Source organism: Canis lupus, chromosome 10 (genome assembly GCF_011100685.1).
Source record: "Canis lupus familiaris isolate Mischka breed German Shepherd chromosome 10, alternate assembly UU_Cfam_GSD_1.0, whole genome shotgun sequence".
Taxonomy (NCBI): domain Eukaryota; kingdom Metazoa; phylum Chordata; class Mammalia; order Carnivora; family Canidae; genus Canis; species Canis lupus.
Window position 1 is genome coordinate 27857246 of NC_049231.1, and position 68401 is coordinate 27925646.

Consider the following 68401-nt stretch of genomic DNA (forward strand, 5'->3'; position numbering starts at 1 on the left):
TATTTATTTTATGATAGAGAGAGAGAGAGAGAGAGAGAGAGAGGCAGAGACACAGGAGGAGGGAGAAGCAGGCTCCATGCCAGGAGCCTGACATGGGACTCGATCCCGGGACTCCAGGATGGCGCCCTGGGCCAAAGGCAGGTGCTAAACTGCTGAGCCACCCAGGGATCCCCTGGACTTGGTATTTCTAACCAGCTCCCTGGTGATACAGCTGCAGCTGCTGGTCTGCAAACCCCACGAGGTGCTGCAAAGCTGTGGCCTGATGCATGAACTGGATTCTCAACTCTGCCCTCAGAACTCACTCACCTCCCTTCAGGAAGGGTGGAGAGCCGGGGGTGTGGGTGGTGAGGTCCCAGCCTTCATGACCCACCCTGCCCCAGCCATCCTGGACACCAGAGCTGTGGGAACATTTTATTAAGTTAAGAAGGCTCATGGGGCAGGAGAGAAATGCCTTCATGGGGCGGCTCCAGCGTTCCATGCCTAGCACCCCCTCGAGGAGGAAGAGGAGGAGGAGGCAAGGCCTTAGGGACAGCTTCTGGCTCCCTCTGCCCATCTGTCCCTCTGTCCAGAGTCCCAAGGTGTGGGTCCCCTCAGGGCAGGAAGTAGTTAGTGGGAGGTAGGGTAGGAAAAAGGGTGGCTGGCTCCCTGCCTCTCCCACCAGAGTCCACCCTGCCATGGCCACTGCTGGGCCTCTGCTAGACTCCTCGGGTAGGGCCACGGGCCCAGAAGCCCGAGCAGGTGGCTAGAGACAGAGGGGGAGCCAGTGATGGAGGCACAAGGCCACCAGGAATTGCTTTTTTCAAAGTATAAAGTGTTCTGGGGGAAAAAAAAAGGAAAAAATCTATATAAAAATCTCTTCACATATAAAATCCTGAAGAAGGTGCAAGGTAAGACCCAGTGCGAGGGGCGCGCTCAGATACGCAGAGTGTGTATGTGTGTGTACATGTGCATGCGTGTGTGTGGTGTGTGTGTGTGTGTGTGTGTGGTGGGTATGAGTGCATGTGCGGCCCACAGAGGGTGGGGAGAAAGCTTGGCTGGCTTCTGACTTCCATCCAGCAGGAAGGAGGGCAACGGACTGGTCCCCTCAGGCCAGAGTGGGGGGTCTGCCGCCAGGGCCGGGCCACCAGGACCTGGAAGGCAAAAGTCGGGGAGCTGCAGGTGGAGGCCAGGCAAGGTGGTCCCCAAAGGCTGGGCCAGACCTGCTGCTCCTCTGGGCTTCTCCCCAAATCGCCTGGCCCCTCCCAAGTGCCTCGGGAAGTCCACAAGGATGGGTCAGAAAGCAGGAGCTCCAGGCTGGTGCAGCCTTAGGAGATGCCCCCTAGGAGTGCTGACGCCTGGTGAGTCCCCAATGGCCCGAGACTACGGCAGGGCGCCGAGCTCCACCCGGGATGTCAGAGGTGCGCGGCTCAGTGGAAGGGATGCTGTTGAGGGTCAGTGATGGGCGCCACGCTGCCAGCTCTGGAGCGGGACCCAGGCTCCCTGGATTTGCTGGCCCAGCCGAGGCAGACCCACCAGGGGCACTGTTCAGTCCTGACAAGGCGGGTGGGTTCATGAGGCTGTGGTGGGGGGCAGGGGGCGCAGCGCTAACAGGTGCCTGCGGTCCTGTGGGGGGACGCGGTAACCATCGGGCCCTGACCTGCACTGCCCCAACTCTGAAGAAACACACTCAGGTTTACAAACAGCCTCTGACTGAGTCTGACTGACCCACCGACACCCCCACAGCCCCATGTTGCAGGGGCCACGAGAAGGAAGCGTCCTGGGTCAGTGGCACAGTGAGTCGGGCGTGGATGAGCCCTGAGCTCACCACCCCTGTAGGCCCAGTGCCCCACCAGGCCCCCGCCCCGCTCGGCCCTGCCCACCCCTTGGCACTCACCTCTATTCGGCCAGGCTGTTGCGCATCGATTCCTTCTCCTGCAGGGCAGCCATGGCAAGGCGTAGGTGTTCCTTCAGCTGCTCGATCTCCCGCTCTGACCGTGTCTTGATGTGGTTCAGCTCCACATACACATCCTGGTACTTCCCTGAAGTGAAGCGCTTGTCCTGGGAGGGCGCAGAAGGGGCCATGAGGGCGTGAAGCCCTCCCTCGCTGGCCCTGCTCACCTGGCACATGCCTGCCAAGCTCCCTGCTGGCCACACGAAGCACCCAGGCCCGTCCCCTTGGCAGCCCCCAGGCCTGGGCACACCCTCCTAGAAGGACCCAGTGATGGCTTCCAGCATCATTTTCATCCCTTGAGATGGGAGTTGAGGCTCAGGGAAGCGAAGCTTTTGTCTAAGACCTCTTGGCAGCGAGTGGCCAGGGTGCGAACCAGGTCAGCCTGGCCCAGGGCTTGGGCCCCTTCCCACGAGTCTGACTCATATCCTCACGGAGCCACCAACACACAGGGGTATCAGAGACATGGGGACATGGCACCAGGCAGGCCTCAGACTCACAACACTAGGCCCAAATCGTGGCCCTCCCCACTGCCCGCCACACAGCTCATTCCTCACTGGAACGGGTGCTCCGCTGCACAGGGCTGCGAGTCTCTTCTGTCCACAGCTGGCCCTCAGCACCTAGCACAGTGCCTGACACCTAGTGGGTGCTCAGTGAGTATTTGCTGACAGCACAAATGCAAGTGTGGCCATGGGCAAGTCACTCTCCCTCTCTTGGCCCCCATGTCTTTGTCTGTAAATAGGGACAAGGACATGTACGTGGGAGGTGCATGAGGAGAGTCAGGAACAAGGCAAGGAGAGTGGCTGGCATGGAGCAGGTGCTCATGGGGCGGGGCAGTCAGGTGGGCCCAGAGGTTCCCTCCCCAGCAGCGTCGAGTCAGACCCTACCTTCTGCAGCATCTGCAGCTCATCCCGGAGACACTGCACCTCCTTCTTCAGGTACTGGAGCTCATTCTCCTTCACTCGCAGCAACACCTAGGGTCACCGGTGCCAGGCTGACCCAGGGCCACAGGCCAGGGCGACCCTGGCCCACAGCACCATGTGGCCTGGCTTCTCTCTGCTTCAGACCCCTAGAATGTAATTCCCAACCTGCCCCAAGACCACCACACCCCAGGGCCAGGCTCCTCCAGGAAGCCCTCTCTGATTTCTCCTTGCTCTCTCACCTCTTCATACCAGTGAGTGGCTATCTCATGGTCACCTCTCCTGTTGTCCCGAACCAGCACCCAGCCCTCAACTTGAGGGCAAAGAAGATGACCATAGTGTAGCCCTCCAGTGAACCATGGAGGGCGGGCCCCCCTGTAAAATATCTCATTAACCCTTCCTCAAACCCTGAGGGGTAGGGGTTGCTATTCTAACTTGACCAAGTAGGGGATGGGTTCGGCCAGGACTGGGGAGGCTTAAAAGCTGTGATCTGGAGGCAGGCAGCCAGGTTCACATCCCAAGTCCTGCGCTGACTAGCTGTGAGACCTTGGGCAAGGTACCTGGGCAAGGTACCCTACGTCTCAGTGTCCCATCCATAAACAGGTATAGTAACTATATCTACCTTGTAGGACTGTCATGAAGATTCAATGAGTTAACAGACATGAAGGACTTATGGAAGTTCGAGACACAGCGTACAGCCATATATATATATGTTTTTGTAAAACAAAATAAAATAAAATAAAATACAGTACAAGGGGATCCTGGATCACACATTTTCTCACTCTAATGTCTCTCAGTAAGGGGGTGCTAGCCTCATTTTACAGATGAGCTACTAGGGCTCAGAATAGTGGGGTGACCAACTGTGGTCACCCAGCAGCTAGGTGGGACCCAGATGCGAGGGCTGGATTCTGGCTACAGGGCTTTGTCACAGGTGTTCGTCCCAGCTGTGCTGGCTTCTCCTCCCTGGGGGCCAGCCCAGCAGAGCCATGCCATTCTCTGCTGCAGGGCACACCTGGCCTGTCGGTGTGCTGAGAACCAGGCTGCCTGGCACAAGTGGTGGGCACTTACCTCCAGCTCACAGGAGCTCCGCTCGCTGCTGCGTCCACAGCTGTCACCTGTGCCCTGTGAGGCAATGAAGCCACGTAGCCGGTCGATCTCCTCTGAGAGGCAGGTGTGCAGCTCCTGGGAGGCACAGGATGGTCAGCGCAGGGTTGATGGACTGCTGTGCCCCGGTGCCCCCGACCCCGGGCCAGGCTCACCTGGTTGTGGCGCAGCAGCTCCTGGCCTTCTTGCTGGCAGCGCCGTAGCGTGTGCTCACGCTCCTCGGCCTGCCGCATCAGGGCCCCAATCTCTAGGCACTTCTGCGAGTACTGCTCCGACAGCACCTGCAGCTCCCGCTTCAGTGCCGCCACGTCTGACCTGTCCAGGGCAGAGGAGGACAAGGACGGGGTGGGACTTGGGTCAAGAAAAGACTCAGCAGCTCAAGACCCCAGGTACGGCTCTGATTTTGCCTTCAGCCCAAGGTGGGGCTGTGAACTGGTGACAGCTTCTTTGGGTTGCAGGGGCCTCCTCTATGAGGGGATGGGTTGGGCCTCAAAGAGCCTACAGCCCTAACATTCCAGAACTGTCCTCTGTGTGGTGGGGAGGGACAGCTACTGCCCGAGGGTGGTACTGCAGCCCAGCTCTAGGGGACACGAACCAGAAGAGGAGGTGGAGGCTGGGACCAGCCCCACAAGGAAAGGCCTAAGTACAATCTATGTGGACTGCCAGGGGGCTCTGGCTGAGGCCCTACTGATTCTGTCCCCTGTGCCGGGTGACTGGATTGGGAGTCTCAGCTGGGGGCAAAGTAATGTGTCCTCTGCCAAGGATCCTCAGCACAGGTTCCTGCCTCACCAATACCAGGGTGGGCAGCCCCATAGCTCAGAACAAGGCCCAGCCCAGAGACCCCAGGGTCCAGGTGCCATCTTACTGGTGCTGCTTGCGAAGGCCATCTGGGCCCTGCTGGAGACTCCGTGTCTTGCTCAGTTCCCGGCTCAACTCTTCCTGGTAGGCCTTCTTCATGGCTTCAATGGCTAGAAGCAGGGCAGAGAGGTGGGTGGAGTTTGGGGAGGGGTCAGCAGCAGTAAGCTCCACCTCCTCCAAGGCCCCACATGTATCACACAGACAGAAGTGAAGAGTACTGGGCCAGGCTGTATCAGGAGCTGAGTGGCTTTAGGTTAAGTTGCTCGACCTCTCTGAGCCTATTAAGGGAGGATAACAATCCCTCTCTGCTGGGATGGGACAGTGCTGGGGAGACACCTCAGTGTCTGACCACTGGTTCCTCTTGTTAGTGATGTCTGGGTAAGACCCCACAGAGCCCACTATCCCTGCAGAGCCTGGAAGGTTCTTTCACAAGGCCAAGCTCCCTTGCCCACCCCACTGATCTTGCCCAGTGCAGGGATTGCAGTTGGTACAAATCTGTACAACTGTATGCAGAGGACTTAACCCTCTGGGCCTTGGGTCCCTTGTTGGAAAACAGGAATAACAAGAACACCTTTTCTTGTGGGTTATTGGAAGATGTGTGTAGAGCATGTAGAGCAATGCCTGGCCCGGAGTGCTCCCACTGGCTTTTCAGACTGTGAGCAACCAAGGACCAAGTGTTTCCATACTCACAGAGAGCTGCTGGGAGGATTAAACAGGCCCTTGCCCATAATCTTATCCATAATTCTAAAATCCAAAGGTTCTGAACACTGGAAGCTTTTCATCACTCTTTCGGTGGCAGTCCCTGACCTGAACAGATGCCAGGCTCTCTGCAGCCATTCCTAGTGCATGTAAGCATAACTCTGAGAAATTTCACTGTGAAACCTTATAGCACTAATCTTAGATGCCTAGGATGTGCCAGGCCCACACGGGAGGTGCGCAAGGAACACAGGGAAGGAGGGAGTTATCTAAAATCTTGGGTGTTCCTGTTTCTGGCTTGTGAGAGCAGAGGGTAGGGGCAGGGCCTGGCTGTGCAGTCGGGGTGCTCTGAGCAACCCCCACTCCACCATATCCAAGCTGTGCCATCTGGGACAAGTCGTTAACCTCTCTGGGCCCCAGTTTCCTCATCTGTGAAATGGGGTCTGTCAGGCATTGCAAAGAGCTAAGGGTGCTTGCATGGGAAGCAGGGCTTGGCAATAGCTTACAGCTTTGCTCCTGCCCTCCCCAGGGTCTGGCCTCTCCCCCGGGAAGCCGGCAGTACAGGAAGGGTCTGTGGCTGCGTAGTCTCTATCCCAGCAAACAGTGTGCACCTGAGCATGGAGTTGGAGCTTAGGGTGTACATGTGGCTTGGGGTGGATCCCCAGGGTCTGCGGGCCCCTGAGAGACAGGAGTCACAACCCAGGAGAGGACATGGCGGGAGGAGGGGAGATGCTTTTATTGTCTCAGTTTCCCCTTCTCAAGTAAGAGCAGAGGCCAGGTCTGGGGGTTCCACCCCCTCCCAGCCCCTGTTCCCAAGTTTGGACTGAGACCCCCACCTCTTATTTAAAATCCTCCCCGGGCAGCTCCAGTGGCGCAGCGGTTTGGTGCCGCCTGCAGCCTAGGGTGTGATCCTAGAGACCTGGGATCGAGTTCCACATCGGGCTCCCTGCATGGAGGCTGCTTCTCCCTCTGCCTGTGTCTCTGCCTCTCTCTCTGTGTCTATGAATAAATAAATAAAATCTAAAAAATAAAAATAAAATAAAATAAAATAAAATCCTCCCCAATTTCATCGAGGTGGTGCAGTGGGGGGCCCATGGGGCCCGGGGTCCTCACCTGAGGCCGTGGCGGCCGTCTCCTCGGCCAGGAGCCACTCCTTCTCCTGCTGCAGCCGCTGCAGCTCACGCTCATGGTGCCGCTGCAGCTCCTCCATCACCTGCTGGTGCGACGACTCCATCTCGGCCAGGCTGCGCTCACACGCCTCCTGTGGGCGGGAGGCCAGCTAGGTCCCGGTGCTGCCCCCACTTGCCCAGGGAAGGTGGCCTGTGCCCAGCCCCAGACGGTGAGCCTCAGGGGCAGGCCTGCCCCAGTCCGGCTGTCTCCACCTCTCCTTCCTGGAGTCTGGCTCCACGGGCCACACCTGCCCCTGCCCCCCCAATCCACAAACCTCACCATGTCACTCTCCTGCTTCCAACCCTTCAGAGGCTCCTCTCCCACGGGGTCAGGTCCCTGCTCCTGTGTCTGACCCTTGTGGCCTCACGCCAGGCCCTTCCCCACCAAGGAACTCTAGTTATAAAGAATGACTCATGGCATGTTCACAGCTCTGAGCTTGAGCTAAGGCTAAGCCCCTCTGCCTGGAACGTTCTTCTGCAACTTTCTCTTCCAGGGTAATGGACTTGGCCTGCAGTCCAGCTTAATGTCTTCCCTGCTCTGTTTCTGGACAGCCTCTCACCTGCATCCGAAGGCTCTGCCTCTGCCAGACTGTAAGTTCTCCAAAGACAGGGAAGACTTGGGCAGCCCGGGTGGCTCAGCAGTTTAGCGCCGCCTTCAGCCCAGGGCATGATCCTGGAGACCCAGGATCGAGTCTTGCATCAGGCTCCCTCCATGGAGCCTGCTTCTCCCTCTGCCTGTGTCTCTGCCTCTCTCTCTCTCTCTCTCTCTCTCTCCCTCTCTCTCCCCGTGTCTCTCATGAATAAATAAATAAAATCTTAAAAAAAAAAAAAAAAAAAAAAAAAGACAGGGAAGACTTGATCCAGCTCAGAGTCCCTGGGGGCCCAGACCAGGGCCTGACATGTGGCAGGTGCTAAGTAAGTGAGCTAAAATTGATGACCTCACAAGCCTGTAGACTAGACTGGCAAGTCTTATTAAAATATTGACAATACGCACTTGTTTGGGAGGGTCAGCTGGGACAGGTGCGTGGAGGGCACCTGGGTGGCATCATCACATTGTTAGTAACCCCCCCCCCCCCGCCCCATGACCTAGCAGAAAGTCACATGTGTACGAAGGAATGACCCCACAGAAAGTCACAAACACTCTTGGACAAGGGTATGCCCTACGGTAAGGCTGGTAACAGAGGGAAACAGGAACAACACTGAACAGAAGAGCCCTTAAATAAATGATGGGATCAAGCCTTACAAAGGTTACCTGCCCCCCTCCCCCCACCACTGGCGGCTGGTAAAGGACAGAGCTGCCCACGTGAACTGCCGTGGAAAAGTGTCCTGAAAGTGAGGTCACCCAAGCTGGTCTCTGACATGTATTGTGCGATCCCACTCACGGAAACAAAACACAGAGCCACGCATCTGAGTACATGCACGTCGAACACAGAAAAGGGTATGGGAGGACACTGTGGGAGGCAGAGTAGTGGTGCCCAGAGATGCCCCGTCCTACTCCCTAGAACCTCTGAATGTCACCTTACACGGCAGTGGGGAATTGAGACCGCTCATCAGCTGACCCTAAAACAGAGACTATCCTGGATTATCCCCTGGGCCCAGTGGTCACGGGGTCCTCAGATGTGGAAGAGGAGGCAGGAGGGCAGAGAGGGAGAAGTGACCACAGAAGGTCAGTGCCCGGGAGTGAAGCGGTCAGGCTCTCCACCACGGGCTTGGAAGATGAAGGATGGGGCCAGCTCAGGGATGCAGGTGGCCACAAGCTGCTGGAAAAGGCAAGGAAACGGGTCCCACCCAGAGCCCGAGGAAACAATCTGAACCCAGCGAGACCCTGGTTAGGCTGCTCCCCTCCAAATCCATGAGATGATACATTTGTGTTATTTAAGGTTGTGGTGATCTGTTCCAATAGCAACAGGAAAGTCTAGAGATATGCTCCGATGGTGACCAAGGGGACCCCTGGGAGTGGGGGGCAGGGGAAGGAGAGCTCATGTGTTTATGTCTAACCTTTTGATTGGCTGAATTATTTTTGAAAATGTATTTTTTATGTAATTAAATATAAGATCACTAAAAAGGAAAGGGGAAGAGCCCTTGAAGAAATCGATATGGATATTCCCCTGATGCCATAGGGCACCTCATGGTGTATGTGTGTGTGTGTGTGGGATGGACCCCCACCTCTCCAGCAGCCGCACCAGGGGGCTACAAGGACCAGTCTGGAGAAAGGGCCGGGGCTCTCAGGTCCAGGTGCTCTGAGTGGGGCAGGTAATGCCTGTCCCTTTGCATATGTCCTCTGGTCCCTCCAGTCAGAACAACAGGACATAGCTTTGGAGTTCCACACATCAGGTCCTGATCCTCCCTGTACCAGAGTGAACAAGCCCCTTCCCCATTCTGAGCCTTAGTGTCCTCTTCTATAAAACAGACCTATAAGGCCAACCCATGAGGGTCCCTAAGATAAGCCTACTTATAGAGATAGGAGTAACATGGGGTGGGGACTGCTGTCCTTACAGGGCCAGATGAGGCAGGCACACCCTGCAGCAAATAGGGGGTCCAGAGGCAGGACCCCGGCCCATGAGAAAGGAGGGGCTCCTAGAAAGCCAAGTGCTGCTCTCTGACCGATTTTCCTGAGGGCCCAAGGTGTCCAGCAGTCACCTCAGTCATGGATCCAAGTAACTAATGAAATGCCTGTTACTCCCAATAACCTGCGGGGAGGCCAGACGAGGAATGGAAGTCCCAACAGGTAAAGCCCAAGGCCCCCCAGCTGCTGTCCTATGTGGCAAGGCCCACAAGCTGAAAGAGAGGTGCCCACTGGATGCAGACACCAGGTTGGGGAATCCCTCTCCAGCTGTCACCTCTCCAGCGTCCACTGAATCCCCAGCCACCTCCTCCTGGGCCAAAGGGAGACCCGGATGGCTCAGCTCCTCTTTCTGGCGCCCTCCACACCTGGGGCCCCTCCTCCACCCCATCTGTTTCCTTATCATTCCCTTCTCACCCCCGGCCTCCCCAATTCTGTCTGCACCCCTGCCCACCTCAGCCTAACAGGGTGAAATGCTGACAGCCCTTTGTGAGCCCAGTGGCCCCACGGGGACCAAGAAGCCTGGACTGCAGACACACGGCTGCCTCCAGCTGGGAGGTCTCACCTCCTCTCTGGGGCTGTTTCCCCACCCATAAGCTGAGCAATCAGAGCAGTGCTTTTCAAACTTCATTTTAGTGACAAATCTTTTCCCAAAGAGAATCTAATGCAGGTTCTAACAGTAAAATAGGTAAGTGAGGCTGCTGAGATACTGGATACTGATGGCTGTGAACGGAGCCGTCCAGGGGCTCAGAGAACATTGTACAGGCTTCTGGACAGGAGGGTTTCTGAGGGGTGTCCCAGCTGCCTCTGGCCCTGGTGCTGGGCCTCACTCAGCCTGAAGATGTCCCACCCACTCCTTCCTCTGGCCTCAAGGGAGCCTTTTACACAACACTGCTCCCTCCCCGCTGTTCCCGCTCCGCTCCCCTCCCCTCCCCATGTCTGGTGACCCCAAAGCTAGACCCCCTCCTCCCACCCAGGTCCCGAGTCCCCTTGGCCCTGGTGTCCCTTCAGCTGAATGGCCCAGCCACCACTCAGCCACAGAGGGTTCCCTGGCCTTGCACAGCGGCCAGCCTCAGGGCCCTTGTGGCTGCCCCCGTCTTCCTCGGGCCCAGTAGCCCAGTCCTAACCTCTCCTCTCTGCACCGCCCCCCCTGCAGCCCTCCCCTCTCCAACCACTGTCTGAGCTCTTGACCCCACCCCTGCCCCTCCCAAGCCCCCCTCTGCCCCAACACCGCCTTCCTGATGTCAGCCTTCCTGATGTCAGGGTCAGACCCCAAGTCTCCTCCGGGCTGTGGAATGAGATCCCAATTCCTTGGCTTGCTGGAGGTCTCCACCTACAGGCTTGCCACCTCCTGCCCCACCCTGTGCCCCCACCCCAAAACCAGTGCCTTCCTGGGCATGGCCCGCACAGCCACCTCCAGCCCTGGAACTTCTAGAAGGCAGCCCCTGCCCACAGCCTAGGATCCCAGCATTTTTTTCTACTTCAGGCTATGACGTGCTGACTAGAGGCAACCAACTGTCATATTTTTTTGCAATTTTGTGACATGATTATTAAGTGCAGCCATTTTAGAAGTTAAATTATATAAACTTACAATTAACTACAGCGAAAACAAAGGTTAATACTCAAAATTCATCACTTCCTAATTATTTCACTGCATTTTATTATTGTCTATGCTTTTGAGTTTTTGTTGTTTTTTTTTTAATAGATTTTATTTTATTTTTAAGTAACCTCTACACCCAATGTGGAGCTGGAACTCACGATCCCAAGATCAAGTCGCACACTCCACCAACTAAACCAGCCAGGCGCCCCTATGCTCTTGAGTTTATTTACGTCTTCTGTATCTTGTAAGGTGGAAACGCTCTAGAATCCTGTACACGATATCTTCCGATTCGGCGTTTAGGGACATCAGCTATGGTGGGGGTATTTACACCACGGAAATTGGTAAACATCACAGATCAGGGCTTGATTTATTGTTTTGTTGACTGGGCTTAAGCAAGGGATGAGAAAATGCTAATAATGCAGATTCAACTTCCAAGTCTGCCAGATTTACGACCATCACATTGTAACTAGAACACAGACTTGAGAAAATACTCTAAAGAGAATATTCTCAAAAGAAAACTATTATCCGATTTGGCCAGAAGTTACTTGTGACATTGATCAAGTAAAGTTTTGACATAGTCTTCTCATTTTACTCATTAACATAAACCAAACTGTCAACCAATGTTCATGTTAGAACAATCCTTGCTTGTCAGTTAGCAGAGGATATAAGTATTTGGAAAAACTAGTGAAAGTATTCTGAGAAAACTCAATTAGCTATATATGAATTCACAATGAGAGTTACATATTTTGTATTTGTACAGTGTCCTAAACATCCCTTATAGCGTTAAAATGGACAGTAAACATACATTAGCATGTATGTGCTTAACATACACGTGTATTTTTCTGTCAAACTGTTTCCAGACATGGCCAAATGTCCCTGGAGGAACAAAATCAGCCCTAATTGAAAACCACTGTCCCAGGCTGACCGAGTGTCCCTGGGGGCCACTGGAAGGTCCCACATCCCACAAGCGACCTGCTGTAGGGCCTTGGCCTGGCAGGCATGGGTGGGATTTCTCTGCGCCGAGGCAGTGACCCTGGCGGTCTGCCCGTCAGGGATCCCACTCCCCACTGGCTCTCCTTCCCCAGGATGGTGTGGGCGAAGGGGTCCAAGTGCAGAGTGTCACATGGGGGCTCACACACAGGCTCTGAAGTTAGCCGGAACCGAACTCAAATCCCACCTCTGACATCTGGAGCTCAGTTGACCTCGGGCAAGTCACATAACCTCTCATAGCTCAGTGGCTTGTCTGTAAAATGGGCACAGTGGTCATGTCTACCTGCGGGGTACATTCAATGAGATGATGCATGTCAAATGCCTCACACGGGTTCTGCGACACTCCCAGAACATCAGCTGTTCTCTGAAACCACGGCAACCAGAAACCTGCCCGCAGCCCCCACAAATAGCCCCTCAGCCTCACCTGCGAGATGTAGCCCGGGGGGATGTGGCTGTCCTCCTGGGACCTGTGCGCACCCTGAGGAACCTCTCCTTGGAGACGCCACGCCTCCAGCTGGGCACGAAGAGACTGGACCTACAAAGGAAAGGGCGGGTGCAGGGCCGTCAGTGGAAACCGGGAAGCCAGGAAGGGGTTGGTGGAAGGCAGGGAGGAGCTTTGGGTTTGAGCAGGGGAAGCAGCCCGTGGTGGAAATGCAGGCAAAGGGCCGTTCCAGCTGTTTCCTGGGTGGCCAGGTCAGTGACCCAGGAGAACTTTGTCCCAGAGAAGACTAAACAGGGTTGGGAGCAGGACACTGTGGTCAGACATTTATCACATTATGTAGGTGGTCTGTGAGCCTCAGTTTCCCAGAAATATAACGTGACAAGGTCTATCCTCTGGGACCATGAGCCTGCTCTGAGGATTACGTGAGCCAATATAGGTAAAGAAGGCCTAGGATGAATATACAGAAGATGCTTAATAAGTGATCTCTCCCTCCTCTTCCCTTCTCTGTGGTTGCTGAAGACAAACCTAAGAAGGGGGGAAAAATGCCCCAAAATGAGAAACACCAAGGTTCAGGAAAGAAGATTCCAGTTTGTAAGAGTCTGAGGTATCAGACAGTGAATCAGGGGTGAGCTCCCCATCACTTTATGCATGCAAGATAAATGCTGCAGGGTAACTGCAGGGATTGGAGGGGCACTGGCGGGGTGAGGGGGCTCCCAAGGGCCAGCTGCAATGCCTACCTCCTTCTCCAGGGCCTCGTGGCTGTCACCGGAAGGCCCCCGGCGCTCCCCGCGGCTTTGGTTGAGCAGGGCGGTGAGAGGCACCCGCTTGTTCTCCCGCAGGGGCAGCTTCTCTAGCTCCTGCCATTTCTTCTCAATCTCCTCACTGAGCCGGCTCTGCTGGTCCTCAGTCAGGGGGGCCCCCAGGCCCCGGCGTGGCCCCTCACCAGCTGCGGTGTCCACAGGCCTGCTGTCTGTGGCCTCAAACCACTTGCGTCGCTCTTCAGAGCGCTGGGCCAGGTCCCGCTCCAGCTCCTCCTGCTTGGCGGGCCGGTCGAGAGTGCGGGCCGGGGTGCGGGCCCGCTGCGGGGAGCCCTGGGTCAGCGGGGAGAGCTCTACGTAGTCCAGGGACTGCCGCTGCCCGTCCGTCTTCCGCGGGCTGCCCCGACTGATGACCTCGGAGCACCCCCGCTGCTCCCCTGCCTTCAGGGAGCCCTTCTGGGTGCTGTAGCCATGCAGCGTGTTCTCCTTATTGCAATCTGAGAGCCTAAGGTGCCAACAGAGCCTCGCGTCAGGCAGGCCCTTGCCCGCTCAGCCCCCAAACCAGCACTTCTGGACTGCCACCCCTGGGCCAGGGCCTGGGGACAGACCACCGTGGAGGAAGCACAACCCAATCTACAGGTTAGAGCTAGAGCTTCATCACTAACCATCCCAGGGCTGACACTTAGCAGCGCAGGGGCCAGGACTGCTGGCTTCCCTCTTTGGCCCCTAGTGACCCCCAATCTGTAACACGGGCCAACAGTACCTCTCACAGGATGGATGTGAGGACTAGGTGAGGGGGGGATGTGTGTAAAGCAGCCAAAAGCCCTTTGCCAATGGTGATCAAAGTGTTATTACCAGAAGTGTAGTTTAAGGCAAGGTCCTGGGTTCAAGAGACTCACAGTGGAGTAGGGGAGATGCCCACGGCCACTGCTGATGCAGTGAGTTGACCTCTGGGTATAGAGCACAAACCGTGGCAGTCCTCCCCTTCCTCTGTTAGTAACAGCTAGGTACATAGTTGCCTGGCCAAAAATACCCGCCAGCACCCGTCCCAGCGGTGAGGCCATGTGACAATACTCTGCCCAATGGTGTGACAGGTGGCACCCTATGAAGCACCGGCCATGCCCTGGCCTGGCTCCTGGAGAACAGAGCCAGAGACAAAGGTGTGAGCTGTGGGCCGCAGAGCTGCCCCACCAGGTCTGGATCACACACCTCTGGATTGTTCTGGAGAGAGAAAGAAAGTTCTCCTGTATTTATGCCACTGTGTTTGGGGCTTCTTTGTTACAGCAGCTGAGCCTATAGACTAAATAAAAGTCCAGCTGCATAGTGCTTCAGAGTCCACAGAGGGCTTCCGCATACATCCCTCCCAGGAGGCAGATGTCACGCTCAGCATGACAGATGAGGGATCTGAAACTCAGACAAGAAAGTCACTGGCCTGAGGCTGAGCAGCCAGGGTATGGCCCAGTGAGGGAGGGGGGGCTCATGTTTGGGCCCCCCATCACCACACCCTGTTCCTGCTGTGCACCTGCTGCAATTCCCACGCCCCCCCAGATGGCTAGGGTTTATACCGTGTGGGCACTGCTACCAGCTCATTCAGCCATCCTACCCTCCACTCATGGCCACCTCCAGGGGATGAGCTCCCCAACCAGACTATCTGACCACACCTTCTCCCTAACACAGGCTTAGACACAGCTCCCTCGGCTCACAGACAATCAGCCACCTAGCGGGGGCCTTTCACTCACTGGCATCTTCTCTAGAGTCTAACCCCCTCCCCCCCTTTCAGGATTGGGGGGATGGCAGTCAAACCTCAAATCCTCCATGTATTTTCTAGTGAGTGCCCAGAATGCTCATTGCCATCTCTCCATTTTGTTGATGGAGAAACTGAGACCCAGGAGGTACAGCCTCAGAGCCCTCAGCTGGTGTGCCTGAACCCCACTCAGGGAAGCTGGGCTAAGTGCTTCCCTCAAGGTCCCAGTCCAGCTTGGCACATACTTGGTGACATCCGGGGCAGAGGTGGGTCGCACGGTCTTCCGCAAAGCCTCGATCCAGTTCCGCCGGATACCCGAGGTCATGGCCGACAAAGTGTAGACAGCATCCTTGGTCTGCAAGTCCACCCCATGGGCAGGTTGCCACGTGGCCAGTCCCCACCCACCACCCCGTGTCCACTGTTCACCCTGGAAGGATGGCTCTTTCCCCCTGGGGAGGGAACCTAAGGTCCTGTCCCTAGGGATGAGCAGAGGGTAGAAAAGCTCCCCTCTGTCAGCTGATTCCAAGATCTCCCCAACATCCCACCCACCCGGTGATATCTGTGGTCTCCCCAGATAGGCTAGGTGTTGGCAGCAGAGTGTCTGACTGGCTCTGAGGACAGGGCCTCCAGGTAAATGAGTGCTTGGAGCCAGTCACGAAGCCCATCACCCGGATGACGCTACCCCAGAGGCATGGAGGCTCACGTGGATCTGGAAGCCATAGTTGCGCTGCACTGCGTACTCGGTGACATCAGTACAGGAGCGCAGGTCGATCTCACCGTCCAGCTCATCGGCCTGCAGCAGGAAGGCCCATGATGGTCCACGTCTTCCACTTCCCCCACCCCTGGCCCCCTGATCCCCTTCCAGGGCCCCCCAGCACCTGATGAGCCTTCCCACTCTGTCTCACCTCCTCAGCGGTAGAGTCCCTGTAGTATTTAAGGCTTGAATCTGTCAGCACAAACCAATGCTTCTTCCACTGTGAAGGAGAGGTGGCTGTGAGCAGGGGAGGGGGGCTACGGGCAGGGCAGAATGAAAGGGCGTGTGTGCAGGGGACAGAGCAGAGATGGAACTCCAGATCTGAAGCCTGGCCCCTCCAGGGGCAGCATCTGTGAAATGACTTGACTACACCTTCCCTTTCCTTCTGGGAGCCCTTCTCTGATTTGGTGACAGTCCCATACCTCTCCTGACCCTCTCCATTGAGATTATCCCTCTGGTGCAGACCAGGAAGGGGTTGTGACCTGTGCAAGGTCATTTGCCTAGTAAGTCAGGGAACAGAACCTTGCACTTGTCTTTTTCCCCATGCCCCTCTGGGCCACCTCAGTAGCCAAGGACAAGTGCCAGAGTAGGACTGGAAGGTGGCCTGGGGGAGGTGTCTGAGCACTGGTCCTACTCTGCTTCTTGAGCTGGGTGCTGCTTACACACGTGTCCAGCTTGTGAGAGTATGTTATCTGCACATTTATGATTTGGGCACCTTTCCACAGTGCCTCTCTGCTCCAGCTGGGGTTAGGTTGGCAGGCCACAGAGGGGAGGGGAGAGGAGGGGAGGGGAGGGGAGGGGAGGGGAGGGGAGGGGAGGGGAGGGGAGGGGAAGGGACCAGAACAGCCCGATATTAAATATGCCAAGCTCAGCCCACCTCTGGGCTTCTGGCCATTCACTGGAATGCCAGTCAAGGTCCACCTACTCGCAGGGTCAGCACATGCCACCCAGTCCTCAGCCCTCCTGGGGCTCCCCTATCACCAAATTCTATCCACATTGTTATTTCAAATACTTAGTTTTCTTTTCTCAAGAAGATGGCAAGTTTTCAAGGATGCGCCAGGATGACACTTTTGAATTCTTTCCATATGGCCTCCCCTAAGAAATAGGGTTTAGCATCCAAGAGACCTGGGTTACGATGATTTTATCCCTTGCTAGCTATGTTCCTTCAATCAAGTATCTCCACCTCTCTGAGCTTCACTCTTCTGACCTGTAGGGCTAATAAGAAGTCCCTAAGTCTTCTTGTGAGCTTAGAAGTATCTATCCCTCTCTGCCATGAGTATGTCTCTCATGGCACTTAGCATAGGGCCAAGCACTAAGTTACTCGGGATTGTCCTAAGCATGGCCCGAGTTCCCACTCAGGACCTCAACTGTCCCTCTATAAAGCAGGGCAGGGTCTCTGGGCCACATGGTCTCTTTGGCCCTTTCAGCCTAATCTATGACTGAGATAGGAGCCAGTGAGTTCCACGGTCTTAGGCAGCCCAAGTTCTAGGCCTGGGTCTACCACAGGGGCTACCAGCCCTGGAAAAGATGGAAGCTTTGTGGGCTTGTCCCCTGTCTGCACCAACGGGTTGGGCTGGCTGAGCTCCCAGGGCCCTTCCAGCTTGGACATTCCAAAACCCTGTGAAAGAAGATGAGTAGCGGCCAGTTCTGGGTGGGGCCCATAATCTCTGCCCTCCAGAGACCCTGGGTGGGGAGGTTGGGAAGGGTCACTGGCAGGGTGCCAGGCCTTGTGTGAGCCTGGAGCACAGCCACCAGAGGACCAGCGAGCAGGCAGCAGGAACGGAAGGCTGTGGGCTGGAGGGAATAAAACATGTGGGTAGGAAACACAATGAGATTCCCTTTGGCTCGGAGCCCTCCCCGGCATGCGGGCTGCACACAGACCCAAGCCACGGGCGCATGCAGGACAGGGGCGGGGAGCCGTCCCCTCCCAGGCTGAGTGGGCAGGAAGCCAGCTCCAGCTCCCAGACTCCATCCAGCCTGGCAGCTGAAAGGGCAGAGCCAGTGAGAGGCCGATGCCCTTCCTGGTTCTAAGGATGGATGCATCAGAGAAAGGGAAAGGTTATTAGCTGAGCTCTGGCAGGGATCCTATGCTGCTCGACCTCCCTGACCCTGTTGTCCACCCTGGAAAGAATCATTATCCATCATGCCCATTCCATAGATGTGGGTCCTAAGGCCAGAGGAAGCTGTGATCTGACCAGTGGAGCCCAGGTTGGTGAGACTCCAAAGCCTGTGCTCTGAGGCCCACTTCTGGGGGGAGGGAGAGGTGCCTACATGGCTGAGTCTTTGAGAATCTGTAACGTCTCAGGCCAGTTGATCTCTCTGAGCCCTTCCACCCCACACCCTCAGAACCAGCCAGGGTTGTCAAAGGTGAGAGGGCCAAGGGACTCTTGGCGACAGGAGCAAATGGGGTACAGGGAGTGAGGGGCTAGGAGGCCTCTACTCCTGCTGCCCTGTACATCTGCAGACTGTCCCAGCAGCCTCTGCCTTCCCATCTCCATAGCCCAAGGCCCTCTCCAACTGCACAAAAAATACCCGCCCTCAGGGTGCCCACTCAGGCCCCTCCACCCATAGGCCAGGCTCTCTAGAAGCCTAGACAAGACATGGAAGCAGCTGAGCCTGCTGGGCTGCCCCCAGAGACCTGCTGGAGGCACTGAAACTGCCTAGGCCGACCCCTCCCTTCTCATTGCAGCCCTCCTACCTCTCCAGGCTCGTCCAAGATCGACATCCATCCCTTCTTGAAGTTGAGCAGATCGGGCTGTGGGAAGATGAGGAGGCAGATAATTTAGGCCCGGTGGAGAACCAACCAGGGCTGGGGAGGAGGGAGTGTTGCATCCATTCTTCCCCTGAGTCCTGTGAGACTGAGGTCCTGGGAAACCAGGAGGGGGGCACTGAAGGCCCAGGTAACCCCCAAATCCAGGCAGGTTCCCCGGCCACGGAGGCAGCCTTGGCCCCTTTCCCCAACAACCTGAGAGCCAAGAGCAATGGTAGGCAGGATGACTGGCACATCCCCATCAATATCAGGCTCCCCTTCCCACCAGCCTACCTCCTCACTGAAGAGTAGGAGTGAGGGCCCAGAAGAACCCTGCCTATCAAGACCCCGAGAGCTCTAAGAACAGTCTGGACCGGCAGGGCTGAGCAAACTGTCCAGTTCCTCTCACTGACAAGACCAGGAGACCCACCAGGAGAATATCTTAATGCCCCGCTCATCCCCCGCTCACTGATCTTCCTGTGTTCTGACAAGCTCTGCCCTTTTTGTGTCTCCTGCAGACCCTGAAAGATGGAGCCAGGCCCAGGCCAGCGTCAGGGATTCTCTGGTCCCCTCCAGATCTCTGGGAGGGCCAGGAAGATGGCACCTCAGTGTCAGCAAGCCCTACCTGCTGGGTGCTGCCCAGTGGGGCATGGCTCAGAGGTCTGGGGGCTCCCAGCTGCAGCATGGCCCACAGAGGCCTGTGAGCTAGATACCCCCACCTGGGCCTAGATGAAGCAGCAGCTCAGCCAGGCATTTTCTCCGGCCGTGCCCATCCGGTGGGCTCCAACCACCACACCCTCCCAGCCCACTGACAAGACTTCTCTCTTGTCTAAGTCCTGCTCCCTTCAGTAGTGTCAGCTTCTGCCCACTGGCAGGGAGGAGAGTGGGGCGGGCCAGGCTATGGGCAGAGGAGGCAGCCACCTGTTGCCATGGCTCTGAGCCCACCTATCAGCACCGGCATCACAACCTCACCAGGCCAAGGTGTCTGGTTGCGTGGAAGGAGCCTGCAGCATGGCCCAGTGGGGTAGGCAGCAGAGACAGCAGCTGGAAATCGGAGCCACCTGACCTGGCCACCTCCCCTGACCCACCTGCCGCCCGTTCTCCTCTTCCTCAGGTAGAGGAAGTGGCTTAAGAGGGGCTTGGGCCAGCAGCCCCACCCTTGCGGGGCAGCCCCTCCTGCATACCTGTCTGAGGGAGAGGACAGGGCTCCATTCAGAGCTGGGAAACCCCGGGGCTGTGTTTGCCCCGTGTCTCTCCATTCTCCCCTACCCTGCTCTCCACAAGTGCCAGAGGCTGCTTAGGGAGGTCTCAAGCTAAGACCAAAGACTGGCAGCTACACTCAGAGCCACCAAATCACCAGGGTGACCTCCATTCAGACCGGAACCTCCAGTGAGGAACCTAGAGCCCCGGAACCCCCCCAGGGCCTGGCGCGCTGTGACTAGGCCTCGACAAAAACCTGCTGAATAAATATTACCCTCATTTACCTTCCTGGTCTAAATTCCCGCGCTCTGGGGGCAGTCGTCACCCCCCACTCCCCCGGCCTGGAGAAGCCAGGCTACCTGGGATGGCCCGCAGAGCTGGCATCAGGGGAAAGCTCCTGGGAAGGTACGAGCAGATGACCCAGAGCCCATCAGACTGGGCCGGGGCCGGGAGATCAGTGATCAGCCATAGGCTTCCAGGGGTGAGCAAGGGCTCCCTGGCTAGAATGGCAAGCAGGGACCCCCAAAGGCTGCCTGGGAAGCAGAGGGTGGGGAGGGGGCAGTGTGGGAGGGTGCATCACATCCCCTCCCTAAGCCCTGGCTGCCTAATGTGGCAAATGATGGGGGGACGGTCCTGCTCTCCACCAAGCTTTGTGAGAGGACTGAATGAGCTCCACACGGAGAAGCTCAGTGACCTTCTGGAAGCTGGTACAAACACACCACACACCATGTCGGGTGCTAGATGGCCCAGACACCTTGCGGGGAGGAGGCTGCCAATGGGAGATTTCAAATTCGCTGGCAGGGAAGGTCCTACGGTACCCTGGGAACCCTGTCAAAAGGTCTGGAGCCTAAACCTCCATGCTGTTCCTTCCCACATGGCCTCTTCGGGCCCAGGCACCCTTCCTCCATGTGAGGAAGCTCACATTCCCTGAGGAAGCTCCCACAACCTGCCCTCTCCTCCCTTTGGTCATGGCCACAGGTCAGCACTGCCTCCCACCTGCCTGGACCACTGACACGGCCGCCCCTAAGCACACTCTTGGCAGGCGGACCCCCTCATAAAGGCCTAGTGTCACAAGTCTGCTTCAAACCTCCAGGGATGGCTCCAAGTGGCTTCTAAACAAGGTCCGGCTGCCTGATGGCACAAAAGCCTCAGCTCACCCTTCCAGCCTGGCCTCCCTCTTGAGCAGAGAACTCCATTTTTATATCACCACATATGCTCTCTGATCCTCAACATATCAGGACCCCCGACCTTCCACATGGGCCCATGTCTTCTGCTTAAATACCAGTCTTCCTCCTCCTTCGTGGACCAGGCAAATCCCTACTCATGCCCTAAGGCCCAGTTTAATTGCCACCTCCGAGGCCCCTTTCCCAGTACACAGCACACACCATGCCAGCTGCTCTCCCACAGCCTCTGCTGCATTTGTGATTATCTTAAAGCCATTCACTTATCCCTCACAGGATAGAGGAGAAGCAACTTGGAGTTAGAGACATGCGCTGACCCCCTCCAGGACCAGGGGCTAAGAGAATGTGTGCTGAAAAACAATTTTTTTTTTTTTTTTTTTAAAGCACCAGCCACTGCTTTAGGCCAGGAAATCAGCTGCAAACAGGAGATGTGGCCCCTGCCCTGGTGGAACTCAGGAAACAGACAATAAACAAGTGGACAGGTATATAATTTGATGCCAGGCAGTGGCTGGGGAAGGAGGCTCCAAGGGCAGGGCTGTGTGGGGCCAAGGCAAAAGGAGGTGAGGCAGATTGGGACTCCAGGCCCGGCTTCCTGAAGCCTTCAGGCATTTACCTGTTCATGGCAACTTTACCACTTGCTCCCTGTAGATCTCTGAGCTCAGGGCTGGAGGCCAGGAGAGGGGAAAAGGATGTGGAAAAGGTACAGGAGGGACAGAAGGCTAGGGCAGGCTCAGGAATGAAGCAACCACGATGAACACAGCAAACATTGTCAGTGGTGACCATGAGCCTCTGCTCTGCTCCAAAACTTTTCTTGGCTCCCCAGTGCCCCTGACCAAAGCCCAAACTGCTTCTCCTGGCCTGCGAGGCCTTCCTTTCCAGGTCCCTTTTGTATGTTCTCAGCTTTCCCCAAACATGACCAGGATGTGTTTGTCTACAGTGTTCCCTCCCCAGTCCATTTCCACCTGACAAAGTCTGACAATCAATCACGGGAGGGTGTCTTCCTTTGGAAGCCCCCATCACCACCACAGGGATATGCTGTCCCTCCTCCAAGTGCTCCCACAGGCTGCCCGGAGCAGCCTCACCCCTGTTCACCACGGGCTTCCTCAAGAGAGGCAACAGTGTACATTTCTTATTTAGCCCCGGAGAGAAAACTCGGACAGATCTGGATCCAAATGCTGGCTCAGCCCTGGGGCCATGTTACTTCCTCTCTACACCTCAGTGTTCTCATCGGTTGGATGGGAAGCTATAATCATCCTTAAAGGATCAACTCTGCTAACGTGAAAGCACCCAGTTCGAGATCTGGCAGGCACCCAGTAGGCAATGCAACCACCCTCCCCCTGGGCTTGGGGGCCTGGGGGTGGGTGGCCAGGACACTGACTCAGCTCCTCCCCCCACATCCCTCTCCGCTCCCTGACCAAAGGGAGGCTGCTGACGACAGGAAGAGCCAGCAGGGAGGTGGCAGGATGTGCGGAGGCCGAGGAAGTCCAAGCAGCGGCCCGGTCATCACACTCACGGGGGCAGGGGCCCTTAGGGCCAACCAGGGGCAGCCCAGCTCACTTCTTGTCAGGGTCTCCACTAGCTGAGGGAAGGGACGTGCGCATGCGCAAACCCTCCCCGCTCAACTCCATCACCCCCCGCCCCTGCCCCCAGGCTGTCAGAGCCTCCCCAAGGCAGTCGCCAGAAACCAAAAGCAGCCCCGCCCCTCCTTTCCAGAACATCACGGTCAAGGGGCCAGACTGACCTGAAAAGAAGCTACTCCTTCCTCTACGCTCAGGGCAACCCCGGGCCACTCACCCCCGTCCCTCCCCAAGCCTCAGTTTATCCAGCCGTGAAATGGGAATAATGGTGACCTCAGCCGTGAGGCCCGATACGATCATTGAGGCACAGGTACCGACGTGACTTGGGGAGTGTCCACCCCCACAGCACGACAACGCCCTGCCCCTCTGTGCCCCACCTCACTCGTGGGCTTGCCCCCGCCGAGCCCCAGCGCCGCCGCCAAGTGGCAAGCCCGGCGGAGCAGGGCATCGCGCCGCTCCAGAAGTCCCAGCGCGGGCTCCCGGACAGGGCGGGGCGGGGCGGGGCGGCCCCTCACCCCCCGGCCTCGGGCCGGCGCCCACGCGGGGAGGCAGCCGTCCCAGCGCTGGGTCTGCGCGCCCCTTCCGAGCCGGGACGGCGTCGCTGCGGCCCAGGCGCGACCCCACGCCGCGGCCGGGCCCGTCCTCGCTCCCGCACTGCCCGCAGCCCCGGGAGTCTGGCAGCGTCGGGTCAGGTCTTCCCCGGGGGGTGAGGGCAGGTAGGAGGCGGCCGCCCGAAGTGTCCGCGACCCGTCCCGCAAAGGTGGCGGCGGAGCGGAGGGCTGCCGGGGCCCGCAGCCCGCTTTCCTCGGGGTCGCCCTGGCCCCCCGCCCGGGAAGCCGAGGGGAGGCTGCGGCCAGCGGAGGCAGGCCGGCCGGGGGCGCCGGGCTCGCCGCGTCTTCCGGCCGAGACCTCCTCCGCGCCCGCCTCCGCCTCCGCCTCCGCCTCCGCCTCCGGGAGGCGAGGGTGCCCCGGCGGGAGCGGCCGGGCGGAGGGGCGGCCCGGCGGAGGGGCACTCACCGTCATGGCGGCGCCCCGGGGCGGCGGGAGCAGGACGCAGGAAGGTGGAAGGGGCTCTCGGGCCGGGCCCAGCAGCGCGGGAACCCCGCCGCCACCGCCGCCGCCGCCGCCGCCGCCGCCCCGCTCGGCCGCCCGCCGCCGCTCCGGCCCTGCCCTTCCCCGGCGCTGCCCCGGCCCCTTCCATCCGCCCATAAAACTTTTTTTTTTTTTTCAAACTTCCTGGGAGGACCCGGGAGGGCCAATGGGCGGCGGGGAAGCCCGGACAAACAGCGGCGGGGGCGCGGGCGGACCAATGGGAGCGCGGGCCGGGCCGGGGGGCGGGGCCTGCCGCGCCGGGACGGGCGCGAGGGCGGCGGGGCGGCGGGGCGGCGGGGCGGCGGGGGGGCGGGCGGATGGGGCGAAGGGAGCCGCGTGGGGCCGCGGCCGCCGGCGCTGGCAGGAAGGCGGGGCCCGGCGTGCAGGGGACTCGGCCGGCCGCGGCGCGGGGCTGCACAGCGGGGGCGGCGCCCGGTCGCCCTGCCTAGGGCTCCTGCGAGCCGCCGGACGGAGCCGGGGTCCTGCCTCCGCTCCACGGGGCCGTGGGCGACTCGCCGAGCCCCGCTCTTACCTGTGCAACCTGACTTCGGCCTCGCCACAGACCTGACCGGGAGGTGTCCCTGTCCCCATGTTACTGATGAGAAAACAGGCTCAGAGAGGTGAGCCGACTTGCCCAAAGTCACACAGCAAGAAGGGGCGGGGATTCCTAGCGGGGAATGCAAGCGCACGGTGAGCTCAGGGAAGGTAGGGCGTTCCCCAGGCGGCCCCTCCTCACAAGCGGGTCTTTCTGGGCCTAAGAACCCCTTTTTGGGTTCTTGGGGGTGGGCGTACACCTGATTCCCACATTCTCAGCACTTGGCAGTTTGTAAGAGGCCTCTTGCCTGCGGGAGCTCCTCTGAGCCTTGCAGCACAGAAGGGACCTTGATGGAATTTGTTGAAAATGTGGTGGAAGCTTGTGCGGCATTGTGGTTCAAACCCTGTTAACTTTAAGCACAGCGCTTAACCTCTCTGGGCCTCACCCTCTGTAAAAGGGGATCCTTCCTGCTCTTATCTCACGGTGTTCCTGTAAGGATTCAGTGTTAAGTGCCGCCGCTAGGGGAGGTGGGGCAGAGGAGCTGGGAATAACTGCCACTCCAATTTTCGGTCATCTCAGTTTGGGGTTCAAATATTATTGCGGTCATATCCATAATGACTCCCCCCATTTCACAGACAAAGAAACAGAGTCCCAGGGACCTGAAGTTCTTTCCCGCGTTTCCCACTGGACCGCCTCTTCTCCACCCTGAGGAATGAGGCCAAGAACAAGCCTATCTTCCTTTAGACACTGGCCTTCCTGCCTTCGTGTGCCCTACGCCTGTACCTCACTCAGGCATTTGGTCCTTGATAGAGTGAGTGAATAAACAGAAGACCCCACCTACCACCAGTGCCCTGGCCCAGTGGCCCCTGACAGCACCAGCCTCCTTGCTGCTTTCCTGGCCTCTGGGACTCGGCTTGTAATACCCTTAACCCAGCGATCAGATCACTCTCCTGCTCAAAGTTCAACACCTCCCCCGTGCTAATAGATCAGCTCTGCATTCTTGTTCCAGGCTGTCAGCGTCCATCATAATCTGACCCCTGCCTGTTGTCCTCCATCACCACACACACACACACACACACACACACACACATTTTACGTGCTAGGGATACATCACACTGAGCAACTGGGAATTCCCAGATTAAGCCAGGTCCTTTATACCTGAAATGGGACTACACTTGTGGTTCTCTGAAACACTCCATTTCCTGTCCTTTGTGCCCCAACACACACACACACACACACACACACACTCCCTTCTGTCCCCCACCCCTTCCTCCCCTCTCTGCAAATGTTTGTTTTGCCTGGAAAATTTCACCTGGCCCTCCAGGTCTCTCAGTCCAAAAGGAGCCAAAGTGCCCCCAGGAGAATCTCCTCGCGCAGGGCTCCCTGCATCGGACATTCAGCCACTAAAGTGATGACCACACTGTGTTCTCATCAGTTACATGTCAGTGGCCTCACCAAATTGAGTTTCCTGTGGGCTGAGCCTGTATCTTGGAGGCCAGCCCAGGGCCCCAGTGCATAGTAGGTCTTCAGTAAACATCGGTCTAGGGAAGGCATGCACAAATGGAGGGATGGGTCCCTTACCACAGCTTGTCCCTAGTAGGACGGAGCTAGTACAGACCTAGGAATCCAGGGCCACCAAACTCCGGGGTTATCCATGTCAAACTGCTACCCTATTGAGGAGAACACCATGAGGCTGAGAAGGGGTGACGATGGCCCAAAGCCATGCACATTGGTGACAGACAGGACTCAAGCCTAGGGTTCCTGACTCTTGACCTTGGACCAGTTTCACTCTCCAACACAAGAGATGTTTGAAGCTGCTCTAAGTAACTGTCTGGGAGGCCCCGCTGGCAGTTCCATTCCCAGCTCCTGAGTTTCCTCTTTCCCAGATGAGAGAGGAAACGGCTGCCAACTCAGCCTCCATGGCCACATTTGTCTAATGGGGAAAAATCTGTGGAGATTCTCTGCAAGCAGGGCTTGGAGCTCAGGATGCAAAGAGGTGGGAGGGCTCCGCAGTCAGCCCGAGCAGGGTTCAAATCTCAGTTCTGCCCCTGGTGTGACCTAGAACAAGTGGCTTTTCTCCTCCCCGGGTTTCACTTTCTCATCTGTAAAATGGACAATACACACTGTACTTAGTATGCCTGGTGCTGAGGGTTAAATGCGCTCAGGCATGTCACTCACTGAACATGGAGCTGAGCAAAAGGAGGTGCCCATTGGTTCTCATCACCAGCACCATTATCCCAGAGTCCTTCCCCCTGTTTCTGTGCCCTTCTCTCTGCCAGTGACTTACCTGCTCCCTCCTGCCAGACCTGCCGCACGTTGGCAACCTTTACTTAGTGTGATAAGGTAATTCCCGCCCAGGGTTTGAAGGTACCACCCTGCCCAGATAACCTTGTTTGTCTGATCACCCTAGTGCCTTAACCCCCAAAAGCAGCAGAGAGGAAATCATAAGGTATCAGGGAAAGTTAGTGTTTAGATCTCCCCCCACCCCCCGGCCCACCCTTGCACCTCTGTGCATCCTGAGCAACCTGCTCTCTGCAGCCCTGAGAGTCACTATAGACTTTTCCCCATTACACAGATGTGGCCCTTGAGGCTTGGTGGGGCGGGGGGGGGGGGGTGGGGGGTGGAGAGGCTAGCTGCAACCATTCTCTCGTCTGGGAACCAGGAAAATCACAAGAGGCTAGCTCCTCTAAACCCCATCTGTGCAACTTGAACAAGTCAGCTCACCTCTCTGAGCCTCGGTCTTCTCATCCACAAAATGGGTTGTACTGTCCCTAATGTGCCCAGCCTAGTGCTGGACCCAGGCCCAAAGAGAGTGCAAGAGTCAGCCTGTCACTAAGAGAAGGGACCCTACGAGCCAGCCAGTGGCCCCTGGAGACGCCAGGGGCCTTGCCTCTGTTGTGAAGGGGGCAGGAGGGAGAGAGTCATAGCTGCCTCCCTTCTCTGCCCTTGAGGAAACCCTGAACCAGAGGCCTGAGTGTTTACAGCCCTCACTGGGCAGGGGGTAGGTTACGTAATGCCAGATGTTTGTGAAACTGGCTCAGGCCCAGGTCTGAGACACACTTTGCAATCCCAGAGCCCCCCTCAGGCCATCTCGCTCTCCCTTCCCCCAACCTGGCTCCCCTTGGCTTTTTGGGAGCCATGTAGATTATTCAGTCTCCCCCCCACCCCAAAAAGTGAAAACAGCCCCAGCCCTGTCCTGGGGGTGGGAAATCCCAGCCACTTGCAGAGACACGGGGCCCTGAGGACCCTGCCTTTATCTCTCCTTTCTTGTATGGGAGCCCCAAATCCCCCTCCCAGCCTCCACTCTCCATCCTTTGACTGACACCAACATCCTTCCTCCCCTCCCCCTCTCTCCCACCCTTATCCCTCCCACCCTGCTGGAGCCAGCCTACCCTTTGCCACCTGAGGACCCCCAGAGACAGCAGGAACGGATTGAACAGCGTGGGACGGTCCCCGGGCATCCGCCATGAGGTCACCAGTCGGCCCTTGAGTGGGCTCCCAGCCTTGCCCTCCGCTGGCCTCTTGTCTGCCTGTCAAACAGGGTCCAGTGTTGGCCCCCACGTCCCTTTGGTGGGATGGGAGGGGGGGCTGACTACAGTCTCCCCTGCCTATTCTGTAATGCCCACCTCAGAGGCCCAGGGTTCCTACCTTTCTTGTCTCACAGAGCTGCCAAGAAAAGAGCTTGTTAACTCATTCACACTACGGGGTGTTTGGCTGATAGGGCTCTTGGGGCTCAGCACCTTTGGAGACGTGCACCATCCTAAAGTCAAACCGCCAGTGGCCAGGAGGAGGGCCATGCAGGCCCCAGAGGTGTGTTCAGCCTGCATAGGGTTTTCAGATAATGTGCATTAGGTCCCAATGTTAGAGAATCAAGAGATTAGGGGCAGCCCAGGTGGCTCAGCAGTTTAGCGCCACCTTTGGCCCAGGTCGTGGTCCTGGAGACCTGGGATCGAGTCCCATGTCCGGCACCCTGCAATGGAGCCTGCTTCTCCCTCTGCCTATATATCTACCTCTGTGTGTGTGTCTCTCATGAATAAATAAATGAAATTTAAAAAGAAAAAAGAATCAAGAGATTAACATATAACTGCCTATTTCCAGTTTCTCATGAAATACCTAAAGATGTGGAAACTCTGAGTCCATCTTCCCCATGGCAACAACCCGTCTGGCACCAAGGGGTCACATAAGTGCCCCCACCTGCCTTGCTCTCTCCCCTTAATGAAAGGAATGAATCACAGACTTCTGCGGTCACCCCTGGCAGAGCCCCCATATGCACCCCCTTTGCAGTCATCTTTGTTTGGGAGACAGGCCCCAGCAAAGCAGAGACATTTACCCAAAGTGCCATAAGCAGCTTACAGCCAGAGAGATAGGACAGAGTTGCAGGGGTCCCCACTCTTCAGAATCCAGAGAGCATCTGGCAGTGGAATGGAAAGCGTCAAAGTATGGGTCCGGCAAGGCTTTGGGGGAAGGACTGCTCCCCACCCAGCCTCCACCTTCCCCAGCACAGCCCTGGCCACCGGACCAGGAGCCCCATGTGCTCCAATTTACTTCTGGCCCACACCCAGGCATACAGAAGGTTCTAAGTATATGTGAATGAATGAATGAATGAATAAATGAATGAATGAATGAACGGACAAGCAAACGAGGCAGTCATCAGCTCTGTCCAATCCAGGTTGCCTGGAAATGGATTGAGAGGTTTCGTGTTGGTGGGGATTAGAGGGGGACCCCCTATACTGCTCTTGCTTTTTGGTTCACAAAACTCTGGCCCCAGGAAGTATGAAGAAATAACCCAGAAAGAGGAAGAGCAAAGTTGCCAGAGCCCGTGTGAGAGCTGGAAGTGCCTTTAGTGACCGGTCGGTCCTCTGTCCCCTCCCATTTCACAGACAGGAAGACAGGTCACCGAGCAGTGAGAGTCCTGCTGCCATTGTGGGAGGCTACGCACGGGGAATCAGGACAGGGCCAGGAAGCCACGCCCAGGCCGCAGAGGGACCAGGGTCCAGAGCCCCAGGTCCTAGCTGGAGGTCAGCGGCTGCCTGGCGGTGTGATCTGGGATGACTCCCTTCCTCATGTGCACAGTGCCAGTCTGGGCAGAACCCACCCCTGGACCACCTCCGATTAGCAGGAGGGCCAGCCCGGGGGTTCCAGGCAGCCAGACAGATGCCCCCCCCACAACTTGACTTCTCAGGCGGCAGCACCGAAATAGCAGAACAAGAGCAGGACGAGGAAAGCACAGCCCCAAGCAGCCGGTCTCCTTCTCCCTGCCTCCCGCTGCCCGGGCTGTCAGCTCTGACCTCACCTCTCTGGAGGCCGAGGGTGATGAGAACAGTCTGTTTGGCAGGTTGTGGGGAGGGGCGGGGCCGGCAATGTGCTCCAGCTGCAGCCGGGCCTCCCAGCAGCCTCACTGGGTCCCACCCCGCACCCCTCCCGTACACATCTCTCCCGCCCAGGACCCTGGAGACCATCCAGGCTCAGCTGACGGCAGCACCTCCTCGGCAGTTCTCTGGCTCCAGCTCCTGGAATCTCTACCCCTTCTCCCTGCCTGGCCAGCCCTCCAGAACCAGAAGGACCTTGCCTCCAGACACCATCAGGGTCAAACTGCCATTTACCCAGAAAAGGGGAGTGAATTTTCAGGGCATCCTAACAAGTTAAAAGCAGAGCCCTGGGCTTTGGACCCAAGGATCATTTACCTACCCAGGTCCCCAAGCCAGAGGTGGCTCTGCTGCCCAGCTCCTCTGGAGGCCCTCCTCTCAAGGCCCTACCATGCACATAGATGGCCCCATGGCAGAGCCAACCCTGGTCTGGACGACCCTAGAGCTCATCAGAGGACCTCAGCCCACATCCAACCTGATTTCCCTTCCCTTCACCGCCCTATGTGCCCACACCCATGACCCAACTACCGAGTCTGCCTGCTTCTGGTCGGTCAGTGAGTCTTGGCCTTTGCTTGGTTCTGACTCCTCAGGCTCCTCTGATTGTAACTGGAGATAAGAAAGAACAGAGCTTAGCCCTTGGGTTATTCCCCAGGTTCCATTCATGTTTCCACCTTCTTAACCATCCGTTCATCATCCATCCATCCAACATCCATTTAGCATCCAACATCAAAAGATCCAAGTATTATCCATCCAACCACCCAATATCTGCCCTACATTATCCACTCACTAACCTACCCAATATCCATTATCTCACACATACATCCATTCTCTATTCATCATCTATCCATCCATCCAACATCCATGTAGCCTTTCTCAGTCCATCCAACATCCATTCATCCATCATCCATCTACTCATCCTTCCAATATTCTTTCACCACCCATCATTCATAGTCCACATTTATCCTTCCACACACTAACGATCCATCCATATTCTACTCATATTCATCCATCCATCAGTTCATCACCCCATCTGGCATCTAAGCAACATCGTCTATCTAACATCCATCATCTGTTCCACCATCACCCATCTGACTTTCCACCCAACTTTTTATCATTTATCATATTTATCTATTTATCTGTCCATCACCCACTAACACATCCAATGTCCATTATGCACCCGTCATCTACCCACTGACCCACCCATCCTCCATTTGTTTCTTGCATGCATTCAAGCATTCATAAATTCACTGTTCAATCATCTGTTGAGCTGAACCCCTCCTTTGTGTCACGCCCTGAGTCAGGAGCCAGAAGTGCAGAGATAAAGTAGGTGCAGCTCCTGCCCCCATGGAGCTCATCTTTCTTAGGGGAAAATGACAACTGAGTGTGGCCAGATGGAGGGTAGCAGAATCACCGAGCCTAGAAGGGAAATATTATCAAAGTAGGGGTGGGGTGAGTATTCAGGGAAGGTATCTCAGAACAGGGCACCTGGCCTAAGACTTGAACAATAAGTGGTGGGTGAAGAGGGAAGGGAGGAGCATCTTAAGCAATGGGAAAGGCACATGCAAAGGCTGGCAATGCGCCCACAGAATTCTGCAGCCAGCTCTGCAAAGTAGAGAGTAAATCTGGGTAGAAGGAAGTCCAGGAGGAAGCCATACCAAGGATTTGCATAGAGGGAACCCCAGCAGCACCTGGTGAATGCCTCTGTGGTCATTCATGAAATGCTGTTAAGCACCTGGTGCTCCTGCCCCTCCCTAATGGCCATGGCTAGCTTCCCAGGGACTCCAGAGCCTCACCATGGTGTAGGTGAAGAACCTTTCCAGGCCAGGCTGCAGTGTCTCAGCATCCACTGGGACATAGTACTCCTCCTCCCTAAGCTGCCCATGTCCATCTGCCTCCCTGACAAGCCTGACAGCTTCTTGTGTGGGGGCTCCAAGTTCCCCAATCCCCCCTTGGCCAGGAGGACAGGACCAAGCTGGTTCATCCCTGCATCTCTGGTGTCCATGCATTGAGTTGATTGGAGAGTAAATAGATAAAAAGCCTCAGAGAAATACAGGGGAGGGGGGTCCCCAGTTAGGCCCTGGGCTCAGAGGCTTCACAACATGGCAGTTAAAAGTTCAGGCTTTGGAGCTGAAACTTTGACCTAATTTCTCACAACTTCCACATGTGTGACCCCGGCAAATGCTGGATGAGGTTGAGCCTTCTATCAGGCTGAGGCATACATGGTACATGTAAAGCACCAAGCTCAGAACCAGGCACACTGTAACCTCCCCGCCCCTGCTGTCATCCAGGAGGGAGGCAGCACCGGGCTGGACATAAGGAAATGAGGGGTTTGGATGAACGAGCACGAGCCTCCGTATCACCCCAGCGGTGCCTATCAGGGAAGCAGCTCGTCCCATTTCACAGGGTAAGACCAGGCAAGAAGGGCTGGGTGCCCCAAACCACGTTCCCAGTGAGCTGAGGCCAGGTTGCCTCCAGGACCCTCCCAACCCACCATCTTCAGGTAGATGCTCCAGGAAGCACCGGAGTACCAACAACTCTAAGACCCAGCCCCTGGGGCGAAGGGGGCAGGGAAGGGACCTCATGGGCCCTGATTACATGCCAGGCACTGGGCCTACCTTGCGCATGCACTCTCAGTCTGTCCTAGCAGCCTGCTTGACCCAGTGAGCATTTGTGCAACCTCTCCTCTGTGCCTAAGAGGAGCCATAGTGGCTAGAAAGGGGTAAGTGAAGCCAACCCGGACTTTGAGGAACTTAGAATAGAGCAGGGGGGAGGGGACTTGACCACACCAGTTGGGTCCCAGCCAGGCCAGGTAGGAGCCAGCAGAGGCTTCACGAAGCAGAGCCTGAGCGCTGGGAAGGGGGGAATGCCCTGGGCAGAGCACCTGGCCTGAAGCCCCAGGGTGGTCTGCACTGAGCCATCCTTTAGGCCACCCCTGCTCCAGCCTTTACTAGCTGTGTGATCTCAAGTAGCATAACCTCTCCATGCCTCAGTTTCCTGCTCTGTAAATGCACAGTGCCTTTCTTACCAGGCTGCTATGCAGATTAAATGAGGAAAATAACCAGAAAACATTCAGACCAGGGTTTGGTTGGTAGTCAATGTTGGTCATAAAAGAAAGTGTTGGTCATTATCACTGCAGTCAGGTTGGGTGGTTGGCAAGTTTTGGTTCAGGAGAGATGATTAGGGCTGAGCCTTGGAGGGTATGCAGGAGCCGAAGGGAGGCCTTTCTAAGGATACCTGTCTGGGTGGGGCAGACTTTCAGGCTGAGGTGAGATGGACTTACCTCCCACTCTGGCAAGCTGGGACGCTCTGCAGGGCTCCTGCTCCCCAGCTGGCCCATCTCCTCCAGACCAGCCATAGTTGAGGTCTCTGGTCCACTTGTCACTTTGGTGTTTGGCCACTGGGTGGAGATGATGGCAGGGCTGGGCTGCTGGGCGGAGCTCTGGGGCCACTGCCCAGCGCTTTGTCCATTGACTAGGGTGGCCTCCATCCAGCCGTCAGGCTGGCCCTGTCGCCCCAGCTCCAGGGTGCCGTTTGTGCCTGAGGAACCCACCTCAGGTCCTGAAGCCGTGGCCAGGGCACCCCAGTGTCCAGCTGGGTCCCTGCGGGGCAGCTGGGCCTGCAGCAGTTCCAGGAGGCCTTCCCAGTGCAACCTGGGAAGGTGGGAGGCGAGCGTTGACTCCTCTGTGTGGGCCCAGGCCCCCTCTCTGGGTGCCCCGAGAAGGCCCACCAGGTCCCTCCAGTCAAGCTCCGGTCGCCTCTCAGGGCTGTGCAGGTGGGGGCAAGTTCCCTCAGCCCCCCAGCCCGTGGTGGTGGGTGTCTCAGGCCTCTGGGATTTCAGAAACTCTACTGGGCCTACCCTGGAGTCCTCTGGGGGGCTCTGAGGCTGGGGAGCACTGGGCAGCTCCTGCAGATTGCCCCAGCCTCTCTGAGCTGGCCTGTCAGGGGCACCCCGCAACCCATTACTGGAGGGCTCCTCCCAGGCCTCTGGCTGCCCTCTGAGGCCGGTGGGGCCACCTGGCTGCCCCCAGCTCTCCTCGGACTCCCTGAGAGGGCCCCTCCAGGTTCCCTCTGGGGCTATGGCAACCCCCCGGCTGGGCTCCCCAAGTCCTTGCCAGCCCTCTAGGCCAGGGCCCTCCCGCCGGCTGCCACACGCACTCTCCAGAGGTCTGTGAGGGCCCTGCGTTCCTGGAGGCTCCTCCTGACTCTGCCACCCCCCCAGAGGCTGTCTTGGGCCCTCCTGGCCACTTTCCAGAGGTCTCTCTCTCCGCTGCTCCTTCTCAGGGATCCTGGCTGATGTCCTGGGGGGCAGCGAGGACCCCTGGAGCCGACGGTCCCCTTCAGGCCGCCTCTCGGGGCTCCTGGGAGGAGAGGGCTCTGCTTGGGTCCGCCGGGCCGGTCCTGCCTGCTTCACAAGGGGCTTGGTTACCTGAGGGCGAGGTGAGGGGGTGGGTGAGGCTCCAGGACCCTGACTGTGCAGTCTCTCTCTAGGGCAGAAACTGGCCTTCACCTGGCTAGGGGAGAGTCAGGCTGTGTCTTCACAGCAGCCCACAAAGCATCCAGGGTCCCTCCCTTGGGGTGTCCACTCTTCCCTTTCACCCAGTCTCCTCCCTTTGAGACCGAGATCTTTAAAATGCTGCTTACTTTCCTGGCTCCCCACCCCCCACCCCAAGGTATTGATTCCAACCTGGGGTATCGGGTGCCGGAATTTCCACCACCAATACCCTGCTTCACTGGGGTCGGGCCCTGCTCTCGGAGTTTCTTTAAAAATACAAATCACCACCCTGACAGAGGTAGCCCTTAAAGCCAGAATGATGCATCCGGGGCTTCCCTGAAAACTTTCCAAGGTAGCAGGTGCTACCTGAATGAAGGAAGGCAACAACATGGAAGGGCCATCTTCAAAGGACTAATCTGGGGGACTTCTCAATGCTTCCAAGAGCTGCTGGCTCTTTGGGAGAGGGGGAATCTGAATGCCCAAGATTGGGACTCTGACCCTTTCATAAAGGACCTCCCTTCCCAAGCCCCCTGCCTGGCACCTGGGGGAGGGGAGAAGCCGTGGGCCACCTCTTGGGGCTGCAGGGGCCCAGGGCAGACTGGCAGTGCTCACCTCCCTGCTGAGGGCAGGGCTGGACTGTCTTCGGAGAAGTTGGCTCTGACCTTGGCTGGGCCGCTGCGACCGCCCCTCGTCCCGGGCCTGGAAGGTCCCTGGTGCCTCGGACTTCCTATGAGCAAATGCAGCCGCCCCTCTGAGGGCCCTTGGGACTGTCCCACTCCCAGCATCCCGGCTCCTCTACTCCCGCCCCCAATGGGAGCCATGAGCTCGTTGAAGGGCCCTGAGTGAGGGATGATCCTCTCAGGTTCTCAATTTCCCGTTCTGAAAAATGAGGATGGTCAACCACTCTAATCTACCTACCTCGGGCGGGTGATGAAATGAGAAAAAGAGTAAGCACAGGTGGGAGGCTTAGCCTTGGCCTTGACTGTTTCCTGTCTCACTCGGTACTACCACCACCCCACGTGCAGCCCACCACTCACCCCTAGGCAATGGTTAGACTGGTCCTTGTGGGAATTAAGATTTATTGAGCACCTACTGTGTACCAGGCACTGTGCACACATGATTGTAACAGCAAACATTTATTGAGCACTTCCTGTGTTCCAGGTGCCAAGCACTTGCCCATCCCACTTTGTCTCACGCAACCCATGAGGTGGGGAGGAGAGATGCAGTGTCATGTGCCCTCATTATCCCATTCTTTCTACCCTTTTCCTGTCCACATGGGGAGTTTGGGATTTCCCAGGCCCGTCTTCCCTCCCCTTCCGTAACTAAGAGGGTTCTGGCACTTAACCTTGCACACTTCAGGCCTACCTAGCTGTTGGTAAAAGAGCTCTTAGCAAGATCAGAGGGAGGAAAAACATCCTCTACAATTCCGAAAAGCCAACATAAACTGTCCACACCAATGTCACTTCTAAGACACCTGGACTTCAAGCATTGTTGCCACATCTAACAAAGATAACCTCTAAGCTATAAAAAGTCTCTAGTTCCAGTTCATTGTCTTGCTTTATAATGGGAAGCTGTGGTTGTTAATTAATATTTAATTCAATATCTCTGTTGAGAGGTAGGAACCAAACCGTATCTGGGCACGCCTCTCCCATCCTGTGTGTAAGGGCATCAAAACCCAAGACCCAGGGACGCCTGGGTGGCTCAGCGGTTGAACATCTGCTTTTGGCTCAAGGCTCAGGGTGTGATCTGGGGTCCTGGGATCAAGTCCCAAATCCAGATCCCCACAGGGAGCCTGCTTCTCCCTCTGCCTATGTCTCTGCCTCTCTCTCTGTGTCTCTCATGAATAAATAAATAAAATCTAAAACAAAAAACAAAACAAAAAAAAACCTAAGACCCAACTACTCCACTGGACGTTTATTTCAACAAGTCTGACTTCACCTAAATTGACATAGGAAGCTGGGTCTCTAAAGGCTGAACTGAACTGAGAGAAGCCTGAAAGAGATGACCAGGTGCCCAGCTTCCACTGAGCCAGCCAAAAGGGAAGGAAGAGGGATCTCTGCTCAGCCAGACCTGTGCTCTGCCTTCAGCCCGCCTCCTGCTTGGGAAATATGCTGAAACTCCACAGAGGATTTGGAGAGTAAAAAAATTATGAGTTTGAGGTCTGTTGCTGTTGTCGTATAGCTTTTACCAATGTCATTAGAATCAGACCCGTGGGATGCCGAGGTGGCTCAGTCAGTTAAGTGTCTGCCTTCGGTTCAGGTCATGATCTTGAGGCCTTGGGATTGATCCCACGTCTAGCTGCCTACTGAGTGGGAAGTCTGCTTCTCCCTCTCCCTCTGCCCCTCCCCCTGCTCATTTTCTCTCTCTCTTTCTCAAATAAATAAATGTTTAAAAAAATTGGACCCATAAAGTAAGTTGAGTTTTTAGCAATTCTGAGCAGTAGACTCACAGGAAACCAAAGTTCTCTACCCTGGGAGTTAGGGTTTCTGAGTTTGAGGGCTGCCCAATCAGCTTCCATTTTTAATCTATCTGAGACGATGGGGGATTCCTTGCTCTGTGAGATCTGAGGACTCAGAGTGAGTTTTCCCTAGAACCAAGTGTTGGAGGCACCATGAAGTGAAAGCCCCCAAATGTGACTAGATTAAGGAGGGTAACAGTGAAAAATACATGGTGCAGGTGGACAGGAGAATGTGTGCTCTTTCTAATGGAAGCACTTCCCATATAAACTCCAGCTTGCTAAACAATCATCTCTTTTGAGAAGTTTCCCCCATGTGGAATCGAGAATAGGAGGAAAGGACTCAAGAAGATTCCAAGACACCAACAGAGACCCAGCCTTTGTGATGCTGAACCAGTAGTGTCCCCTTGGGCCACCTGTTCCTCAGTGTTGGTGTGGCTGCACTAAAGAAGACAAAGGAAGCATGTTTCGTTTGGAAGCTTAGATGGGCTCTACTCTACTTCCAGAGAGTATTTAAGGACAAAAGCCATCAAGTCAGGGATGCCTGGGTGGCTCAGTGGTTGAGCGTCTGCCTTTGGCTCAGGGCATGATCCCAGGGTCCTGGGATCGAGTCCTGCATCGGGCTCGTCATGGGGAGCCTGCTTCTCCCTCTGCCTGTGCCTCTGCCTCTCTCTGTGTCTCTCATGAACAAATAAAATCTTTTTTTTTTAAAGCCATCAATCCTAGCAAATTCCATGAAAGCTCTCTTCTAAATTCAAGAGATTGCAAAATGTCTATATGATGCTAAGATAAGGGATTCCCAAGGCATCTAGGAGAGAAATATGAACCTATCAAGCCAAAATGCCCAGTGCTTTAATGTGAAAGCCCTTTTAAGAGAAATTTCCCAGGCCCACATAGACAATGCTTGGATAGAGTAGATGCTCAATAAATACAGGTTGAATGAATATATGGGAGAAAATAAAAGCATAGCCCTCTAGCCATCCACTGATAACTTTGTCTGTCCCCTTACAGATACTTAAATAGGTCTTAAAATTTCATCTTCAGAGGACAAGTGCTTTTCTATTACGAAAAATGTCATATAAGAGAAAAAAACCTCAAGTACTCAATAGTTATAAAACCTTGATTAAAAAATAGTCTACTTGGCCAAAATGTATACATTAAATGTATGCAATTTTCTATCAGTTATCCTGCAATAAAGCTTTAAAAAGGTAAACAACGTCAAAGAGAGCAAAAGAAATGAATAGAAGTATCTGTGTAAAAATAATTAAATGGTTAATAAAAGTATAAACATATTCCTGATTTCTATTACAAACCCTTTATCTCTCTCAAAGTTATCCCCATAAGGAAAAACAAAAGAAGGAGGAGGAGGAGTGGGGGGAGGAGGAGGAGGAGAAGAAGAAGAAGAAGAAGGAGGAGGAGGAGAAGAAGGAAGAAGGAAAAGAAGAAAAAGAAGAAGGAGGAGGAGGAGGAGAAACTGAAACTGGAACTCTGGTTTAAATTAGAGTCCCTGTGGAGTTATCATATAAAAATCAAAAGTCTGCAAATTGATACTCAAATAAAAATAGTAATCATAGAAAGGCCAAAGACAGGGGAGGGGACAGTTTAGGGCAGTTAAACAACTCTGCATGATATCATAACGGTGGTTACGTGCCATTATACATTTGTCCAAATTCATAGAATGTACACTGTCAAAAGTGAACCTGATGTAAACCATGGACTGTGAGTGATAATGTCATGTCAGTGTAGGTTCATGGTTTGTAACAGGTGCTCCACTCTGATGGGGGCTGTGGTAGCGGGTGGGCCGTGCAAGTGGGTAGGGGGACAAGGGCTGAACGGAAAATCTCCGTACTTCCCACTCAATTTTACTGTGAACCTAAAACTGCTCTAAAAAAACATGAAGGGAACCCTGGGTGGCGCAGCGGTTTAGCGCCTGCCTTTGGCCCGGGGCGCAATCCTGGAGACCTGGGATCGAATCCCACGTCGGGCTCCCGGTGCATGGAGCCTGCTTCTCCCTCTGCCTGTGTCTCTGCCTCTCTCTCTCTCTCTCTCTCTCTCTGTGACTATCATAAATAAATAAAAATTAAAAAATAAAAATAAAAAAACATGAAAATGCATGTGTGTGCGTTTTTTTAAGGGCAAAAAAAAAGAATTACACTAATGATGGAGACCACAGAGGTTGTCACCTGGGTAGTAAATGGATAAAACTTACTAGAGAAGGAAATGTGAAGAATAAGAGAGATAAGCTTTCTCAAGGAGATTCAAATCTCAGAGAAAATATTGCCTAAAGGAAAACAAAGAATTCTGGAATGCAAAACATTACCCGGTCCCAGGGTGATGGAAAGGCTCTAAAATTAGGTCGTCTCAGTAAATACACTGTAATGCATTGAATTGTACACTGCAAATTTTGAGACTTTCAGACCTACTTTTTTTTCTTTGCTTCTCTTGACCTTAACTTATAGAATTCCAGCCCTGATCCTTGAAAATCCTGAGGCTGGCACTGCTGGAGAAAGAAATCTCAGCCAGATTGGGAGGAAATGTTTTCCCTCCCCACAGCTGTGCCAAAGCAGATGCCCTGGTTCATAAACCACCTGCGCAGCACTGCTTGAGCACCAAGGGGACTCGCAGAATACGTGGATTTTGGGCATTGTCGCCCTATCCCAGGAAAGTGACACTTAACCTCTAAAAAACTTGTAATTTGGGCAACCCCGGTGGCTCAGCAGTTTAGTGCTGCCTTCAGCCCAGGGCGTGATCCTGGGGACCTGGGATCGAGTCCCACGTCAGGCTCCCTGCATGGAGCCTGCTTCTCCCTCTGCCTGTGTCTCTGCCTCTCTCTTTCTCTGTGTCTCTCATGAATAAAGAAATGAAATCTTTAAAAAATAAATAAAAAAATAAAAAAAATTGTAATTCTGTGAGTTCTCTTATTTAAGATATGTGGCTTTAGCCATTCATTTTAAACTGACATCTCTGGGGGCACCTGGGTGGCTCAGTGGTTGAGCATCTGCCTTTGGCTCAGGTCATGAGCTTGGGGTCCTGGGATGGAGTCCCACATCGGGCTCCCCACAGGGAGCTTGCTTCTCCCTCTGCCTGGGTCTCTGTCTCTCATGAATAAGTAAATAAAATTCTTTTTTTTTTTAAGATTTTATTTATTTATTCATGATAGTCACACAGAAAGAGACAGAGAGGCAGAGACACAGGCAGAGGGAGAAGCAGGCTCCATGCAGGGAGCCCGACGTGGGATTCGATCCGGGGTCTCCAGGATCGCGCCCCAGGCCAAAGGTAGGCGCCAAACCACTGTGCCACCCAGGGATCCCCCAGTAAATAAAATTCTTAAAAAAAAAAAAATAGGGATGTCTGGGCGGCTCAGCAGTTGAGCGTCTATCTTCAGCTCAGGGTGTGATCCTGGGATCAAGTCCCACGTCGGGCTCCCTGCATGGAGCCTGCTTCTCCCTCTGCCTATGTTTCTGCCTCTCTTTCTCTGTGTCTCTCATGAATAAATAAAATCTTTTTTAAAATCTTTAAAAAAGTTAATAGGGATGCCTGGGTGGCTCAGTGGTTGAGTGCCTGCCTTTGGCCCAGGGCGTGATCCTGGAGACCTGGGATCGAGTCCCACGTCGGGCTCCCTGCATGGAGCCTGCTTCTCTCTCTGCCTATGTCTCTGCCTCTCTGTGTGTGTGTCTCTCGTGAATAAATAAATAAAATCTTAAAAAAAATAAAAATAAAAAATAAAAAATAAAAAAGTTAATAAACTGACATCTCTGTTTTCTGAAATGCATGGGGACCCATGAGTTTCCTTTGTTAAAGCAGACAAGAACCATGGGTATTTTCTTTTCTCACAGGTTAAGAAGGAAATAAACAAAATAAACCTGTGATTCTGGATCACACAAAGGGTTTGAGAGTTTGATCTTATTTGAATTAATGTACTAACGTTCTCCCCATTTTATGGATGAGGAAACTGAGACTGAATAGGTTAAATCACTGTATCAGGTCATGTAGGTTAGGGACTGGATTTGACCCAAGATTTGAACCCAGCCCACCTGACCCTGGTCTTTGCTCTTAATTGCTAGACTATGCACAGTATCACTTGGTAGTCAAAACAAAACAAAACAAAACAAAACAAAACAAAACAAAACCTCCTAAAATGTGGAAAGAGAGAGAAAGTGACTGCCCAAGGTCACACAACCAGTCAGTGGCAGGGTGGGGGGTTCTGAACACTTTCCATCTGCCAACCCGAGCCTGTGAACCTTCCACCTGCTCTGCTGCCAAGCCTCCTCCCCAGCCCACCTGGCTGACCCCACCCTGAGCTCACCTGCGCTCTTGCCCGAAGAGGCGCTCCACCTCTGCACGGCCAGGGCTGCGGGTGCGGCCCCCGTTGCTGCACTGGGGCCCTGGCTCCCTCTGTGCCAGCCTCCTGGGTGGGGGCAGGTCAGCCAGCACGGTGTACTCCTCCCTCTCCAAGTTGTGCCTGGTCTCCCCAGGGGGTGCTGAGCCCCGGGAGCCCCCCGAGCTGCCTGGTGGAGGTGAGGGTGCCAGGAACGCTAGGTCACTGGGGGGGTGGCGGGGTGGGGAGGTGGCTCGAGGTGCATCCCGGTATCCGATGCACACTTGAGGGAGCAGCATTGGGGAGCCATGCAGAGAGTCAGTGGAGGGGGCCAAGCTCTCCATACTAGTCCCTGGGGGATCCTGAAAGAAGAGGGAGGGCTCAGGGGCCTGGCGTGGTGGGGACGAGAAGGAGGGTGCATCACGGTGCCCAATGCACACGGGGGTGGGGATGTGGGGGGGCTCATGTAGTGAGTCTGTGGAGGGGACAAGGCTCTCAGTGCTGGCCCTGGGGAGATCCTGGAATAACAGGGAGGGCTCTGGGGGCTGGCGTGGTGGGGAGGAAGCCCGGGGTGCATCACGGTACCCAATACACACTGGTGGGGGGAACTGAGGAGGGTCATGCTGGGGGGACTGAGTCTCAGCATCTGATGTGTCTGGGAGGAAGGGGAAGGGGTCAAACTGGGTGTGGCGGGGGGGTGAAGAAGCCCGGGGAGCATCTCGATGACCAATGCACACAGCTGGAGGTATATAAGGGGGGGTATGGTGGGGCAATTCACTCTCAGATGCATGGGGGTCTGGGAAGAAGGGGAAGGGGTCATGTTGCAAATAGCGAGGAGGTGAAGAAGCTCGAGGGGCATCCCGATGCCCAATACACACAGAACATGCAGGCTGGGAGGGTTCAGAAGAGGTCTGGGGTGCTCCGTGGGTAGCCAGGTACAGAGGTGAAGAAGTCCGGGAGGCACTGTGGTGGCCCGGGTTATGGGATGAGGAAGTGGCCCGGGATGGTGAGTTATGCTGGGTAGATCCAGAGGAGGAGAGAGGTGGGTCACGCTGAGCTGGCCTAGTGGGAGATGAGGTCTGAGGCTTGTCACCTTGGGTTGGCCGAAGGGTGATGGAAGCCCAGGGAACCTCACTTTGTTTGGAGCGAGATGGGGAAGAGGTTCGGGGACCTTCACTCTGGATTGGGCGGAGGGGAAAGGAGGCCCAGGGAATGTCTTTGTTGGTACGATGGGGAGAAGAATTCCTGGGATTGTTCCGCTGAGTGGGGCGATGGGGAGACGATGGGCCAGGATTGTCCTGTTGTGTGCAGCATCGAGGGGAGGAAGTTCCAGGGTTGTCGCGCCGAGAGGAAGATTGTGGATTGTTTCGTTGAGTGTAAGAGGTTCTAGGGTTATTCCATTGCGTACAAGAGGTTTTAGGGTTGTCTCGTTGGGTAGAAGGAGTTCTGGGGATGTTCTGTTGAATACAAGATGTTCTGGGATTTTCCCGTTGAGTGGTTCTGTTGGGAGAGGAGGCTCTGGGATTGTCCCGATGGGCACAAGATGTTCTAGGGTTGTCCCGCTGGGTGGTTCTGCTGGGAGAGGAGGCTCTGGGATTGTCCTGCTGGGTGCAGGATGTTCTAGGGTTGTCCCGCTGGGTTGTTCTGTTGGGAGAGGGGGCTCTGGGTTTGTCCCGCTGGACACAAGATGTTCTGGGGTTTTCCTGCTGGGTGGTTCTGTTGGGAGAGGAGGCTCTGGGATTGTCCTGCTGGGTGCAGGATGTTCTAGGGTTGTCCCGCTGGGTTGTTCTGTTGGGAGAGGGGGTTCTGGGTTTGTCCCGCTGGACACAAGATGTTCTGGGGTTTTCCTGCTGGGTGGTTCTGTTGGGAGAGGAGGCTCTGGGATTGTCCTGCTGGGTGCAGGATGTTCTAGGGTTGTCCCGCTGGGTTGTTCTGTTGGGAGAGGAGGCTCTGAGATTATCCCGCTGGGTGCAGGATGTTCTAGGGTTGTCCCGCTGGGTGGTTCTGTTGGGAGAGGAGCCTCTGGGCTTGTCCTGCTGGGTGCAGGATGTTCTAGGCTTGCCCCGTTGGGTGATTCTGTTGGGAGAGGAGGCTCTGGGATTGTCCCGCTGGGTGCAAGATGTTCTAGGGTTGTCCCGCTGGGCGGTTCTGTTGGGAGAGGATGATCTAGGGTTGTCCCACTGGGTGGTTCTGTTGGGAGAGGAGGCTCTGGGATTGTCCCGCTGGGTGCAGGATGTTCTAGGGTTGTCCCGCTGGGCGGTTCTGTTGGGAGATGATGTTCTGGGGTTGTCCCTCTGGGGAGTACAAGTGGAAAAAGAAGTCTGAGGGTTGTCCTGTTGGATAGAAGAGGTTCTGAAGTTGTCTTGTTGGATGGCTCTAGTTGGAGAAGAAACTCGAGGATTGTTTCGTTGGATGGAGGAAGTTCTGGGGTTATCCCGTTGGGCAACTCTTGAGGGAGAGGATGCTCTGGGGGTGTTGCGCTGTGTGAAAGAGGTCCTGGGGATGTCTTGTTGGATGGAGGAGGTTCTGGGCTTGTCCCGTTGGGCGATTTGTGTGGGAGAGGAAGTTCGGGGGGTATTGAACTGTGTGGAAGCAGTCTGGGCAGCGTCCCTTTGGGCAGAATGATGAAGAGAGGAAACCTGGGGGGTGGCACTTCGAGGTCCGCTCTGCGGTGTCGCACAGGAAGCCTGGGTTAGCGCCGACCAGTGCCGCTCCAAGAAGTGCCCACTTTCTCCCCGGAGTTTCGCCCAGTGCTGTCCAGCACTTCGGCTCCCACTGCAGGTGTCTGGAGAGAGGAGAGGCTGGTTCAAGGTAAAAGGAGGGGTCTCACACACTACCTCTCTTTGTCCCCTGGGACAGATAATTAAGGCAGAGCCCACAGCCCCTTCTTAGAGGACCCGCTGTCCGCACCAAATGACTCCACCCCTCGGAAGGAGTTTGATTGGAGGAGGCTTAAAGGCCTCTCTCAAGCTGAGGCTGGGAATTTGAAATTGAAACCCCACCTGACTCAGTCACTGGGAGGTAGTTTTCTGAGCCTGAAGGGACTGGGAGTCCCCGGACAAATTCGTAGAGAGCAATTTTGACAATAGCCCATGGGACCCGAGAAGAGGAGAAGCGAGTCTAGCAGCAGCTACCTAGCAATTTCCCTTTCTCTATTCTACTTCCTGCAGATGGGTTCTGAGAAATTCCCCCATCTCTTCTAATGAGGCTCTTTCATGTGTGATAGCTCTAGAAAGCTCCCATTCCTGACTCCCAGAGAGGCTCCTGCCCCAGCAGCGCCCGTTGGAGCTGCCATGAGCATGGAATAGGCTTTTGTGAACCTGCAGCATAGGCCTCACCTGGGAGTTTGCTAGAAATGCAGATTCTCGGGCCACCACTCCACCACCCCCGCATCGAATCTACATTTTAATAAGATTCCTGGGTGATTTGCATGCACATTACTGTCTAAGCAGCCCTGGTCTGGGAGATTAATGTAACTGCCTGAAACAGGGACCCCCTTTACAACTCCCATCCCTGTGAAGGGGCCGCCGTGGCCTCACTGTCACCCTCCAGCCCCTGCAGGCCCTGGTCATCCAGCATGTGGTAGCTGTGTGAGTGTCCCTGGGCCAGTGCTTCAGGAGAGGACTGAAGGGGAAGGTGGCCTCATCTGGAAGGAGCCATGGCTGCTTTCATTAAAGGCCACGCTTAAGACACACCCCCACCCCCTCATGCTGGGAAAGCTCTGCCTCCTCCAAGCTTTCTGAGCTGCTGTCCCAGAAGTCAGAATTTCCCGCACCTAGCAAGGAACTAGAACCAAGCACACAGCAGATTTTAAATTTTTCGTTGCTGTTGCCAGATGAACTGATGCCCCATGACCTTCCAAACCCCGGGCCAGTTTCTCTCATCTGCCTCCTCCCACCCCCTACCCGTCCCTCCCCCATCAGCCAAGTGAATCCCTTGCCTTGGATGGTTGCAGTAGCCCTCAACATGTGTGCTGTGGGCCCCAGATCATCATCCCATTCAGGGAGATCCTTTCCAAAAGCAAACCTGGATAGTTCACCCTTGCTTACAGGGAGGGTCCAAAGAGCTATAGACTGGAGAAGACTGGGAGACATGGCGTCTACAAGCCATGTGGGTCCTGGTTAGGAGCATAGGACCACAAAGGGACATCAATGGAGAAACCCGGGGGAACCCAAATAAAGTCCATAATCTAGATAGTGGTGGCATACAAATGTTAATTTTTTAAAAAAAGATTTTATTTATTTATTCATGAGAGACGCAGAGAGAGAGGCAGAGACATAGACAGAGGGAGAAGCAGGCTGCATGCAGGGAGCCCGATGTGGGACTCGATCCCCGGACTCCAGGATCACGCCCTGAGCCATAGGCAGATGCTCAACCTCCGAGCTACCCAGGCATCCCAAATGCCTATCAAAATTAAGAAATTAATATTGGGGGCACTGAGGGCATGGAGCCTGCTTCTCCCTCTGCCTATGTCTCTGCCTCTCTCTCTGCATCTCTCATGAATAAATAAATAAAATCTTTTAAAAAAAGAGGCCAACATTAGGGGAATGGGGGATACAAGGAAATGCTCTGTACTCTTTGCAACTCTGCTATCAATCTGACATTATTTCAAAATAAAAGATTTCAAAAACATCAGGAGCTCCCAACTGCACTTGGAAGAAAACCCAAGGATTTCCCATGGCTGGTAAGGCTCTGACTGCCCCCCGACCGGCCTCCCTGCTCCATCTGGGGAGGGGCCCCACCTTCTAGTTTTCTACTGTGCCTCCTGGGCTGAGTGAAGAAAGTGCCCAGCACACCAAAAGGGCTCAGTAATGCTGTGCCCCAGCATCCAGCTCTGAGCTCTCTCTTACCCTTTGAGCAGGGGTGCTGGCTGAGATGGCGTTCACCACCACTCCCGGGGCCTCACAGCTGGGTCAGTGCCCCCAGCCCAGGCTTCTTCCTTGCCCTCCCATCGTGAGCATCCCTTTCAGCCTGGCCCACTCAGGATCTGACTTCACTCCAGCAGCCCCACTACTGCACACACAGGACAAGCTCTACAGATGTTCTGGGGCACCGGGTCCTGTCCCTTCAGCCAGCTGGGCTCTGCACAGCCCACCGCATAGAGCGTACTTTGTAAACTAGGAGGAGCCCAGAGAGGAATGTCAAGGAGTTCCTAGCATCTCATCTTGGAGTTGGCAAATTCCTCCTGGGCCCTGGCCCCCTGCCTATGATTTGGGAGCCTGCCATCAGGTGGACAGTAATGACAAACAGGTCACACATAGGGAGGGTTTCCCACTCCACTGCCCTGTGTTAGAAGCAAGAAAGCAGGTGTTTAGTACAAAATCCCACCTGTTTACTAGGCCACTCTTGCTCCAGGGAGGCTTGGCTCCCTGTGTTCTGTGATATTACTTCTTCCTACAGACCCTCTCCCCAGGGCCTGATAGGGCAAGGCAGTGGGGGTAAGGTGGTGATAAAATCTGAGTCATGGGGGGTTTTTTGTTTGACTTTTTAGAGACAGAGAGAGAGAACATGTGAGCAAGGGGAGGGGCAGAGAGAGAGAGAATCTCAAGCAGACTCCATGCTTAGCACAGAGCCCCACACAGGGCTTGAGATCATGACCTGAGCCAAAATCAAGAGTTGGACGCATAACCAACTGAACCCTCCAGGAACCCCTCATGTTTTTAAAGGTGTCTCCAGCTGCTGTGGGGAACGGACTGAGAGGCTGGGTAGAGACCAGAGGCTTGGAGGGGGCTCTGGGGACAATCCCAGCGAGGGGCAGCGGTGGCTTGGCCAGGGAGTATTTATACCGATGGCAAGAAAGGGACAGACTTGAGGTATGTTTTGCAGGTGGTGCTAACCAGAACTGCTGTTGAATATAAAGGGTGAAGAAATAAATCAGGAAAACACCAGATTTGAGGTCTAAGCTGTTAGCATAGTGGTGACATGGAGCAGACTGCAGGAAAACAGATTTGGAGGGAGGGTCCAGTGGTGGGTGGCCCTCCACAGCAGCCTCCTCTCCCCTCCCTTCCCTGACTCCTATGCTCCACATGCTCCCATCACCCATACTGGGCTCACATGTCGATGAGATGCTAACCAGTGTCACGAGCATCCGGGCGCTTGGCCTGTGCAGTGGCCTTTCCCTTTCTCTGCAAACAATCCTCCTGATTTCCCGTGGGCAATCTCCTCCCCTGGTCGCAGGCCATGAGGCATGCACAGAGGCCTGACTCCATCCCTGATCACCAGGTTGGGCACGTGACCCACGCTGGGTCCCAAGGAGAACCATATTGAGAAGACTGTGCCCTCTTCCCTAGGAGCTGATACACAGGTAGGAGACAGCCAGGTCCTGCTGCTGCTCATCATGCTATGACCGGGGCAAGGTCTGGCTGAGAACAAAGCCAATGCAGGAGAAAACTTAGCAGAGACCAGATGTCCGATACTATTTGAACATCTGGATCCAGCCATGCCTGAAGTCACAACCGCCTGAACTTTTTACTTAGTGTGAGTCATTCCGTTTATGTTCAGTCGGTTTCCATCAATTGTAACCTGATCCTAACCAACCAGTTGTGAGATGATGTACTTAAAGCAGGTCGCATGGCACACCAAGGCCGCTCCGTAATTATGTGGGAACTGTACTGTTATTACTCAGGCCACCAAAGTAAGATGTGCTGGGGGACCCAGATGGCCAGTGAGATCTGGTCAGGCCCCGGGCTGTCACCACACCTGTAGTCACAGAGACCAACCTGGCCTAGCAGGACTCACCTTCCTTTCTCTGGCCTGCGGTATCACCTCCCACGGGGGAACGGGTAAGGAGAGATGGAGCCCTTCGGGCACTGTCGGCTCTTGGCCCTTCCTGGGGTTTCCTCGGGATCATCGTGGTGAGCTCGTCCCAGCTGGGAGCCTCCTCCTGCCTCGTAACAATATCCCAGTCCTGCCAGGGAAGGGAAAGAGAGAAAACATGTTCGGAACCTCTAGGACCTGTGCTCCCAGCATGAGATGGGGAGAAGGAAGGGAAAGGCACTGACACGAAAAGAGCACCTACTGTATACTCCGCACTGCCCTGGGCTCTTTGCAGATGTTAACCTAGATTAGCTAATCAACCCTTGAGGTGGGCGTGACTGCACCCAAAATCAGGCAGCTGGGAAATGGTTTAGGTGGGAGGGGACTTGAACCCAGGGCAATTGGACTCCATGTGGTGGGAAGGCCCTGGCCTAGCAGCCCCCGGCCCCCAGAGACATCCCCAGAAGTCCAGGGAGAAGTGAGTTCAAAGCCTTGCCCCTCCACTTCCCAGATACATGGCCTCAGGTAAGATGGTTTGCTGCTCTCAGCCTGTTTCCTTGCCCCAAAATGGGGCCATAAAAGTCTCTACATTTCCTGAGCCCACACTTGCAGTCCTATACTTTCCCTTGGAGGTCTCACAAATAGCCTGCCTCTCCAGCCCTCTGAGGGGTGAATATCCTGGGAAGTTCCAGAGTCTTCTCTTCTCCCAGCCAAATGGCCCCCAGCCCTTGCCCAGGCTCTTTAGCCTACTCCCTCCCCTCTGTCCCTTTATACCAGGAGATCTGTACCAGGGCCAGTCATGGAGCTCAGTGGTGTGTGATCGGGCCCAGGACCAGTCCCGTCCCTGCTCTGGACAGCATGCCCGACATCCAGGCCCTCTGTGACCTGAGAGTATTTGGCAGCCCGACCCTGTTGGTGATTTACTTGCTACTCCCTGTCAACTGAAACTCCTGTCTTTTCACGGTCAGCCCCCAGTTCCTTGGGCTGGCTGGGCAGAGACCCCTGCCCCTCCCAGGTGGTTGGTCCTGGAGGCCAGAGATGCTGGCTAAGTCTCCAGAGGACCTTGGCCCAGTTCTCCGTGTGGGTGGGACCCCAGGGCTGGCACAGAGGAGTGATCTGGCCCCTGGCCTTCCATCCCCAGCTCACCACGGACGACAAGTCGCTAGTATCATCAGGGGTGTCACAGTCAGGGCTGGAGCTGGTGCCAGAGTCAGGACCTTCGTCGAAGCTGCCACTCTGAGAGGAGGCCAGACCCTCCAGATAGGGCACTGCTTTTGGTTCCTGGCTTCTGCTCTTGGGGGCAACTGTGGGGACCTCTGTGGAGGATCCTGCTGATGGGCCCCTGGGAGAAGACACAGACCTATGACTTCTTCCCCAAAAAGTCATAGAAATTAGAGAGTAATACCCCCACCCAGGTCTGCACACACCTCATATTAGAGCAAAGGAGGGAGCTAACACCAAGGCCTTCACACAGACTGCCTTATTCAGCTACAGCAATCTTCCTTTGAAATGTAATGATTCCCATTTTACAGACGAAGACACCGAGGCTCAGAGAGATCAAGGGACTGGCCAGGGTCACAGAGCAAGGAAGGGGGTACAGCTGCATTGTGAACCATGCCTGTGGCCCTAGCATCAATCCTCTGTCACTGGAGCAGGAGTGGGATCCTCAAGCTCAGTACAACTAAGAGGACAGAATTGTACTGGGGTGAAGGGGGCTTCAAAAGGTAGCAGGGCTCCAGGGGTGGTGACAGGGTCACCAGTCTGGATGCCATGGAGGGGGTAGCAGAGAAAGCCCTGCTTTAGAGAAGCCAGTCGGGATAGCCACAGGTCCAAGGAGGCTTATAGATGACAGTATCCCCAAAGAGTGACCCACAGATCGACCTACAAGATGGAAAGAGATGATAGCCCTGAAAAAGAGGTCTGTGGCCAAGTGAGTTTGGGACATATCACACACTTCTACCTCCTTACCTAAAAGCACAAGGCCTGCTAGCAAACTAACGGTTCTGACAAATCTTGCAAGGAAGATATTCAAATCTTTTTATCCCAGACTTTCTGAAACATACTTGGTGGCAAAGCTGGATTTTTTGTTTAAGTAATACCTACCTGGGAAGAATACAAGTTCCCAAAGCAAAGCTGATTTGGTTCAATTCCTCTTATTTTTTAAACAAGGAGGGGCACCTGGGTGGCTCAGTGGTTGAGCATCTGCCTTCAGCTCAGTTCGTGGGCCCAGGGTCCTGGGATCGAGTCCTACATCGGGCTCCCTGCAGGGAGCCTGCTTCTCCCTCTGCCTGTGTCTTTGACTCTCTCTGTGTCTCTCATGAATAAATAAACAAAATCTTTAAAAAATAATAGTAATAAACAAGGAAACTGAGGCATAAAGGAGGGAATAATGTTCCCTTAGTTCATCAGGAATGGAGCTGAGGCTAGAACCCAGGTTTCTGGACCCTTAGCTAGGCCCTTCCGAGGCACCATGTCCTCAGAGAGGGACTTCAGTTCAGCTTAGGCCTGGAAGTGGAGGGAATCCCAAAGCCAGAGCAGTGCACGGTCAGGTAGGTGGGTGGTTAACAGGCACCCTGAGTGCTGAGACTCTTTAATTTTTCAAAGCTGTGCCAAGGGAACCAAGAAATGTGAGCGGGCTGGGGGCCATGCGCCATGCAGGGTGGGTGCACGGCTGCTCCATACCCCAGAGCAGACGGAGCTAGAGCCCGAGGAACATGCCCACTGCCAGCCTATGTCCAGGCTGTGTGAACTGACCATGTGACCCATGCCCACAGCCAGCACAGACACTCCTGCTATCGTGAAGGGGCATGGGGGGGGGTGAGGGCATCCTTCCCTAGGGAACCCTCCCCCAAGCCCTGGGGCTCTACCCACCTCTCAGGCCCTGGCCCAAGGCCCAGGCCCAGGCCCAGCACGGACTGGCAGCTGGAGGTTGAGGGGCTGACAGGGTCCTCAGAGGCAGGTGGGCGGCGTGGCAGGTCGCAGTAAGGCACCTCAGCACTTGGAGGGCTCCCCGGCTCCTGGGGCAGGGTTGGAGAGAGGAGGCAGCTCCTGGCCCACGTGGGGGTTCCCCACCCCCTGCGCAGCCCCTCCCCCCACCAGGCAGTGTGGAAGAGTGTCCAGGCATCTCCTGGGGGTTCTCATGCTTCTCAAGGAGAGCTGTCCATCAGGCTGGAAGCGCCTCTTGGGACCCAGGCTGGGGGCTGGCAGAGGCACAGGGTGTGTGCACCTGCACACGTGTGTACAGGTATGTGTGTGTATATAGGCCCATGGGTGTGCAGGTGTGCACACATGCATGCGTCTGCAAGTCCGGGGGATACACTAGTGCATACGTTCACATCAATGCATGTGAGTATATTGCTACAAGTGTGTGTGCTGGAGGATGTGAAGTCAACGGAAGGGCCCAAGCGGGTGTTCTGGAGCTGGAAAGCCAGGTGGAGGAGGGAGGGGAAGAAGGAAGGACCAAGCCCACCTGGAGTGAAGGCAATGGTCCAGGGAGAAAGAGGAAGTCTGAGGAGCCAGGAAGCGGGGACTGGGGGATCTGCCCTGCTGCAGGGGTGGGGGCAGGGGGCCGGGAGCCTGGAGGGTCCAGGCCCCGGTGGGGGTGGGGCCCCAGCCGCCAGCCCTTCTCTCCCCCCGCCCTCGGCCAGGCCACACCTGGGCGTGCGAAGGCTGGTGCTGGGCTCACCCGGGGGGAACGGCGGCGGCTGGCCTCCGGGAAGGCCCCCCCATCCCTCCCCACCTCCCCGGAGCCGCGGGCCGCGGCACCCTGCACCCCGCCTCCTCTCGGGTTACCTGGGCGGCGGGCTCCCGCGCGGTGGCGGCTGGCGGCTGTCAGCACCCTCGTCCCCGGGGGGCTCCGGCTCAGGCCCCCGCGCTGCCGCCCTCCCAGGCCCCGACTCTGGGCCGCGGTGGCGGCGGCCGAGGCAGCGGAAACCTTAGAGGGGCCGGCTGCGAGCAGGGGCCCCTCATTACTCTTTCATAAGCCGGGGCCCAGCCAAGAACAATGCGGGACATGAAACCGCAGGAACCTGATCCCTGCGCTCACCTGAGAGCTGGGCAGGGCGGAGGGGTAGCGGGGCTGGGCGCGGGCTCCCCGGGGACCCCGAGGCTCAGCGCTCAGGGCTGAGGCCACCGCCGGGCCCCAGGGCAGGGTGGGCACAGGGACCCCGGATTCCAAGCCGCCTGGCAGCGGCCAGGGGCAGTGCCAAGGAGCTGGGCCAGGGCGCCCACTGTGCATCCAAGCCAGAGCACGGCCATGTGGGTTCGGTTTCGCCCCCTGCCCTGGAGCCAGATTCTGATCAGAACTCGACAGCGGGAGGTGTCAGATCCGCAGCCCAGCCTGGCGCCTTGGCGGCCCTGGGGACCTTGCCACGTGAATGAGGAGGGAGTAGCTGGTTGGGTACCACCAGGGGTCCAGCTCAGCTGGGCCCAAGCAGGAACCCCAGCCTGTCATGACACAGCCTCTATGCTTTCACCCCCAGCCCCCATCACTGCCCACTGCCCATTGGAGCAGGCCCAGTAGCCAGTCCTTGGCTCTGATTTCCTGCCTGGCGGGTCAGCACGGGCTCTGGCCTCAGACATCAGGCCCAATCCTGGCACCTCCACTTCCCAGCTGGGTGACCTCAGCTTGGTGGCTTCCCTCTCTGAGCCTGGTTTTCTCAACTATAAAACTGAGGATGATAAGAACACCCATCTCCTGGGGAACTTGGGAGAATTAAATGGGTTAATATTTGTAAAGGGCTTAGAACAGTGCCTGGTCTACACATCTTCAATATAATAAATAATGTAAAAACATTAAATAGGATTTTATTAGTGTTAAATCAACAGAATGTTAAATAAGTGAAGAATAAATATATTGAAAGGGAGCCTAAGTGGTTCAGTCAGTTGAGTGTCCAACTCTTGGTTTCAGCTCAGGTCATGATCTCAGGGTCCTGGGATCAAACCCTGAGAAAAGCTCCATGACAAGCCCTGCCTTGGGCTCTGTGCTCAGTGGGGGAGTCTGCTTAGGATTCTCTCTCTCCCTCTCCCTCAGTCCCTTCCCCAGAGTGTGCACACATGTGTATGCTCTTTCTCACTGTCAAATCAATAAAATCTTTAAAACAAAATAAAGATAGATTTATTCATTTGACAGAGAGCACAAGCAGGGGGAGTGGCAGGCAGAGGGAGAGAAGCAGACTCCCCACTGAGCAGGGAGCCCCACATGGGGCTTGATCCCAAGACCCCAGGATCATAACCCAAGCTAAAGGCAGATGCTTAACCAACTGAGTCACCCAGATGCCCATCAGTGTTTTTTTTTTTTTTTTTAAGATTTATTTATTGAGAGTAGCACTCCAGCACCCAGGCTCCTAAGGGAGCCAGAGTAAACTTTCAGGGTGAGGGCTGCCCAGGCACCTAGGATCACTTCTGCATATTCCCGGGTAGCAATAATGCCTGACACATTTTAGGCACCTGTTCATGTGTGAATATGTGAGCTGGCCTCGGTGTGGCCAGACTGACACTAGAACTCAGACCTGTCTGGATCCAAGTTTCTCCTCCCGTTCCACGCTTGCCATCTCTCCACTCACTGCAGGAGGGCATGTGCATCGGGACTGACTAGAGGGGCTTTCAGGAATGTTTCCTGAACTTGGGGCTTGAGGGTAGAGAGCTGTTATTGGAGGTATCAAGACATGCAGAAAATAATCTCCCAGGTTTACTTTCCTCCCAGGAGGAAGAGAGGAAATAACATGTATTGAATTAGCCACATGTGCCTTGGACTAAACGGTGCCAGATGCCCTGAGTGAGAAGGCTGATGCCCTACTTTCCGCATTAGGAGAGTGAAGCCAGAGAGGGTAAGTGACCACAGGTCACGCGGCAGGTAAATGGTAAACCTAGGACTGGGACTCTGGCTTGCCTGGCTCCGAAGCTGAAGGGCTAACTCCCTCCTAATGGCCACCCCGTGGAGCCTAACACCCTGCCCTGAGTGGAGCTGGCTGCCAGGCTCAAGAAGAGCCTCAGGACCCTCTGGGGATGACAGACCCATGGGGTGGGGGTGGGGGTCAAGGCTAGAGGGGTCCTTGGAGATTCACAGCCCTGTGCTTCTCGTTGCTTGTGTACCAGGCGCTCTGGGTTTACGCGTAGCAGGGCTTGGCCTAAGACCATGAGGATTGCAAAGTGAGAAACCCCCCTCCCCTTTCACTCCTTCAATACCTCCAAGGAGAGAATCTCCAGTGAATGCTGTGGTACCTTTTATGCCTCCATAACACCTGCCAATCTCTTTTTTAACAGAAGAACAACAAGACTCAGGCCCAGAGTTTTCAGGAGACATTCTCTAGTTAGAATTTAATGATATTTCTGATTCTTTTCTTTATCTTTCTTCCATTTTAACCTTCTATATAAAGGATATGATTCTAGTTTCTTATTTGTAGTGATGATATAAAGTTTTGTTTTAGTGTAAGTTTTAAAAAGGGGTTTTATTTATTTGAGATAGAGCGAGGGAGAGAGAGCGCATGAGCAGGGGGGAGGGGCAGAGGGAGAGGGAGAGAGAGAAGCTAACTCCTCACCAAGCAGAGAGCCCAGTGCTGGGCTGGGGGGCTCAATCCCAGACCCAGGGATCATGACCTCAGCCAAAAGCAGACACTTAACCAGCTGAGACCCCCAGGTGCCCCAAGGGTGTTTATTTAAAGGACAATAAAAATAAGTTCTGGATTACATGAGGCTATGGCAAAAAATTATAAAGCAGGAGAATGACTTGCATTTGGAAAACATGACATGGTCCCACCGGCTCATGGTACAGATGGCAGAACCGCAGCTGTGCCCAGGAGGAAGGGCAGTATCTGAGTTTGGCCACAAGTTAGTGGCCCAGCCGGTGCAGCCCTTCATGAACACGCCCATCCCAAACCACCACCACAACCACCCAGGAAACCTACCTGGTGCCTTGCTCTGTGAGCCTCCCCAGGGTGGAAATGGTTTTGACAGCAGCTCTGGGCAAGCAGGTTGGCCTCCAAGCACTCACAGGGGGCATTCCCAGCCACCCCCTCCATATTGGTCAAGTCAAGCCAAAGTAGCTCCTGTGATCCGATGGTGGGGCCTGGGAAGAATGGTGGGGAGCAAGGACCAGGTAATTGGCTGGCAGCCCACCCAGAACCCAGCCTTAGCTGCCCCTAGACAGATAAGGACTAAGGAAACAAAGTTATCCATCCATTCATTCATCTGCTCATGTATGTCCACTCAGTAAACACTCATTAAGCACCTACTAAACACCAGGCACTCTGCCAAGCATTTGGCATGTGACTTCTAGTCATTACTGCTGTGTTGCTCGAAGTGTGTTCCAAGGACGCTGCATTAGACTCAGCTGAGCTGCTCATAGAATGCATGTTCTGGGGATCCCTGGGTGGCGCAGCGGTTTGGCGCCTGCCTTTGGCCCAGGGCGCGATCCTGGAGACCCGGGATCGAATCCCACATCGGGCTCCCGGTGCATGGAGCCTGCTTCTCCCTCTGCCTGTGTCTCTGCCTTTCTCTCTCTCTGTAACTATCATAAATAAAAAAAAAAAAAAAAAAAAAAAAAAGGATGCATGTTCTGGGGCACCCGGGTAGCTCAGTCGGTTAAGCACTAAATGTCTGCGTTGGGCTCAGGTCTTGATCCTAGGAGCCTGCCTTGCATCTGGCTTCCTGCTCTACGGCGAGTCTGTTGCTCCATCTGCCTCTCCCCCTGCTCATGCTCCCTCTCCCTCTTTCTCCCTCAAATAAATAAATAAAATTTTCAATAAAATAAAATGCATGTTTTTGGAGCACCTGGCTGACTCAGTCAGTGGAGCATGTGACTCCAGATTTCAGGGTTGTGACTTAGAGCCCCACGTTGGGCATTGAGATTACTTTATAAACAAATAAACATATTCCTAGTTCCCTGCCCAGATCCACCCAGTGAGAATCTCTTGGAGGTGAGGCCTGGGGTTGTGCATTTTCAACAAGTATCCTAGGTGATTCAATGCACTCCAAAGGTTGACTGCCCTTGACTCACAGTTATCCTACATTGTAGATAAAGTCAATGCCAATTTCAGAGGAGGCATCTGAAACCAAGGCTCACCAAGGATTCACACCTTGCTCTAGGTCCCTTGCTCTAGGCTGAACTGGATTCAAACCCAGGTCTGTGTCCCTCCCCACCCTCTTGGAGGTGGAAGTGAGGGGCACTGCATCATACCGCCAATTCACACAGGTTCCTTGGGGAACACTGTGGAGCAAAAGGCCAGTAGGTGTTTTCAGAGTTGAGGACAAAGTTATGGGCAAAGGCGGACACCCTAAGGCCCCACAGTTAAGTATGCAGCACAGTTTAGCCAAAAAAAAGCTCTGGTGCTCTAACTTGAACACAGAGCTCTCCCATCTGGGTGAGGCCACTGACAGCCCCAGCACCATGCCCTGGGACAGAGGCAAGGGAAGATGCCCCAACAAAAGTGACCTGAAGATGTCTTCATTGCTCACACTGAACCCCAAGAGGAGAGTGGAGTGGAAGAGGAATCTGTATCCCCAAACCCCACGGACCTTGTGGTGCCCCAGGTCACCCGCCCATGCACCACCCTCATCTGGTGAGTTTCCAGACATACCAAGACATAAGGCCTTTATGGCCAATGTCAGCTGATGGGGAATTTCACATCCTGGGGGCGGGGGGGCAGCCAGGGCGGAGGTTCCTGGCTTCTTCACGTCAGACCTGGGGAGGCGGCAGGGCCTGGGTGTGTGTGTGTGTGAGGAGGGTACCCACCGGCCCTTCCACCCTCCCTGGGCCGTGGTCCCCCCCCACACACGTCCCCTGTCCCAGTAGTGGGGGTGGGGGGGTGCGACACACACCGGTCCCGCCCAGCTTGGGCGGTTCTTTCCTGGTCTGGCCACATAAAGGAGCATCGCCTGAGACAGAGAAGGCTGCTCCTTTCCCCGGGGGCGGATGGGGGCCCTATCCCACGTGCCCCTCACTGCTCCCGCTCCCCCCTCCTCCTTACCCCCAACCAGTCGGCAGGATCCTCTAAAATGCACATTAGGTGTGGCTGCAACAGTGAGAAACCTTGGGCGGACTCCCATGCCCCACCCGGGGAGTGGGCTCCTGGACCTCTCCAGCGGGTCAGCCAGTCCCTCTCCGTACGCCTCGCCCCTCTCCCTGACCCCACTCAGCGTCGTCTCCCCGCCCCCTCGCCCCCTTTCCGCTGCGCGCTACTACTGACCTGGCTCGGGTTTCTGCGCACCGGGGGTGCCGGGGTGGGATGCGGGGGTCACAGCTTCTATTTTAACAATGAATCAGAACGTTGCCCGGGAGGTGGACGAAGACCACGCCCCTGCCGCTCGGGTATAGGCTCGTTCCAGGCGCTTATTTACATACAGGCTGCGGGATTGGACAACCCGAGGGCAAGGGGCGGGGCGGAGGCGGGCGGCGCCCAGATGCCTGTGAGCGCGGGACCCGCCGCACGTCTAGCCTGAGCCGCCGGGTCTGGGTTCCCAGGAGGCCCCTGAGAGGGCTGGCACTGCCGGGCTGGCTCCCTCGGATCTCTTTCCTGCCGGTGCATTCTCGCTACAGTGCTCCAGGCTGGCCTTAGCCCAGATGTTGGGCTTGAGACTTAGATTCTCTGTGCCTCAGTTTTCTTCTCTGTAAAATGGAAAGAGTAGTAGTACCTGCAGGGAAGAAATGAAATACCCAGGGGTTTTCAGCCTCCATGTGCTCGCTTCCACTGAAGCAGAGCTCACTCACAAAATGCACAGCACTCCTTTTTTTGTTTTGTTTGTTTAAATCTCCCTCCCTTCCCCCCCTTTTAAAAATATTTTATTTATTTATTCACAGGAGACACAGAGAGGCAGAGAAACAGAGGGAGAAGCAGACTGCCTGAAGGGAGCCTGATGTGGGACTTGATCCTGGAACCTGGACGTCCTGAGCCTAAGGCAGATGCTCAACTGCTGAGCCATCCAGGCGTCCCTCTGTCTCCACTATTTTTAAGATTTTTTTTATTTATTTATTCATGACACAGAGAGAGAGAGAGAGAGAGTGAGAGAGAGAGGCAGAGATTCGGGCGGAGGGAGAAGCAGGCTCCATGCAAGGAGCCCAACGCAGGACTGGATCCCAAGTCTCCAGGATCAGGCCTTGGGCTGAAGGCAGCGCTAAACTGCTGAGCCACGCGGGCTGCCCTCTGTCTCCACTTTTAAGCTGACATTTATTCTACCCTATGTGCCAACTCCTATTCCAAAATCTTTACATTCATTAGGATACTGTAACTGAAAGGGTTAAGTACAGAGATCCTCATTTCACAGCAACTAAGGACAATTAACTTGCCAGTGTCACACAACTAGTAAAAGGCAGAGCCAAGACTAAAAACTTGGGGTGTCTGACCCCACTAGCACCACAGAGCATCTTCATTCCCTAATTCACTCAGACTTTTACTGTATCTGTGCTGGGTGCTGGGGAGATGGTAACATGAATAAAATGTGCCTCCTTCAGAGATGAGAAGCACATTGACCAGTGGAGGAGATAGTCACTGAACATGTCATCCTGGCCCAGGATGGAACAGGTGGAGACACAGTTTAGGAACAAGGATAATGAGCTTTCAGCATGATCCCAATTACTGTGAACAAAACAGGAAGTAGTGAGACTGAGGTTCAACATACAGCTCTAGGGCCTCTTGGCTGTGTGATCTTGAGAAAGTTACTTGACCTTTCTGAGCATGGTGTGGGTTAAACAATTGGTTTGCGTTTGAAGGTCAGGACATGGCTGGGGTCCTTTAGCCCCCCACACCTACGAATCAGTAAAACCTGGAGCTAACTCTGGGTGACCCTCCTGACAACTCAATTCATTGAATATTTAAGAAACCCCTACTTAGTGAGTTGTGTATGCTGAGAATGCTTAACAAACAAAAGATTGAATCTCCTGCTTCCTTGGTGCTTCCATTCTAGTGGAGACAGACCCCAAACAAGATAAAGATTTATTTATTAGAGAGAGGGATGGGGAGCAGGGGTTGAGGGAGAGAGAGAATCCCAAGCAGACTCCTTGCTAAGCAAGGAGCCCAATGCCATGGGGGACTCTTCTTGGGACTCCATCCCATGATCCTGAGATCAAGGCCTGAGCAGAAATCAAGAGTCAAACACTCAACTCACTGAGCCACCCAGGAGGCCTGAAGCCAAACAAGATAAATAAGCAGTATATGGAGTAAGCAGGCTGATGAGAGGTGCTAAGTTGAAAAATGAAGCCAGGAAGGAGGGTGGAAGTGATTGGTATGGGAAGGACATTACATTTGATATAAAGTGATCAGGGAAGGCCTCACTGAGATGGTGACATCTGAGCAAAGCCCTGGAGGAGAGGGAGTGAGCCTACAGGGCCTGGGGAAGAAGAATGGGGCAGAGGGGACCGAGCAGTGAGGTTGGAGGAAAGGAGGGAAGAGGGGGAGAATTCGGAGAAAGGATGAGGATTGTCCTGAGCACACTCCCTAGCTCTGGAGCTGTTTGGCTGGGCCCCTGGAGGGTAGGAGAGGATGGCAGACAGGTGGGCAGCAGCTAGTGTGCTGAACAAGAGATGACTGCAAGGAGGCAGGAGGAGGGGGCCAGGGAGCTCCGGGGACTGTTGGAAGAGGCCCCTCTCTTGGTAGGGCAACAGTGGCTGTAAGACTGGTTGAGGCCCAAAGAGGGGCCTTCAGTCATCTAAGTAATAACAGCCCCTCCTTTTCCCGTGGGGGCAAAGTTGGCCTCTCTGCAGACACAGTGGGGTTTCTCCCAACACCTCCCTGTGATGAGAAAGGCAGCCATCACCATGTCACCATTCCTGTTGCATAGAAGTGAAACTCAAGGCCAAAGCAAGTTGCCCAAAGCCACTCAGTTACTTGATGACAGAGCCTGGTTTTAAAAAACACACTCCCAGAGTCCTGCAGGATTGCTCAGATGGCTCAGGGGTAAGGGCACAGTGGCAGCCAGGGCAGCGCACACGACCACTGTCACCATTTATTCTCAGCTTCACTCCTTTCCCTGGGGAGTCTCTGCAGGGAGTCACCTCTATCTTTGCTCATGCTGTTCCCTGAGGCCAGAATAGGCAAGGTAGAGATGGAAGGGGCCGTGGCCTCACCGAGCGTCTCTAATAGGGTCACAGAGCTGACTCCAGCCCACGGCGACCCTAGGAAGCGGTGGTCCAGTGCAGCCAGGCTTAACTCCTACTGAAGAAGTCAGAAACTTCTTGACGTGTGAAAATATGGCTAAGTCGAATTATTTTGGTTTTGGTTTTGGTTGGGTTTTTGCCTCAAAAAACTGGATAAACACTCAGAATTTTTCCACTCCACAGAATTCTTTAGTAAAGGGCAAAAAACGATCTGAAGAAAAACCAGAGAAGTCAGATTATTATTATTATCACTATAGTCAAATTGTTGGGAGGGGATTTGGGTTTTGTTTTAAAGATTTATTTGTTTTAGGTGGGAGGCAGAGGGAGAGAGAGACTCTCAAGCAGATTCCCCACTGAGTGCAGAGCCTGACTCTTGGGGCTCCACCCTACAACCGTGAAATTATGACTTGAGCAGAAATCAAGAGCTGGATGCTCAACCGACTGAACTACCCAAGCGCCCCTGGTCAAATTGTTTTTAAATACTCTGTGAGTCAAACTAAAGTAATGTTCAGGCCTTCTGTCCTCTGCTGTGTCTCTGAAAAGGTAAATCACAGATTTTTTCATTCCCTTAGTGATAATAGCTTAAATGGCACCCTCTCCAGGAAGCCCTCCCTGGCTTCCCCAGCCTTTAGTCACGGCTCACTGTACTGCGCTGAGATCCTATGCGGGACTCACACAGCTCCTGGGGCATCCCTCACCTCGTGGACCTGTGAGTGCGCCTCTTGCAGGTAAGACTTGGCTTGTTCAGCCAGTCGGGCAGTATAATGTATCTAGAGTGGGGCTTGCTTCCTGAGAGGGCCACCTCAGTGTACCTCAACTGCAAAATGGGCTTAATGGAGTTGCCTAGACTGTGGGGTTACTGGGAGGACTCAGTGAGTTAAACCATGTAAAGAGGAGCTGGCATATAGTAAGTGCTCAATAAATGCTACTATTCTCAGCACCTCTCCAGTGTTCTCCACTCCATCCCCATGGCTACAGCTCATGAAATGTAAGTCACTAGAGGGCAAGGACCACCCTCTCTTGCTCACCAACATATCCCCAGTGACTGGGACTTCATAGGTGCACAATAAATGGTTGGTGAGAGAGTGAATGGGTGCCTGCATGGGAGGAGGGCCTCCTTGCCTCTCTCGGAGTAACTACAACAAGGTCTTGGAGCCTCTAGTACTCTCAGTACAGCCTCCATGCTGCCACCAGGGAGATCTCTCTAAAACAATCACTGACTCCAACTTTCCCCTGGCAACTTCCCAACCCCACCTCAGGGGCTCCCACTGCCCACAGGGTAAGGGTCCAGATCCTTAGCTCAGTATTTGAGGCCCTTTAGGGTCTGTGCCCGTGGGCCTCTGCAGCTGCCACGGCAGTCCCCTCTGGCCACTCCCCACCTTTGCTCACCCAGGCCCTCTGTCTGCCTGCCCATCCTCTCCCCCAGATGCCTGGCCAACCCAAGTCATCTTTCAAGATTCACATCAAGGATCACCTCCTCTCAGAAGCCTTCTTGGATGCCCTCCTCTCTGCCCTCTGGGCCTGTAAGGATGTCTGCCCTCTAATATTTTGTTGAACCCCTGACCTTCCAAGGGACTTCCATGTGTCTGCCCCCTCCATGGAATGCAAGGACCATGTCCTACTAGCCATGACAGGTAACTTCTGACAATTATGTAACCAGCGACTCAGTCTATTCGCCTATCAAATGGAGCTAATACCCACTTTGCGATGCTGCTGTGAGTTAATAATGTGACTCACACACGAGAAGTGCTCGATAAATTATTTTCCTATCCTTTTTCTTTTGGTTGTTATTTGGCAATCGTGTTGACTAGGGTGGAAGGGAGAGAGGGCAAAGTTCACTGGATGGGGAAAGATTTCAGCAGGGGCCCAGGAGAGATGGATGTGGTGAAGGGAAGGAGAAAACAAAACAGATTCAGAAACTTGCAGACAAGCAAACATGGCACTGCTGCCAAGAAAATTCTAGAACAGATTATTTCAAGGGTCACTGGGAACACCTGTGGGGAGGGGGATTGGGTCCCGTGTAATCCTACCAGGACTGGCTGTGAACTGTGCCCACAGCAAAAACACAGCAGTTACCGATACAACTTCTCACTCAGAAGGCTCATGGTCAGCTAGTGGAGACAGACAGAACCAGGTTACAATGTGTTCAGTGTTTATAAGAAGGAAACACAAAGTGTCATTGGAGCCCATGCGAGGGGAGGGTGAAGGATCAATTCCCAGGGCTGGAGGACACTGCTCAGAGCAACAAAGGCCATGAACAGCCTGTGAACATCTAAAGAGCACCTCCCACATCTGGAAGATGTCAGCTGGAAACCTGGAGGACTCTAGTCATGCTGGGCCCGCCCACAACAGAAAAGGCTGTGAGGTCTCTATTTCAGGACAAACTGGGGAACTCCCTGCCAGAGTCACTGACACCACAGCTCAAACCTGGGGGCTCCAAGCCTCTGAGGTCCAGGGCACCTTGGAGAGGATGAAAGCTTCAGCCTCCCTGCCACAGAAACATCTCCTCTACAGCTCCTACCCTCATCCCCTGGGGAGGGCTCAGTAGCCCCCAAACACATCCTACCCTTTCCTGAGTTGAGAGGCCTCATTCCTTCTGCTAGCACAGGGCCTGACCCATCAGGAAAGTTCAGTGCAGTAACCCAGGAACAGAAAAAGAGTCTGCTGTGGCTGTAGTTCCACACAGTTGGATCCCCCCCCCCTCCGGCAGCCCTTTCCTTATATATCTGGCTTCTGCGGGACTCTGTGGCTTGTACCCTAATACTAACTCTCCCTTCAGTTAGCAACACAGTCCTCAATTCTTACGTGGGCACAGGGTTCTCCAGAATGGGCCACAATCATAGCCCTGTCTGCAGCTGGAGCTGCTTCTTTGTCCGGCCCCATGTCTTCGCCTTCTGCCCAAATGATGGCACATGACAAATGTCAAATGTTCTTAAAAGGAGGAACAAGTTCTTCAATCCTTTCTCCTTCCTGCTAGCTGAAAGGCACATATGATGGCTGAAGCTCAAATGGCCATCTTGGACCGTGAGGTGAACGCTATGTGTTGAAAATGGCCCAAAACAAAAAGCTCAAAGTCTGTCAACCCAGCCCCCCAGCTCCAGGCTAGTTACCTCCCTGTTAACCTCCTCTTATATAAACCGCTAAATTCTGTTGTACATTATATACAGCTAAATCTAATCCTTCTTTATAAAGCCCCTAGAAGCCCCAGGCCAAGGAGGCCCACAAGACGGAGAGAGTCAAGAGGAAAAGATCCAGGCTCTGGGGAGAAAAGGCAAGTTCTCTATAGGGTTCTGATTCCACCACTTCTGATCTCAAGATTGGCAAAATCGCTCACTCAGTTTCCCTGGTCTGCTCAAAGATGCAGATGGCACATATAGAAGAGAGTGGAGGAGAATTTAAATTTTTTTTTTAATTTTTATTTATTTATGATAGTCACAGAGAGAGAGAGAGAGAGAGGCGCAGAGACACAGGCAGAGGGAGAAGCAGGCTCCATGCACCGGGAGCCCGACGTGGGATTCGATCCCGGGTCTCCAGGATCGCGCCCTGGGCCAAAGGCAGGCGCCAAACCGCTGCGCCACCCAGGGATCCCGGAGGAGAATTTAATACTTGCAAATGTCACAAACTGTAGATGGAAGTGGTAATGACCCCGTGTCACTGGGAGCGGGAGAAGAGACCTGGGTCAGATGCTGCAGCGAACAGCAATGGCCGTGAGCATACACTGCAGGTGCACCCCGGGAACGTCAGGTGCTGTGGGAGGTGGTTCACTAATACGGGCTCATTTCAGCCTTGGGGCACCCCTAGGACATAGGTGTCTTCTCATCTTACACACGGGGATACACCCAGAGAGGTCAGCACAGCAAAGCGCTCACACAGACACCAAGTGGTGGAGTTGGGACTCAAGTCGGGACTCAAACCCTGCTGCATGCACTAACCCCTCGGGCCCAGGATGGGTTCTGCTCCCAGGGGCCATGAAGGGCAAGGCTCACACTCACTGCCCCGGATTGAGGATGAGAACCACCTGGGGAGCTTGCTGGCAGCCCCCTCGCCCCCCACCCCACCCCCCCGCCCACTGTGCAGGACAGGGACAGCCCAGCAGAGCGAGTCACTACACCCCAATAACAGGAAGGCAGCAGGAAGAGCAGTGGAAGGAGCTAAAGAGCCAGGTCACAGCACCTCCCAGCCATATGCCCTGAGCTGCCAGTCCAGGGGTGGCCTTCAGAGAGGCACCAGATGGTGGGTCTCGATGGTGATATGGGGCACGCCAGTCACCCCCAGACACAGCCTAACGGAGCCTCTGTTCCTGAGCCTGCCCAATGGCAGCTCTCTGTGGGCTGAGCCAAAGCAAGACCTGCTTGGGACTTCAGCTCCCTCCCGCCAGATCCTCCCACACCCCGGGGCCAGCTGGAACTTGCACCTGTGCTCGTCACTGCTCCTGTCACTGCATTCCCCCGTCACCTTGTCCACCTCTCACTGATCCTGAGCTCTGCTGGGGCTCTGCTGGGGCTGAAGGCACATCTACTCCCCTTGCAGTACTAGTGTTAGGGCACAACGTGGTCTCCTAACCAGGGCACTGCCCGGATTCCTGTGCTCTGATTCAGTCACAGGAAGCAGTAAGTGGCAAGGGCTGGTGGTGTCTGACAATGTCCCCTAACAGGTGCCCTGGCTGTCCCCGCCGGTGCATGTACCTGCTGCACTCAGGATTCTACCCTGCTCGCTCAGGTGACAGTGGGGCGTGTCAGGTGGGTCACTCACAAGCTGGGACAAGGAAGGGTAAAGACTGGTTTTCTGAAGCCACATCTGAAGAGCATGAAAAACCAGCAGCCTTGCAGAACGTCACCTGGCCTCTTGCAGAGTCTGCTTGGAAAGGGTCATACTCTTCAGGTGAGTCGAGATACATTTTTTTTCTTTCTTTTTTTTTTTTTTTGATTTTATGTATTTATTCATGAGAGACAGAGAGAGAGGCAGAGACACAGGCAGAGGGAGAAACCGGCTCCATGCAGGGAGCCCAACGCGGGACTTGATCCTGGGTCTCCGGGATCACGCCCTGGGCCGAAGGTGGCACTAAACCACTGAGCCACCCAGGGATCTCCCTACATTTTCTTTAAAAAGGGTTGATCACTCCTTTTTTAGTCTCTTTCCAGGAGCTACTAGAAGCCTAGGGAAGAGGCCCAAGTTCGGGGGGTAGGGAATGCTCTGGAACTCATCTGCTTCCACCACTTCAATTTCAGCTGAGAAGACCAATGAGGCCAAGAAGGGACAGACCCAAAGTCTCAGCCAGTAAAGAGCAGAGCCTGGCACTGCTCACCCACCTGCCCCAGCAGTCTGCTCTTTTTTTTTTTTTTTTTTTTTTATGATAGTCACACAGAGAGAGAGAGAGAAAGAGAGAGAGGGAGAGGCAGAGACCTAGGCAGAGGGAGAAGCAGGCTCCATGCACCAGGAGCCCAACGTGGAATTCGATTCCGCGCCTCCAGGATCACGCCCTGGGCCAAAGGCAGGCGCTAAACCGCTGCGCCACCCAGGGATCCCAGCCTGCTCTTGAGTAGTGAGATGACTCTGGTTCCTACCAGTGTACCCAACAGGTCATGTTGATCTGTAACCTGGGAAAGGGGGCCCAGACCTAACACTTTCATACCCACTGCTGGAGAGTGAGGATGGACCCATTTCCCTAATAGTTTCTACTGTCTCAGAAGCCTGTCCTTGGCACATGGCAGCAGGGTCAGGGACAAACAGACCACTCAGTTTCACAAATCTGATGATGGCTCGGTGGGGCAGACATTTAGGTAGATGCCCCAGATTTGGCTCTAAAGGCTCCTCCTGGGGGGAGCCAGCTCTCACCTGTCTGCCCCTTCCAGAGCCCAAGCTCTGGACCAGAGAGGTGCTAGCATCCCAATCCTGGGCCATAGAGTCACCACCTCGGTACTGGGTTATGGGGACAGCCCGGCTGAGACAGGACAGGACCTTAGGGCCCAGGCTGGGGCATGGCTGGTTCTCAGGGCTCACTCTCCACTGTGCCGGGCTTTGCCTGTCAGCCGGCGGCGCTGGGTCTTGCTCGTACGAGTGGCACTCGGGGGCTTCTTGGTGGAGTCTTGGGCCCGTCGGGGATGTTTCCTCTTGGTCTTCTTGCGACTATGTGCGTGCAGTGATGCTGTGAGAGCAGAGATCCTGTAGGGGGATGGAAGGCTGGTCAGGCCGGGGCTTCATTTACTCTGGAAAGCAGAACATGAGTGGAAGATTGGGTTTGGGGGTGAGTGCCTGGCTCCCGGAGGAAGTCAGGACAGGCCTCGAATGCTAGGGAGTACCAAATCCATGCCAAAGACAGCTTGCTCTGACCCTAGAGGGCCTGCCAGTTCCTCAGCTCATAAAAAAGCCCTGACCCCAGGTACTCTGGGCACCCAGGGCTGGCCATTCTCAGGAAAAGGGAGTAAGGACAGTGAGGAGGGACACTTGGTAGGCAGAGTCACTGCACCAGGCCCCACACCTGCTCCATGCCACCAGCCAGTGAGAGGTGGCTCCACGGGGCTCATCACCACAGTCAGCCGGGAGGGAGAAGTGCCAGAGAGAGGGACACGCCAGGGCTCACCGCTGGGACAGGAGGGGATCTCTGGACTTCCTGGGTAAGGCTCTGGTCAGCTTCTCCATGGAGGACGCCTCTTCCTCGGACCTGTGTCCAGCCCCTTGCTAAAGAAACACAGGACAAGGACTGTCACACAGTGTGGTAGATTGGGAGGCCTGACACCAGCAGTCATGGCTCTGTCAAGTGGGGGTGTGGCCTGCTGCCTTGAGGATTGGCTCAGGGCTCGGAGAAGGCCACCGGGGGACAAGCTGGGTACAACTTCGAAGCGGGAATCACACAGGGAAAAGCTGTGTCTCAAAGCCTTGTCCCCATCTTCTTTCAGTTGTGAGTGTCTGCACGTCCACTGCAAGCTGAGGCCGTGGAGGATTTACAGAAGAATAAGCACAAAAGAGAAAGGAGTATGAGGTCAGGAAGGACATGATAAAGCAGTGGCTCAGGGCTTAAGGACGCTTTCACCCGTGACAGGAAATGTGCTTCACCTTGTGACGCTGTATGTACAGGCATATTTAAATTATGCATTTAAGCGCATCCAACCCAGACAAACACAGCTTTGAAACATTTTGTGAAATGGTACTTACCTGTGAGCCTTTTTGGTATTTTTGATATTTTCAAAGACATTCTATTTCTTTCCTTAACTTTTTGTTTTTAATATTTTTATTTAATTTTTCAGAGTTTATTAGGCAGCTCTGTCCATGTGACATTGCCCCCGTCACCTCGAACCTCTCTCCCCCCTTGTACCCCACCAAGGTGGAACACCCTGTCATATCACCGATTGAAGCAAAACAACACAACATGCTGCTGCTTCATCCAAAAGCAGTGTTTTTCCTCTGCCCTTTCTTGACGGCTCAGTGGGTCATGAGTCAGGGCCCACTGAGTGCTTTTAAAAGGGGATCCTTTTTTTTTTTTTTAATCTTTTTAAAATACTGGTTACAATCTGTGAGTACCTCCCCACTCACAGCTTGAAAACGGTCAGTGCACATGAATGGGCTGTGTCGTTGCTGTTACCATGCAGTGGTGTGATCACCACAAACTGGTATCTGAGGTGCGTCACTTGGATTAACCGCTTTTATACTCACAGCAATCCCAAGAAACAGGTGCTATCATCAATTACCTCCCTCTCCCTCAACTTATTGGCAAAAGGAAAGTTGGCAAGGCAGACACTTGCCCATGTTCCCACAGTCACTGAGTCACAGAACCGGCTTCTCCAAGCCCCACGGATTTTGTGCAGGCCCTGAAGAATGCCCAGGAGGGAAAGAGCCCCTCGCACTGGAATCTGCCCAACAGGGACCAGCACTCAGCATCCCCAACAAGCCAGTATGCACCTAGGGCTGCACTGGGGCCCATCTTCCCTAGGGCTGGAAGTTACACTCACCTCAGGTGGAGGCAGTCCAAGCAGCCGGGCACCTGAGAGGTCCAGGTCACTGATGGTGGTCACGGTGACTGTGTGATTGGGGTGGTCATACTGCACTGACTCTGTCTTTGCTGTCACCAGCCTCTCCAGTTCATCTGCCTCCTCTGTGCAAGGTGGGCACAGAACCAGGTCTCAGCCTCAGAGCACAAGTAACCAGACTCTAACCCCCTGCCCAGCCCTGGAGTACAATGGCCCCCTCTACTCTGGGAGAGTGTCCAGGAAGTCACCAGCTCCAGAGCCTGGTCTGCAGACAAATGTAAGTGATTCAACTCCTTCCGATACTCTGGGGAGACTTCAGACCATCTGGTTCTCATTTAGGACAGACCTGGTGTGACCCCAGCAGCTGCTACTACCCATTCCCCTCTACCCCCAGTCCCTCCAGGCTTCAGAAACTGGGCTTTCTGCTCAGGATCACTTTACCAAGAGGTTGGTCTTTCCTGTCTCTGATCCACCCACATTTATAGAGGGTCCTGAACACCAGCCCTGGCCGATGGCCCACGTCACCACCAAGACCCCTGGAACTAGGAAATTAGCTTCTGTGCAGCCCCCACACCCCTCCCCTTCCATCCACCAAGGGATAAATAAGTCTAGGTCTGTTGGCTTTTCTTCAGCTCAGGGCAAAGATGTGACTTACCCAGAGCCTCCTCTCTCTCTGCCAGCATCTTCAAGTATTCCTGATGGCGCTGAAACCAAAAGGGAAGGAAACACAGTGAGGATGGCCTCTCCAGCCAACCCCAGGCAGGAGCTCATAGTGAAACACCAGGAGATTCCATTCTACACCTTCCCCAGACCCGAGCCCACATGCAGCATGTACACACTGCTCCCCGGGCCTGCCCACACCTCCCCTCATTTCTGCAGATGCCCCTGTTAAGGTCACCCAAGGATGTGAATCCCTTGGGAATCAGATATAGATATATAGATATAGATACACACATGCACACACACACTTTCTCTCTCTCCCTAGCCCCCTTCCCCCCCAGCCTTCCCCTCTGTACCTCCTCCCGGAGCTTCTTCTGCTCCAACTTGAGCCGATGCTTGATCTCCTCAATGGCTGCCTTCTTCCGTTCCACCTTGCGCTTATG

The 68401-nt window shown here is 54.9% G+C and overlaps 3 protein-coding genes, 1 long non-coding RNA gene and 1 other non-coding gene across 8 annotated transcripts in view; 1 reads left to right on the plus strand and 4 right to left on the minus strand.

Moving 5' to 3' along the window:
* Positions 1–397: 397 nt before the first annotated feature.
* TRIOBP (TRIO and F-actin binding protein) lies at positions 398–23441 on the minus strand. Of its 4 annotated transcripts, none has more exons than XM_038550636.1 (15): positions 23250–23441; positions 18224–18280; positions 15677–15745; positions 15475–15564; positions 15017–15126; positions 14237–14248; positions 13007–13532; positions 12252–12362; positions 6619–6766; positions 4817–4919; positions 4107–4266; positions 3916–4029; positions 2815–2901; positions 1874–2037; positions 398–1130 (listed from the first exon to the last, which is right to left on the minus strand). In XM_038550636.1, exons 1-14 carry the CDS (start codon positions 23439–23441, stop codon positions 1876–1878), a joined length of 1941 nt encoding a protein of 646 aa, XP_038406564.1. In that variant the 3' UTR covers positions 398–1130; positions 1874–1875. The 4 variants fall into 4 exon arrangements, with proteins under 4 accessions (XP_038406564.1, XP_038406565.1, XP_038406566.1 ...); XM_038550637.1 differs by lacking the exon at positions 23250–23441 and adding an exon at positions 19459–19612; XM_038550638.1 differs by lacking the exon at positions 14237–14248.
* LOC111097656 lies at positions 16412–26393 on the plus strand. Its single transcript, XR_005365603.1, has 3 exons — positions 16412–19879; positions 21040–21137; positions 24495–26393. It is a non-coding gene; the product is annotated as an uncharacterized LOC111097656 (long non-coding RNA).
* Positions 26394–39864: 13471 nt separating this feature from the next.
* On the minus strand, positions 39865–50244 carry LOC119873726 (TRIO and F-actin-binding protein-like). The gene is made up of 4 exons (XM_038550635.1): positions 50118–50244; positions 48393–48588; positions 47229–47397; positions 39865–43275 (listed from the first exon to the last, which is right to left on the minus strand). The coding sequence occupies exons 3-4, from the start codon at positions 47338–47340 to the stop codon at positions 40475–40477; spliced, it is 2913 nt and encodes a 970-aa protein (XP_038406563.1). The 5' UTR covers positions 47341–47397; positions 48393–48588; positions 50118–50244; the 3' UTR covers positions 39865–40474.
* A 13201-nt stretch (positions 50245–63445) lies between these two features.
* Positions 63446–68401, minus strand: part of NOL12 (nucleolar protein 12) — a 6113-nt gene continuing 1157 nt past the window's right edge. The window contains exons 2-6 of the mRNA XM_038550640.1: positions 68315–68401; positions 67954–68002; positions 67281–67423; positions 65915–66012; positions 63446–65496 (exon numbers count right to left, since the gene is read on the minus strand). The exon at positions 68315–68401 is cut by the window's right edge and continues 19 nt beyond it. Coding sequence (XP_038406568.1) covers positions 65331–65496; positions 65915–66012; positions 67281–67423; positions 67954–68002; positions 68315–68401 — 543 coding nt within the window. The 3' untranslated portion in view covers positions 63446–65330. The remainder of the gene's footprint in view (positions 65497–65914; positions 66013–67280; positions 67424–67953; positions 68003–68314) is intronic.
* Positions 66664–66798, minus strand: LOC119873788. The gene has a single exon (XR_005366298.1). It is a non-coding gene; the product is annotated as a small nucleolar RNA SNORA21 (small nucleolar RNA).

Coding starts and splice junctions, on each gene's coding strand:
- LOC119873726 (XM_038550635.1), bottom strand. CDS start 47,340: ATGATCCCGAGGAAACCCCAGGAAGGGCCAAGAGCCGACAGTGCCCGA. Junction 43,276..47,228: donor CGCAGGCCAGAGAAAGGAAG/GTGAGTCCTGCT, acceptor TCCTCTCTCCAG/ACACCTGCAGTGGGAGCCGA.
- TRIOBP (XM_038550636.1), bottom strand. CDS start 23,441: ATGGGCGGATGGAAGGGGCCGGGGCAGCGCCGGGGAAGGGCAGGGCCG. Junction 15,746..18,223: donor TCTTGGACGAGCCTGGAGAG/GTAGGAGGGCTG, acceptor TCTCCTTCACAG/TGGAAGAAGCATTGGTTTGT. Junction 15,565..15,676: donor GGGACTCTACCGCTGAGGAG/GTGAGACAGAGT, acceptor TTCCTGCTGCAG/GCCGATGAGCTGGACGGTGA.